Source organism: Hyperoodon ampullatus, assembly GCF_949752795.1.
Source record: "Hyperoodon ampullatus genome assembly, chromosome: 4".
NCBI classification, from domain to species: Eukaryota; Metazoa; Chordata; class Mammalia; order Artiodactyla; family Ziphiidae; genus Hyperoodon; species Hyperoodon ampullatus.
This window is the reverse complement of record NC_136917.1, coordinates 30,782,067-30,835,353: the sequence shown is the minus strand read 5'-3', so window position 1 is coordinate 30,835,353 and position 53,287 is coordinate 30,782,067. Positions and strand designations below refer to the sequence as shown.

The following is a 53,287-nucleotide window of genomic DNA, read 5'->3' as shown; positions in this document are numbered from 1 at the left end:
ACAGTGGAGTCATGGGCTGAGATGGGGACATGGGATGAGAGGCCGGGTTGGGTGAGGGAGGGGAGGATGATGAGTTTCATCTTGGACAGGTTGAGTTTCAGGTCCCAGGGGGATGTAAGGAAGGCAGAGTTCATAATCTTTTACAGATCACAATGGGTGGTGCCCCGTGTGCTTCCACGAATGTAAAATAGTCTCAAAGGGATAATTTGGCCCGTTTTGTTCCTCACACAAAAACACAGCAGAGCTTTTTTTTTTTTTTTAATTTGGTTGCAACAGCCATGCTCCTTAGTTGCGGCATGCATGTAGGATCTAGTTTCCTGACCAGGGATCAAACCTGGTGCCCCCTGCGTCGGGAGCATGGAGTCTTAACCACTCCACCACCAGGGAAGTCCCACAACAGGGTTTGAAAGTCACTAAAATGCTCTTCAGCAGGATAAATAAACTGTGGGACATTCAGACAATGGAATGTTATTTGGTGCTAAAAAGAAATGAGCTATCAGGTCATGAAAGAGATGGAGGAACTTTGAAAAATGCACATGACTAAGTGAAAGAAGCCAATCTGAAAAGGCTGTATGATACAGACTGTATGATTCCAACTTGAGGACATTTTGGAAAAAGCAAAGCTATGGAGACAGTAAAAGGATCAGTGGTTGCCAGGGGTTAGGGGGGGAAGGAGGGATGAATAGGCAGAGCACAGAGGATTTTTAGGGCAGTGAAAACACCCTGTGTGATATTATAATGACAGATACATGTCATTATACATTTGTCCAAACCCATAGAATGTACAACACCAAGAGTGAACCGTAATGTCAACTATGGACTCTGGGTGATGTTGACGTGTTAGTGTAGGTTCGTCAGTCGTAGCAAATGTACCATCTGGAGGCCTATGTTGATAACGGGGAAGGCTGTGCATGGGAGTGGGAGGGGGTGTATGGGAATTCTGTATTTTATGCTCAATTTTGCTGTGAACTTAAACTGCTCTAAAAATTAGTCTATAATAAACACATGCAATGGGACACATATATAAATACTAAATAAATATCCATAAATACATACTTGGACATTTAAAATATACCTAGTGGGAAACATGCTGGGAGGGGAGGATAAATCAGGAGCTTGGGATCAACATACACACACTACTATATATAAAATAGATAACCGACAGGGAACTCTACTCAATATTCTGTAATAGGGAATTCCCTGGTGGTTCAGTGGTTACAACTCCGTGCTTCCAATGCAGTGGTTGCGGGTTTGATTCCTGGTTGGGGAACTAAGATTCCACATGCCCATGCAGTGCAGCCAAAAAAAAAAAAAAAATCTGTAATAACCTATATGGGGAAAGAATCTGAAAAAGAATGAATGTATGTATATGTATAATTGAATCACTATGTTGTAAACTGAAACTAACACAACATTGTAAATCAACTATACTCCAATAAAATTTAAAAAAATACCCAATAATACCCACACGATCACACTCATGAAGGCAAGTATCTGTACATGCACACACACACACACACACACACACACACTCATGCACATACTCGTTACTGATGTAGGTCAAGGGAAAGAGATTATCTCAAGTGTGCCTTCTGTCCCCTGCATGTCCTTGATGGGAAGAAATTTTCTATCCACTTCATTCCTTTCTCTCTTTCCCTCCTCTGGTAGGAGGAGGTCTGTGGGCAGACAGAAGGGAGGAAGTGACTTTGCAGGTTAGAAAAGCAAAGTCTAAGGTGATCGTAGGGGAAGGAGGAAGAGGGGGAGAGAGAAGGGGGCTCTGATTGCCCTTTGGACATTGGTGAAGCCTGTGGGGATTCGACACAAATGAAGGCTCTGTTATCATCCTCTGAATTCACTGCTGTGCCCACCCACCCTTTTCAACTCTAAGGGCACAGCTAAGGGACACACTGGAGAAAGCAAATCACACAAACTTTGGGGTATTGTGATGGCCCCATCTGTATGATCCCATGGCGTGCGAGCTGCTCAAGAGTCATGGTCAGGGCTGGGGATACCCTGTGGAGTCAGAGAAATTGAAGCCCCAAAGAAAATGAGACACAGCCTGAGGACAAAGCAGGTGAGAGCTTCTGGAAGGTGAGAGGGATCCCCAGTGTTCAGGGCTGGCTTGGAGGGTCCACGGGAGAAGGAGTGAGCAGTCACAAGGAGATACAAGGACGTAGCAATCAATGGTGACCTTGGGGAAAGTGGTCTCAAGGGTATCTGTGTGAGGAGGCCCAAGGGAGGGAGTCAGATGAAGCAAGATGAGAGAGAGTGGAAACTTCACCTAAAATTCCCCAGCCACCATCCATGCCTATGCTCTGCTCTCCCCAAAGCTGTTCTCCCCCCACAGTTCCATCCTTCCTCCTCCTAGCATCCTCCCTTGTACTCCTTTTCCACTTCCTATCATTCCCCAAACTTAATCCCTGCAGCAGAACTGTAGACTATTAGAAACCGAAGAGGTGCAAACTTCTGTACCTCATGTAATGTACAACATGAGAAATGTAATTACCACTGCTGTATGTTACATATGAGAGTTATTAAGCGAATAAGCCCTGGGGCTTCCCTGGTGGCACAGTGGTTGAGAGTCCGCCTGCCGATGCAGGCGACACGGGTTCGTGCCCCGGTCCGGGAAGATCCCACATGCCGCAGAGTGGCTGGGCCCGTGAGCCACGGCCGCTGAGCCTGTGCGTCCGGAGCCTGTGCTCCGCAACGGGAGAGGCCATAGCAGTGAGAGGCCCGCATACTGCAAAAAAAAAAAAAAAAAGGTGGGGGGGGATATCACTATAGGCCCTTCAGACACTAAAAGGATAATGAGGGGATTTTTATGAACAGATTTATGTTGATAAATTTGACAGTTTACATGGCATAAACAAATTCCTTGAAATGCAAAACTACCAAAGCTTACTTAAGAAGAAATAGATAGGGGAGATTGGTTCAAGATGGCGGGGTAGAAGGACGTGCCCTCACTCCCTCTTGTGAGAACACCAGAATCACAACTAACTGCTGAACAATCGTCGACAGGAAGACACTGGAACTCACCAAAAAAGATACGCCACATCCAAAGACAAAGTGGAAGCCACAATGAGACGGTAGGAGGGGCGCAATCACAATAAAATCAAATCCCATAACTGCTGGGTGGGTGACCCACAGACTGGAGAACACTTATACCACAGAAGTCCACCCACTGGAGTGAAGGTTCTGAGCCCCACGTCAGGCTTCCAAACCTGGGTGTCCGGCAATGGGGGGAGGAATTCCTAGAGAATCAGACTTTGAAGGCTAGCGGGATTTGATTGCAGGACCTCTACAGGACTGGGGGAAACAGAGACTCCACTCTTGGAGGGCACACACAAAGTAGTGTGTGCATCGGGACCCAGGGGAAGGAGCAGTGACCCCACACGAGACTGAACCAGACCTACCTGCTAGCCTTGGAGGGTCTCCTGCAGAGGTGGGGGGCAGCTGTGGCTCACCAACGGACAAGGACACTGGCAGCAGAAGTTCTGGGAAGTACTCCTTGGCGTGAGCCCTCCCAGAGTCTGCCATTAGCCCCACCAAAGAGCCCAGGTAGGCTCCAGTGTTGGGTCGCCTCAGGCCAAACAACCAACAGGGAGGGAACCCAGCCCCACCCATGAGCAGACAAGCGGATTAAAGTTTTACTGAGCTCTGCCCACTAGAGCAACAGCCAGCTCTACACACCACCAGTCCCTCCCATCAGGAAACTTCCACAAGCCTCTTAGATAGCCTCATCCACCAGAGGGCAGACAGCAGAAGCAAGAAGAACTACAATCCTGCAGCCTGTGGAACAAAAACCACATTTGCAGAAAGATAGACAAGATGAAAAGGCAGAAGGCTATGTACCAGATGAAGGAACAAGATAAAACGCCAGAAAAGCAGCTAAATGAAGTGGAGATAGGCAACGTTCCAGAAAAAGAATTCAGAATAATGATAGTGAAGATGATCCAGGACCTCGGAAAAAGAATGGAGGCAAAGATCGAGAAGATGCAAGAAATGTTTAACAAAGATCTAGAAGAATTAAAGAACAAACAGAGATGAACAATACAATAACTGAAATGAAAAATACACTAGAAGGAATCAATAGCAGAATAACTGAGGCAGAAGAACGGATAAGTGACCTGAAAGACAGAATGGTGGAATTCACTGCTGCAGAACAGAATAAAGGAAAAAGAATGAAAAGAAATGAAGACAGCCTAAGAGAACACTGAGACAACATTAAACACAACAACATTCACATTATAGGGGTCCCAGAAGGAGAAGAGAGAGAGAAAGGACCCTCACACCAGTCAGAATGGGCATCATCAGAAAATCTACAAACAACAAATGCTGGAGAGGGTGTGGAGAAAAGGGAACCCTCCTGCACTGTTGGTGGGACTGTAAATTGATACAGCCATTATGGAGAACAGTATGGAGGTTCCTTAAAGAACTAAAAATAGAATTACCATATGACCCAGCAATCCCTCTACTGGGCATATACCCAGAGAAAACCATAATTCAAAAAGACACATGCACCCCAATGTTCATTGCTGCACTATTTACAATAGCCAGGTCATGGAAGCAACCTAAATGCCCATCGACAGACAAATGGATAAAGAAGATGTGGCACATATATACAATGGAATATTACTCAGCCATAAAAAGGAATGAAATTGGGTCATTTGTGGAGACGTGGATGAATCTAGAGACTGTCATACAGGGTGAAGTAAGTCAGAAAGAGAAAAATATCATATATTAATGCATATATATGGAACCTAGAAAAATGGTACAGATGAACCAGTTTGCAGGGCAGAAATAGAGACACAGATGTAGAGAACAAACGTATGGACACCAAGGGGGGAAGCAGCAGGGGGTGGGGGTGGGGGTGTGATGAATTGGGAGATTGGGATTGACATGTATACACTGATGTGTATAAAATGGATGACTAATAAGAACCTGCTGTATAAAAAAATAAATAAAATAAAATTCAAAAAAGAAAAGAAAAGCAATATGCAGAAAAGTGTGAATAATATGACCCTGTTTTTGTAAAACTAACAACATAAAAATATTTCATGTACATGTAAATACATGTGCATATATTAAAAAAAGAAGAAATAGATAACCTAAATAGGTCTGTGTCTATTAAAAAATAGAATTTGTGATTAAATACCTTCCCATAAAGAAAACTTCATGTCCAGATTGCTTAAACAGTGAATTCTACAAAAGTGAAAGAAATAATACTGATTTTAAACAAACTCTTACAGAAAAAGAAGAGGAGGGAATGCTTCCCAGTTAATTCTATGAGGGTAGCATTATCCTGATACCATAACCAGATAAGGATATTACAAGAAAAAGAAATCCCACAGACCAATATCTTTCATGAATATGGACACAGACAACTTTAAAAAAATATTAGCGAATAGAGTCCAGCAATATATTAAAAAGAAAACACATCATGATCAAGTGGGGTTTATCTCAGCAATGCAAGGCTGGTTTGGCATTAGAAAATCAATGTAATATGTCATATCAAGAAATTAAAAAGGAAAAATCATATGGCAATCATCATCTCAATAGCCCAGCTTACCTACCATACCTGTCAATGCACATTACAGAGGGTCGGTCAATTTAACACTCTTTCCTGATAAAAACTCTGAAATCAAAGTCAACACCATGTTCAAGGTGAGTTCTCACAAAAATTTAAAAGAAATGAAGATGGCCAATATCACCGGTATTGTTCAGCTTTATTTCTAACAGTGCTAGCCAATGCAACAAGGCAGGAATCAGAAATGACATGCAATTAATAGGAAACAGAGACAATCCATCATTGACATGATTGTCTACTTAGACAACTAACTGAAAATTATTAGAACTAATGAAAGTGGCCAGTTACAAAATAAAAATATGAAACAATAGCTTTTCTTTTTTTAATTAAAAAAAATTTTTAAAATGCCTTCCAGGCATACCTGGATTAATGCTGTATAAATTTATTAAAGTTAACTCCATGTAATACATTTTAGAAAGACTGTCATCCAGATTTCCCCATAATTTATTCCAAGGGATTAATGTGAGCAGATTGGGAGTTCATTATTACATCACCCAAATGCCTGTGTTTGTTTTTTTTTTAACATCTTTATTGGAGTGTAATTGCTTTACAATGGTGTGTTAGTTTCTGCTTTATAACAAAGTGAATCAGCTATACATATACATATAGCCCCATATCTCCTCCCTTCAATAGCTTTCCTAAATGCCAGAGATGATCAACTTATAAAAATATACATTCATTCACAATAATAATAAAAATTAAGATAAAACCAACAAGAAATGTGCAGGACAAGTGAGATATAACTCAAGAGGGCTTGAATTAAATGGAGAACTAAAACCTATTCCTGAATGGGGGACTTGATGTTATAAGGTTGCTGACATTCTCTGCATTGACTTATAGGTTTAAAAAACTTACAAATAAACATTCCAGTGGGCTTGGGGGAAGCCACTTGGGGAAAGACCTTGAAGACTGACCTAGAATATATCTGGGAGAATAAATAGGCAAGAATATCACAATAAAATTTTGGAAAAGAAGAATGAAACCTACTATAAAATGACAACAATGTAAATAGTGTGGTACTATTATAAGAATAAATAAACATTAACAGAAAAGAATAGACTCTAGTTTTCAACTGTCTATATATCTCTCTTCTTATCTACAAAATGTTGCATAGGGCTTCTCTGGTGGCGCAGTGGTTAAGAATCCGCCTGCCAATGCAGGAGACATGGGTTTGAGCCCTGGTCCGGGAAGATCCCACATGCCATGGAGCAGCTAAGCCCGTGCGCCACAACTACTGAGCCTGAGCTCTAGAGCTCGCGTGTCACAGCTACTGAAGCTCACGCGCCTAGAGCCTGTGCTCCACAACGAGAAGCCACCACAATGAGAAGCTTGCGCACCGCAACAAAGAGTAGCCCCCGCTCGTGACAACTAGAGAAAGCCCACGCGCAGCAACGAAGACCAAACGCAGCCAAAAAAATTAATTAATTAATTAATAATTTATTTATTTTAAAATGTAGCATAATTTATTTTAAATATATTCAATAATAATTCATAATAAAGATGGCATTTCAGATTGGTGAGGAAAGGATGGAATATTCGATAGATGTAACTTAGACAACTGGTTTACCATTTAGGAAAGAAATTTAGTTCAAACCTTACCATACATCATGCAACAAAATGAATTTCAGATCAATATAAGAATTAAGAGTTAAAAAATGAAGCCATAAGGGACTTCCCTGGTGGTCCAGTGGTTAAGAGTCTGCACTTCCACTGCAGGGGGTGCGGGTTCGATCCCTGGTCTGAGAATTAAGATCCCACATGCTGTGTGTCATGGCAAAAAAAAAAAAAGCCATAAAATAAGTTGGTATAAAATATGTGCAACATTAATTACAATGGGTTAATATCTTCGGTTTATGTGAACATCTAAAATAGGGGTAGGCATTGGGAACTCCCTGGTGGTCCAGTGGTTAGGAATCCGTGCTTTCACTTCTCTGGGCCTGGGTTTGATCCTCGGTCAGGCAACTAAGACCCTGCAGGGTGCGCTGCCGTTCAAAAAATAAATCAATTAAAAAATAAATAAATAAAACAGGGTTGGGCAAACTATGGCTCACTTGCCAGAACTGGCCCACTGCATGTGTTTGTATGGCCTGCAGGCTCAGAATGATTTTGACATTTTAAAATGGTTTTTTAAAAATCAAAAGAAGGGGCTTCCCTGGTGGCGCAGTGGTTGAGAGTCCACCTGCCGATGCAGGGGACGTGGGTTCGTGCCCCGGTCCGGGAAGATCCCACATGCTGCAGAGCGGCTAGGCCCGTGAGCCATGGCCGCTGAGCCTGCGCGTCCGGAGCCTGTGCTCTGCAACGGGAGAGGCCACAACAGTGAGAGGCCCGCGTACCGCAAAAAAAAAAAAAAAAAAATCAGAAGAAGGGACTTCCCTGGTGGCACAGTAGTTGAGAGTCACCTGCCGATGCAGGGGACACGGGTTCGTGCCCCGGTCCGGGAAGATCCCACATGCCACGGAGCGGCTGGGCCCGTGAGCCATGGCCGCTGGGCCTGTGTGTCTGGAGCCTGTGCTCCGCAACGGGAGAGGCCACAACAGTGAGAGGCCCGCATACCGCAAAAAAAAAAAAAAAAAAAAAAAAAAAAAAAAAATCGAAAGAAGACTATTTGACAATACCTGAACATTATAGGAAATTCAAATTTCATGTGTCCACAAATAAGTTCTATCGCAGCCTAGCCACGTCCACTCATAGACATCTTGTCTTATTGCTTTCGAGTTACAAGGGCAGAGTGGAGTAGTCATGACGTAAGCTGAAAATCATTACTAACTTACCATTTGCAAAAAAAGTTAAGATTGCATTGATATTAGAAAAGGCATGAACACAGAACCTTAAGCCATTCTGGTTAGAGGTTCAACTTTCAACTCTGGGCTTCTTACTCAAAAACTCAGACTGCTGACCAAGTCACTCCATCCTCCTGTGCCTCAGTTTAAAGTAAGGGGCAAAGTCAGATTGTTGCAAGGAATAAATCAAAAAGTGATTTATGAAAGGCTTAAAACAGATCCTGGCACATAATACACTACATGGATGTGAGCTATTCGGTTTTCAATTGCATCATTAGATATTTTAAAATTGTGATCCTGTCCTATGTCTTCAAGTGTTCTACAGAGTGAGATTTTTCCTCCTCTGCTGGTGGTGAGGATCATTTTTTCCAAGGCCACTTGGCAAAATGCATCAAGAACTTTAACAAAACCACTTATTTTTATTATTTTAAAATTTTTTCTTTCTTTATTTTTTTGGCTGCGCAGCACAGGTTGTGGGATCTTAGTTTGCCTGACCAGGATTGAACCTGTACCCTCAGCAGTGAAAGCGCGGAGTCCTAACCACTGGACTGCCAGGGAATTCCCCAACCACTTATTTTGAATCCAGTATTTCCACATCTGGGATTATTTTCCCTAAGAGTATAAGCAAAGAAACAATGAATATGTGTTGCCTATTTATTTCTTCACTAATGAATCGGGAGTAGCGTAAAGAAATCATCACAGAAGCAAAGAAATATGAACATACAAGGATATTCATCCCAATTTCATTTATAACAGTGAAAAGTTAGAACCAACTTAAATGCCCAGCAGGAAAGAACTGGTTAAATAATTTTGCAGCCATGTTGGCAGGGGAGAGGAGGAGGAGTCCCATTTTAGAGGAATATTTAACAAGTTATTTTCTGGGGGCTTTAAAAATTATCGAAATAGTACAATCTCATTGTAAAAAGGGTCAAACAATACAAAAAGTGAAGATACAGAAGTTCCCCCTTTAACTGTCACCCTGCCACTTCTTCCGAAGAGGGAACCACTGTCAATTATTTGGAATAGATTCCCAGGGCGTCTTATGCATGTACATACTTGTGTATCATTTGTGTTCTTTAATATAAATGCAGTCAGACTGTATACAATGTTATGTGTTTTTTTTCCCCACTGAGCAATATACCAGTAATATACACAGGGATTTTTCCATGTCAGTAATATAGGTCTGTCTCATTCTTTTTAATGGCTGTGCTGTGTTCCCACAGTCTGCTGTGCCCTGATTTGTCTAACTATGCCCCTACTGTCAGTCATCAAGACTGTTTTCCATGTTTTGCTTTTACGAGCAATGACATCATTGCAAGCAAGTCTTCGATGAGCACACATCTTTGGGAACGTATATTCATGGGATCAGTTGTTGGCTGTAGAGTGGCCAGAACAAAGGTGATGTGCTTTAAATATTCTGTTCGACCACAGTCAAATTCCCTTCCAAAAAAATTGCAATAATTTACATTTCCCTCTCCTGACAGTGTGGCAATGATTATTATTCATCCAATTCTCCATAAGACTTGATGCTTGCAATATTTTTAATGTTTGCCAAGTTAAAGAATGAGGACTAAAATTTGTCTGATTACTAGTGAGACAGAGCCTGTTGCTGTCTTCTTTTTCTTTTTTCTGCTATTTATATTTCTAGCCTGCTTACACAGTCCAGATAATGTAGGGGTTAGGAGTATGGACCCCACAGCCTAGCTGCTTTGAATCAAGCTCAGCTGTTTACTGGCTGTGTGACCTTGGGCAAGTTACTTAACCTCTCTGTTTCTTATCTGTGAAATAGAGATAATAATAGTATCCATCTCACAGGGTTGAGGATTAAATTACTTTGTGTATATAAAGCACCTAGAACAGTATCCAGTATGCAGTGAGCAGTTAATAAAACATTAGCAATTATTGCCTTTTTGCCTATCATTTATGTTGCAAGTATTTCCTTCCAGGCTGCTGCTTTGTTGGCCCTTTTGTCTTTGTTCAGCGTGTTTCCATATCATCAAATCTGTCTGTCTTTTCATTCATGGCTCTGAGTTTCAATAAAAGCAAAACTGGGACATTTAAACTGAACATAGAGTAAGAAACTGGGAAAAGAGAAGAAAATATTAGCAGTATTCACCTCTGGGTGATAGAATTCAGATGACTTATGCTCCTTTTTTATAGTCCATGTTTTCTGAATGTTCTAATGAGCATATATCATGAGTATATATTTCTAAATGAACACATATTACCTTTATTTTTATGCTTTATCTGTTTTAAAATTTTATACTAAGCACACTGGTAATCATTTTATAGTGAGAAAAAGCACACCCCTGCCCCTGCCCAATAAATGTTGTTTACCTTAAAGGACAAAACAAAAAAGGAGGCAGTTAGCTTGGGACTCCACACTTAACCCCACCAATAGCCACCAGAGGAAAGCTCCACCCCTGAGGGCTCCAGTCCTGGGACCAGACGGCCAAACATTATAGCAGGACCGCCCCCTCGTGGCAAAGAGATGAGTTGATCCAAGAAGGGGTGTGTGTGTGTGTGTGTGTGTGTGTGTGTGTGTGTGTGTGTGTGTGTGTGTGTGTGTGTGTACGTACACATGCGCATCCTCCTGTAATGAGCTCTGTTCCATTCAACTTAAATCACAAAGCAACCCTTTGAGTTGGGGACTAAAATTATGTAAAAGGCACAGGTGAAAAATCTGAGTCACCCAGCTGGCAAGGGGCAGCTCCCCACCCCACTTGGAGAAATGTCCAGGTCCCTGTTTTTTGTGTGTTTGTTTTGATTTTTGGTCGCACCACATGGCTTGTGGGATCTTGATTCCCTAAACAGGGATCGAATCCGTGCCCCCTACAGTGGAAGCGCAGAGTCCTAACCACTGGACCACCAGGGAATTCCCCCCAGGCCCCTGTTTTTTTTTTGTTTTTTTTTTTGCGGTACGCAGGCCTCTCACTGTTGTGGCCTCTCCCGTTGCGGAGCACAGGCTCCGGACGCACAGGCTCGGCGGCCATGGCTCACGGGCCCAGCCGCTCCGCGGCATGTGGGATCTTCCCCGAGCGGGGCACGAACCTGTGTCCCCTGCACCGGCAGGCGGACTCTCAACCACTGCGCCACCAGGGAAGCCCAGGCCCCTGTTTTTAACCACCAAGTCCTCTGCTCCCAAAGGGCCCCTGCCCTGTCTGTGGATCTAATTCACATATCATACAATTCACCAATTGAAAGTGTACAATTCAGTGGGTTTTAGTGTATTCCCAGAGTTGTGCAACCATCATACTGTCAATCTGAAAACATTTCCATCACAGAATACGGAGAAATGGGAAAACTTGTGCACTGTTGGTGTGAATGTAAATCGGTACAGCCACTATGGAAAACAGTATAAAATTTCCACAAGAAATTAAAAACAGAACTATCATATGGTCCATTGATCCCACTTCTGGATATACATCCAAAGGAAATGAAATCCTTATCTAGAAGAGATATTTGCACTCCTATTTCGTAGCAGCATTATTCACAATAGCCAAGGTATGAAGACAACCTAAGTGTTCCTTGATGGATGAATGGATAAAGAAACTGTGAGATACATATATATACTCATTCCACTGCATATGTGATGGAATATTATCAGCCTTTAAAAAGAATGAGGGAGGGCTTCCCTGGTGGCGCAGTGGTTGAGAGTCCACCTGCCGATGCAGGGGAAGCGGGTTCGTGCCCCGGTCCGGGAAGATCCCACATGCTGCGGAGCAGCTGGGCCCGTGAGCCATGGCTGCTGAGCCTGCGCGTCCGGAGCCTGTGCTCCGCAACGGGAGAGGCCACAACAGTGAGAGGCCCGCGTACCGGAAAAAAAAAAAAAAAAAAAAAAAGAATGAGGGAACTTCTCTGGTGGTCCACTGGTTCAGACTTCGCCTTCCAATGCAGGGGGTGCGGGTTCGATCCCTGGTCAGGGAACTAAGATCCCACATGCCTTGGGGCCAGAAAACCAAAACATAAAACAGAAGCAATAATGTAATAAATTCAGTAAAGACTTTAAAAAATGGTCCACATCAAAAAAAATCTTTAAAAAAATTAAAAAATAAAAAGAATGAAAAAAAATTAAATATATAATAATATATATTTTTTTTATTTGGCTGCATCGGGTCTTAGTTGCGGCACGTGGGCTTCTCTCTAGTTTTGGCGTGTGGGCTCCAGAGTGTGAAGGTTCAGAAGTTGCTTAGTTGCCCCGAAGCATGTGTGATCTTAGTTCCCCGACCAAGGATCGAACCCGTGTCCCCTGAATTGGAAGGCAGATTCTTAACCACTGGACCACCAGGGAAGTCCCAAGAATGAAATTCTGTCATTTGCAACAACATGGATGAAGCTGGAGGGCATTCTGCTAAGTGAAATAAGCCAGAGAAAGACAAATATTGCAATCACTTGTACGTGGAATCTAAAAGAAAAAAGTAGAACTCATAGGGCTTCCCTGGTGGCGCAGAGTTTGAGAGTCTGCCTGCCAAGGCAGGGGACACGGGTTCGAGCCCTGGTCTGGGAGGATCCCACATGCCGTGGAGCAACTGGGCCCATGAGCCACAACTACTGAGCCTGCGCATCTGGAGCCTGTGCTCCACAGCAAGAGAGGCCGCGACAGTGAGAGGCCCGCGCACTGCTATGAAGAGTGGCCCCCGCTCACCACAACTAGAGAAAGCCCTCGCACAGAAACAAAGACCCAACACAGCCAAATAAATAAATAAAATAGTCACAAAGCATTAAAAAAAAAAAAAGAAGGTAGAACTCATAGAAACTGAGAGAAGAAAAGAGGTTGCCAAAGGCTGGGGGTGGGAGAAATAAGAGTACAAACTTTCAGTTAGAAGACAAATAAGGTCTGAGGATTTAATGTATAACATGGTGACTACAGTTAATCACACTGTATTGCATAATTGAAATTGACTAAGAGTAGCATTTAAGTGTTCTCACAGAGAGAGAGAGGGAGAGAAAGAGAGACAGGGAAAGGTAAACATGTGAGGTGATGGATGTGTTAATGAACTAGTTGGGGAGGCATCCTTTCCCACTGTGTCCATTATCAAATCACCACACTGGACACTTTAAATATCTTACAATTTTGTCAATTATACCTCGATAAAAAGAGAACATTTCCATTACCCCAGAAAGAAACCCTGTGCTCCTTAGCAATCATTCCACATTTCCCCCTCCCACCAGCCCGACAACCACTAATCTGTCTTTCTCTAGGGATTTGCCTGTTCTAGATATTTCATATTAATGGAAGCAGTCATACAAATGGGATAATACAGCATGTGGCCTTTTGTATCTGGCTTCTTTCATTTAGCATAATGTTTTCAAGTTTCATCCACATTGTAACATGTATCAGTACTTCATTATTTTTTAGGTCCAAATAATGTTCCATTGTATGGATATGCCACAATCTGTTCATCCACTCATCAGTTGATGGACATCTGACTGGCTATTAGGAAGAGCGTTGCTATGAAATTTCATGTACAAAATTTTGGTGGACATATATTTTCATAGGAGTGGTATTGCTGGGTCGTATATATATATATATTTTTTGCGGTACGCGGGCCTCTCACTGCTGTGACCTCTCCCGTTGCGGAGCACAGGCTCCGGATGCGCAGGCTTAGCGGCCATGGCTCATGGGCCCAGCCACTCCACGGCATGTGGGATCCTCCTGGACCGGGGCACGAACCCGCATCCCCTGCATTGGCAGGCGGACTCTCAACCACTGTGCCACCAGGGAAGCCCTGGGTCATATTTTAACTCTATGTATAAGAGGTCTTTTAACTCAGCTTTGCAGATGTCTTGGGGTCCAACATTGTTGTCACTTCCCTGTCTGATCTCTATATGGCCATTTCCAGAGACCTGGCCACACACACACACACACACACACACACCCCTCTTGTGAGCCTGGTTTCATCAGCTTCCTCTGACTCCACTCTTGTCCAGCTCCTGTGGGCTGCAGGACAGACCCTCAACCCAGAGCCCAGGCCCTCACTGGAACCCCAAGATTTCTTAGCATTAGCTAAGTCTCAGAGAGAAGTAGTCTGAAGTTCCAGTGAAAGCCCAACTAACTCTGTTAGTCATGAATGTTCACCAAATGTTTCCAGTGCTCTCTCTTCTGAGAGAACATGGTAGGGCTGTTCTGTCCTGCCCCCTCTTGGTTGGGTAGGACCATGTGACTCGTTCTGACCAATAAGGAGTGAGCAGAAATGCTGTGTCATTCCTGGGCCAGAGTATTTAACTGCTGGTGCGAGGCCCGCCAGAGAGTTTCCTCAGCTATGGTGACCTGCAACATTCCAGATAGTTGCTGCTTCATCACCTGGGTCATGGAGTGTGGCACATGGGAAAGAATCCCCAGGTGACCTGTGATGGATATGTCCTGGGAGTGAGAAATTAATTTTGTATTGTTTTAGGCCCACAGGTTAGCATAATCTAAATTATCCTGACTGATACACCAACCCATCTACATCATGGTACCTGGGTCCAGCCAAGGGCTCTCTATTAGTTTAAAAGGGCTGTCATAGCAAAGGACCACAGACTGGGTAGTTTAAACAACAACTTTTATTGTCTCTGGAGGCTAGAAGTTCTGGAGGCTAGAAGTCCAAGATCAAAGTGTTAACAGGGTTGGTGCCTTCTGAGGGCTGTGAGGGAGAATCTGCTCTGTGCCTCTCTCCTAGCTTCTTAAAGTCTCAGGTGTTCCTTGGCTTTGTAGATGATGTTCTCCCTGTGTCTCCACATCGTTGTCCCTCTATGTTTGTCTGGATTCAAATTCCCCCTTTTATAAGGACACCAGTCATTGTGGATTAGGACCCATCTGAATTACCTCCTTTTAACTTTATTATCTCTTAGAGACCCTATCTCCCAATAAAGTCCCATTCTGAGGTACTGGGGATGAGGATTTCAATATATGAATTTGGGGGGATGCAATTCAGCCCATAACAAGCTCCATTCCAACTCCAAGGTGCCAGGGGTCCCAGCCTTCCCAGCATCAGTGAGAGAAGGTAGGAGACATTGATGCTGTGTGACCAGGGGGCTCCTTCTAGATCCATGGAAGACTTCTTTCCTGAGGATCAAGTGCTGTCCACAGGAATGCAGCCTAGCATGGAAACCTCAATAAATCCACTTCCCAGGGAGATAGCATAGGGTGGTGGGTAAGCTAATGAATATGAATCCTGGCTGCATCTCTTAGCCACTGTGTAACTTAACCCCCTCTTTGAGCCTCAGTTATCTCTTCTGTGAAATGGGATAATAATAATATGTTCTCCATAGAGCTATTGTGAGAATTCAGAGAGAGAATATGCATGCATCAGCATGAGGCCTGATATATGGCAATCTCTCCCAAAATGAATTATTATTGTTATTGCTGCTGGTGGAGCTTATATGTGTTTAAGGGAAAGAGGACATTATGTGGCTTCAGGGTGGGGGGTCTCGAGATTTCTAGAGAGTGGGAGACATCACAGGTATCTTTGCTTTACCTTCAGAGCTTGACCTCATTTGACAAACATTACGGAGCACCTACTATGGGCCAGAAGCTCTTCTACACAAGGTTCTTCCAGTGCTGGAACTTATATTCGGTCATGTCTCAAAGAGACAGATGATAAACAAGTGAAGCAACTGTGGTTAGCGAGCATGATTAAAAGGCAAGAAAGGGACTTCCCTGGTAGCACAGTGGCTAAGAACCTGCCTTCCAATGCAGGGGACACGGGTTCGAGCCCTGGTCCGGGAAGATCCCACATGCTGTGGAGCAACGAAGCCCGTGAGCCACAACTACTGAGCCTGTGCTCTAGAGTCCACAAACTACAACTACTGAGCCTGTGTGCTACAACTACTGAAGCCCGCGCACCTAGAGCCCGTGCTCTGCAGCAAGAGAAGCCACTGCAATGAGAAACCCAGGCACCACAACGAAGAGTAGCCCCCACTCACCACAACTAGAGAAAGCCTGCACGCAGCAACGAAGACCCAAAGCAGCCAAAAATAAATAAATAAAAAATTTAAAAAATAATAAAAAATAAAAGGCAAGAAAACGGGGCAGTGGGAGTGGGGAAAATGCTTTAAACAGTAGCTTCAGACAATCTGAAGGCGGGATATTTGAGAACAAACATTTCAGCTACACAGAATAAAGAGCAAAGGGCTCCAAGGCAGGAATCTATGGAGAGTTGAGTAACAGAAGAAATGCTAATGGAATTGAGGGGCAAGTGAGGGTGCAGTGGGAGGCAGTTAGGGTGGAGACGTCAACAGGGGGTACACTTGGGCTGAATTTTCAGCTTAATGTGCCCCCCAGAATCTGGAAGGGGCAGGGATGTCGTGGGCTCGGAGGGGGAGGTAGAGAGGGGTGGGCTTAAGCAGCACCTTGGATAGCGCCCTCGCTGTCCGTGGTGCTGACATCCTGAGACCTGTTTCTCCAGAAGGAAGACGCCATTGATTCAACAATGGAGACCTACCCTCGAGGTGCTGAAGTTCCAGGTACAGATAGTCAGAACATCAGTAATGACCAGCTGATCATCCTAGTAACAACCGTTAATTCATGGAGACTCTCCTACTGGCTCAGCCCCTGAACTTGGGAGGGAGCTGTGATTGGCAAAATAATGTCTACTCCCCTCCAAATAGGTATGTGTACTAATCCCTGGAACCTGTGAATGTGTCACCTTACATAGAAAATGGGCTTTAACCCACGCACCTATGGTCAATTAATCTACGACAAAGGAGGCGAGAATATACAATGGAGAAAAGACAGTCTCTTCAGTAAGTGGTGCTGGGAAAACTGAACAGCTACATGTAAAAGAATGAAATTAGAACATTCCATAACACCATACACAAAAATAAACTCACATAACACCATACACAAAAATAAACTCACAATGGATTAAAGACCTAAATGTAAGACTGGATACTATAAAATTCCTAGAGGAAAACATAGGGAGGACACTCTCTGACATAAATCACAGCAATGTCTTTTTGGACCAGTCTCCTAGGATAATGGAAATAAAAATGAAAATAAGGAAATGGGACCTAACTAAACTTAAAAGCTTTTGCACAGCAAAGGAAACCATAAACAAAATGAAAAGACAACCTACAGAATGGGAGAAAATACTTGCAAACGATGCAACCGACAAGGGATTGATCTCCAAAATATACAAACAGCTCATACAGCTCAATATCCACAAACAACCTAATCATAGAAAAGGGGCTTTGCAGATATGATCTTGAGATGGGAGATGATCCTGGATTACCCAGGGGGACCCAATGCTGTCACGAGATCCTTATATGATGGAAGCAGGAAGGTCAGAGTCAGAGAGGGAGATGGGGTAATGGAAGCAGAGGTCAGAGTGATGCAGGATGAGAAAGATTCAGCCAGCCATTGCTGGCTTTGAAGGTGGAGGAAGGGGCCATGAACCAAGAAATGCAAGTGGCCTCTCGAAGCTGGAAAACGCCAGGAAACAGGTTCTCCCTCAGAGCCTCCAGAAGGGAACTCAGCCCAGCTGACACCTTGGTTTCAGCCCAGTGGAACCCATTTCAGATTTCTGACCTCCAGAATTGTAAGATAATAAATGTGTGTTGGTTTAAGCCACCAAGTTTATGGTAATCAGTTACAGAAGCAGTAGGGGACTCATGAAGGGGCCAAAGCTTGGAAAAGCCAGGTCTCTTCCTCTCAAAATCTAGGAATTGGAAGGAATGGGAATTCGAACCAGGTGGTCTGACTCCAGGCCTATGTCCTTCACTGCCCCACCATGCTGACAATATCTTCCCAGGTGTTATGGATTGAACTGTGGCCCCCTCCCTTCCAAATTCGTATGTTGAAGTTCTAATCCCCATGCGGTGAACTGAAGTTTTGTGCCCCCCCCAATCCAGTTCATACACTGAAATTGTAACCCCTAATGTGATGGTATCAGATGGGGCCTTTGGAAGGGAATTAGGTCATGACAGTGGAGCCCTCATGAATGGGATTAGTGCCCTTATAAGAGAGACCCCAGAGGGCTCTCCTGTCCCCTTTCCACCAAGTCAGCAGTCTGTAACCCAGAAAAGGGCCTTCTCCAGAACCCTGATCTTGGACTTCTGGCCTGCAGAAGTGCAAGAAACAAATTTCCGTTGTTTATATTACTTTACAGTCAGAAGGAACAAGGTACTGATCCATGTTGCAATATGGATGAACATCAAAAACAAGTTACTAAGTGATAGAAGCCAGATATAAAAGATTATATTTTATAGGATTCTGCTTATATGAAATACCCCCGCAAAAGACAAATTTGTAGAGGAAAGCAGGGTAGGTGGCAGGTGTGGCAGGGTTGGGGGAGAGACAAGCGGCTTCAATGAGCTTGAGGGAATTTGGGGGGGTGATGAAAATGTTCTAAAACTTGATTGCACTGATGGTTGTACAACCTTAGACTTTTTTTTTTTTTTTTTTGGCTGCGTTGGGTCTTCATTGTGGCATGCGGGATTTTTCATTGCGGCGCACGGGCTCTTCACTGTGGTGCGTGGGCTTCTCTCTAGTTGTGGCATGCGGGTCTTCTCTCTCTAGCTGTGGAACGGGCTTAGTTGCCCCGCGGCATGTGGGATCTTAGTTCCCCGACCAGGGATCGAACCCTCATCCCCTACACTGGAAGGCAGATTCTTTACCACTGGACCGCCAGGGAAATTCCTATGGTACTTTGTTATAGCAGCTTGAATGGACTAAGACACCCCAGTAACTCAGAATGTGAGTGTTTTTAGAGAAAGGACCTTTAAAGAGGCAATTCAGTTAAAATGAGGTCAGTGGGGTGGGCCCTAATTCAAGTGACTGGTGTCCCTATAAGAAGAGATCAGGACACAGACACACACAGAGGGGGACCATGTGAGGACATAGGGAGAAGACAGTCATCTACAAGCCAAGGAGAGAGGGCTCAGAAGGAACCAACCCTGCTGACACCTTGGTCTCTGACTTCTAATTCTCCAAAACTGTGAGAAATGTCTGTTGTTTAAGCCCATCAGTCTGGGGTACTTTGTTACGGCAGCCCCAGCAAAGCAACATACCTGGGGACTCTGGGAAGCTGCACCCCATCTCTGGCCTAACCTAAGCCCCCCTGAAGAGTAGCACCGCCCAAATCCACAGAGGCACCAGAATTAGGATGCTAGATCCATCCCAGCTGGTTCAAATCACGAGCTAATTCGAGGTGAGAAGGGGACTTCAGAGGACCATCTAGAGTCAGGACATACATGGGCCATAGGGCTGTGCTTGACTGTCACATCCTCTCTGGACCACTTCACCCATCCACACGGTACCAGTCTCCACCGCTGTCCTGACACCTCCAGACATGTTCCCGGCACAAATCTCTCTTCAGTTCCCATCCCAAATGTCCAGAGCCCCTGCTGTCTCCCCTGGATTGTTCCTCTGGCTCCCCAAACTCAACATGGTCAAAAAAGAGCCCAGCATCAGTGTCCCCTTCTCCTGGTCCTTTCCCCTCACCCTCATCTCAGTCAAGATGCCCTTCCCTGTGGAAAAAGGAACCCCTTATACTGCTAGTGGGAATGTGAATTGGTGCACCCACCACGGAGAATGGTACGGAGATTCCTTAAAAAACTAGAAATAGAACTACCATATGATCCAGCAATCCCACTCTTGGGCATATCTGGAGAAAACCGTAATTCGAAAAGATACATGCACCCAATGTTCACAGCAGCACTATTTACAATAGCCAAGACGTGGAAACAACCTAAATGTCCATTGACAGATGAATGGATAAAGAAGATGTGATATATATACACAATGGAATATTACTCAGCCATAGAAAAGAATGAAATAAAGCCATTTTCAGTAACGTGGATGGACCTAGAGATTATCATACTAAGTGAAGTAAGGCAGACAGAGAAAGACAAATATCATATGATATCACTTATACGTGGAATCTAAAAAAATGATACAAATGAACTTATTTACAAAACAGAAACAGACTCCACGGACACAGAAAAGAAATTTATGGTTACCAAAGGGGAAAGGTGCGGAGGGATAAATTAGGAGGTTGGGATTAACATATACACTGTTATATATAAAATAGATAGTCAAAAAAAATAGTCAACAAGGAGCTACAGTATAGCACAAGGAAATCTACTCAATATCTTGTAGTAATCTATAAGGAAAAAGAATCTGAAAAAGAATATATGTATATACATATATATGTGTGTGTGTGTGTGTGTATGTGTGTGTATAAATGAATCACTTTGCTGTACACCTGAAAATAACACAACATTGTAAACCAACTATACTTCACTTTAAAAAAAAAAAAAGAAAAGGGAATTCCCTGGCGGTTCAGTGGTTAGGACTCCGTGCTTTCACTGCAGGGGTGTGGGTTCGATCCCTGGTTGGGGAACTAAGATCCCACAAGCCATGCAGCATGGCCAAAAATATATTTTTTAAACTGAACATAAATAAATGTAAATTTTTTAAAAAAGATGCCCCTCCCTGGTCACCTATGCCAAAGTCCCTTCATCCTCCTTGGCATCCCCTGCCCCGAGCTCTCACTGAGCATTAATCTCTAAGTTCTGCCAAAATTTCTTGTACACATTTCTTGGGTGTTGTCCCCTCCCCACCATCTCTGTGTCCACTGTCCTAATTTCGGCCTGTCATCTCTCCCTGGTCTCTGGCCCCCTGCCTCCGCCTCCTCCAATCCATCCACTTCCAGAAACAGATCTGACCGTTCTCTCCTTTGCTTAAAAACTACCCACGTGCATTGCAGGTGGGAACATAAAGTGGTGTAGCTGCTGTGGAAAAGAGTTTAGCACTTCCTCAAAAAGTTGAACATAGAATTACCATATGTCCAGCAAATCCACTTCTGGGTATCTACCTAAAGGATTGGAAAGCAGGGGTATTTGTACACCTGTTTTCATAGCAGCACGATTCACAACAGCCCCAAAGTGGAAGCAACCCAAGCGTCCATTGATGGGTAAATGGATAAACACAATGTGGTCCATCCATACAAGGGAATACTATGTAGCCTTTAAAAAGGAAGGAGGGGCTTCCCTGGTGGCACAGTGGTTGAGAGTCCGCCTGCTGATGCAGGGGACGTGGGTTCGTGCCCCAGTCCCGGAGGATCCCACATGCCGCGGAGCGGCTGGGCCCGTGAGCCATGGCTGCTGAGCCTGCGCGTCCGGAGCCTGTGCTCCACAACGGGAGAGGCCACAACAGTGAGAGGCCCGCGTACCGCAAAAAAAAAAAAAAATTAAAATAAAAAAATAAAAAGGAAGGAAATTCTGACACCTGCTACAACACAGAGAAACCTTGAGGACATTATGCTCAGTGAAATAAGCCAGACACAAAAGGACAAAAAATGTATGATTCCACTCACGTGAGGTCCACAGACAAGTCAAATTCCTAGGGACAGAAAGTAGAGTGGTGGGGGCCGGGGGCTGGGGGCGGGGAGTAGGGAGTGTTTTATGGGGACAGAGTTTCAGTTTGGGAAGGTGAGACACTTCTTGGGATGGATGGTTGCACAGTGTGAATCTGTTTGGTGCCACTGAACTGTACACTTAAAAATGGGTAAAATGATACATTTTATGCCATATATATACATACATATGTGTGTGGGCCTACAGGTGAATTTGGGGATGGCCACTCCCAGTGGGGGAAGCTCAGCCCGAGGCTGGGAGCACAGGTCACGGTGACAAGCTCAAGGCTGTTTCCGGCCCCAGCCCTGGCCATCCTGAGCATGGAAGGTGGGGCGAGGTGCCCCCTGAACCCAAAGATGACATACGGCTGCTTCCGAGAGAGGAAGGTTTATTGGTGTGACTGATCAAGGGTCATCAGTGCAGTGCTGCCCCTTTCCCGGGGGACAAGCCAGTCCAGTGTGTGGACCCTGGGGACTGGGGGTCAAGGGGGACCCCGGGGGGTCACAGGCATAGCAGCAGGCAGAGGGGCAGTGAACCGCCCCCAGAGGGCCCACCCCTAGTCCAGCCCAAGGGGGGACCCCTCTCGAGGTCCTCAGGCATCCGCAGATCTGGGGGCATCCTGCGGCGCACAGCTCCGGTGCCGGAGGATCGACTTCCCCTCCTCCTGCAGGGATAGGGGCGACCCCGCACATGACACACAGCCCGGGACACCGGCGCAGTCAGCCAGGTCTCCCCACCTTGTGGGGGGCCCAAACCGCCCACTCTCACCATCTCGGAGGCAGTGCTGGGGCTCGCGCCCTCTGGAGAGCCCCCTTCGTCCCGCGAGCAGTCTGGCCCCACGTCCTCCTCATACTCAGTCAGGCAGTCCGACTCCTCCCCTGGAATGGCAGTGGGTGAAGTTGAGGGCGCTGGGGCGGGGCTGACTTCTCCAGCCACCAGTACACCGACCCCGGGCTCCTGGGGATGCCCTCAGCGCCCTCACCATCTGCGCAGCCGTCGGAAACAGAAACATAGCTCGTGGGGGGCTCGATCCGGGACACGATCTCCGCCAAGTCGGTGAAGCCGGAGCTGGGGAAGGCAAGCACCTGCGGGGAGGCGTGGGTGAGGCTCTCGGGGTCGTCTGAGGTCTGGGGGAGACCCAGAGGGGACTGGGGGCGGGGGATGTATTGTCAGAGTGGCCCCGCCGGAGAAGGAGGGCGCAGGCTTACGTCTGCACGGCGGCTCTCATTAAGATCTGCAGACCGTCGGTCCGTGAGCATCTTTTCAATGATGTCGCCCCGGCTCCAGCCCCCAAACACGGCCTTCCCGTACTGGTAGCCCACATCCTGCAGGAAACGAGGGGGGCTGGGGCCATGTCTGCAATCCCCGGGGGTGTTCTTCTCTGCCTCATCTTCTCTGCTTATCCCCACCCTGCCTGCCCCTGCCCTGGCCCCTCAAAAGCCTGATGCTCTGGCGGAGCTGGCATTTGAGACTACACTGATTTCAGAGTTGGCCATATGTAGCACACTCACCCCCATGTCCCCTATCCCGTGCCCCTGCCAGACATTACCAGTCACTCTTTGCACATTCTTTCCCACTCAGCCCCATGCAGTGTGCCAAGTACCAAATGATTCGAGATGGCGGCGTGCAGGCTTATTTCAAGGTCTGCAAATATGCGGTATACCCGTAAATATCATCATCTCCCATGCCCATAACAGACATCACTAATCCAGCATGGCATGCCTTCCCAGTGAGCCCAGAAAGGGAATCAGACATTTTTACTCAGGGCTCTGGGCAGCAGCTACTGATCATATTCTTTCTTTCTTTCTTTCTCTTTTTTTGGCCACACCGTGCTGCATGCGGGATCTTAGTTCCCTGACCAGGGATCGAACCCGTGCCCCCTGCAGTGGAAGCATGGAGTCCTAACCACCGGACCACCAGGGAAGTCCCAGCTACTGATCATTTTCAGTCGGCATGGGCTATGACATTTTTCTAGGTCAGTGGCACATTATACAGTGCTCCATCCAGTGTATCCCAGAGTTGGCACTGGACGTTACTAATTTTTCATGGTTCTCATTCCCACCTACACAGAAACGGCATTAGAAATCTCTATAGTGTGCTTCAGGCAGCGCCGCTGGCACATATTAAGAAACTTAGTTCGCACATACACACGTACATCCCCTTACCACGCTCACTGCAGACATCACTGATTGATTACCGTTCTATTCCCCACAGATCCCAAATGCAGCCCTAGAATCCTTCCCTTCATGTTGTTCTGGGCTTTCAGTATTAAAGCTCTGCCGGCCCACCACACTGGCACCAAGTGGCTCCCACCCGCTCACATAGATCTGGTCGAACTTCCCGAAGTCCATGGTCTTGAAGCAGTCGATGGGTGGGCGCAGGTACTCGCAGTACGAGCTGGACTTCACGACCTCCAGCTGCCGCACGCAGGACACATAGGCCAGGCGAGACTGGATCTCGGCCATGTCTGGAACCTTGATCTTGTCTGCCCAGGGGTTCAGCCGCTTCCACAGCAGCCACCAGCCAGAGAGGCTGTCCCCATAGGTGCTGAGGTCTGTCTCATCCTGGCTTCCCACGTCGATGGCGATAACCGTCTTGGCACCCATGCTGCGAGCAATGTCCGCTGTGGGTCAGGGGGGTCAGGGGGCTGTTCTCCACCAGGACTGAGGCAGGGAAGTTCAACCCAGCCCCACAAACACCAACATGCACGTGGTCACGCAAAAAAACAACAACATGTGAACAACATGCAGGCATGCAAAGGGTATGGCTGTAGAGGCCAATGATGTGGAGGAGGGGACGGGTGTTGGAGCTTTTAGGTCTGGGGAACCAGGGCCAGAGGAGAAGATGGAGGCAGAGGGATAAAGTCACTGGGGAAAGAGACACAAGGTCAGACACATGGAGGACAGAGATATGGAAGGAGAGTAACACGGAGAGACAGATTATAGTAAGGACACCAGGAGGCAGAGATGAAGGGATCAGAGTCATGGAAACAGACGGAGGGTCAGAGATGCAGGGAGATGCGGGAATAAAGACATCGGGAGACAGAGCCGCGGGGAGAGAAATGCAGGGGACCAGAGACAGCAACAGAGATTCGTGGGAGAGAGAGATATCAGGGGCCAGAGATACGGAAGGAAAGAGAATCCGGGTGGAAAGAGGGATCTTGAGGCTGAGACAAGGGACACAGAGCAAAGAGCCGGATCAAGGCGATTCAGGCAGCGGGACGGATGGGGTGAAGGGTGGGGTGATGGCGCGGTGAGGAGGGTGCTATAGCCGTGGGTCTGTGTGCCCCACTGAGGGCCCCTGAGTGGGTCTGGGGGTGCCTGGGGGGACATGGACAGGGTCCTGTAGCCAGGTCCAGTCCCCAAAGACACCTAAGTCTCCATCAGACTTTGCCCGTGTCCCTCACAAGCTTGTCTGTGTCTCTGTGTGTGTGTCTGTGTCTGTGTCTCTGTGTGTGCTGTACGCACCCCTATCAGGTATGTGCATGTCCCGTCTGTATGTCTGTGAACACAACCACCTCTGGGTGTGCTATGCCTCTGTACAGACACCCAGGACTGTTTGTATTCCTTTCCCATGTCTAAGTATGTTTCTTTGTGCGTCCAATTGTGCCCATCCACCTGTGAGTCTGTACACACTTGCTCACGCGCATGAGGTTGTGTGAGTGCAAGTAGCTGTACAGAATGCCTATGCAGGAGTTGGCAAGCCGTCTGTAAAAGGCCAGAGAAAAAATAATCTTGGCTTTGCAGGCCATATGGTCTCTGTTGCAACTACTCAACTCTGCTGCACAGACATAGCCACAGACAAAGGATAAACGATTAGGTGTGGCTGTGTGCCAATAAAACTTTATTTACAAAATCAGGCAGGGGGCCAGATTTGGCTTGTGGGGTGCAGCGTGCAGATCCCTGATCTATGGGACCTCAAGCGCCTGTGTAGCCAGCGTAGGTGTCTACTCGTGTTCGCACGCCACTGGGTGTGTGGAATTTTAAGTTGCACCTCCCTGCCTCTCATCTGCATGCTTCAAGTGAGTGGGTGTGAAAGAAAGCTCGTTGTGGAGGTGCCCCACCCACCTGCGTGTTTCCATGCTTGCCCTGTGTGTGCGCGTGTCAAATACAGCACATGGGCGCATCCTTCACCTGCACACACACATGCCTGCCATGAGCTTGCCCGCGTGTCTGTGCATGGGGACAAGCAGGTGGCTACTTGCCTGGCAGATTGTTGATGTAGCCACCGTCCATGAGGAGATGCCCGTCCTTGGGGTCACACAGTGGCGGCAGGTATCCCGAGAGTGTCATGCTGGCACGCACGTATCGCCACAGGGAGCCTGCCCGGCGGGACACAGACACAGACATGCACAGACACACTTGGAGGCCCGGCCAGCCCGGTGGGCTCGCTGACCCGGCACGTTGACGTAGCACCCGTCCACCAGCAGGTGCTGGTCCCTGGGGTCACAAGACGGGGGCAGGTAGGGGCAGTGGGAGGCACTGGCCTGGATGTAGCGCCATACTTAGCCTGAGGGGACCGGTGTGAGGGGGTGAGGCGCCCAACGAGTCTCTTGGCCTCCTGCCCGCGAGGACAGACATACCTGGGGCCTCTGGGGCATTAGTGGGTGACGATTAGTGCTCAGCACTCAGGCCAGGAGGGATGGTCACTCATGTTAATAATGTCCCAGATGCTCGGCTGCCCCTCCCCCGCACCCATTCCCCACATGGCTACAGTGGTTTTGGTGGGGCTGGCTAGGGTACCCACCATCTTTGTGGACACGCATGGCCGAGGCGGTGATGTCCGTGGTCACGTTGAAGTACGGCAGCCACAGGTCCTACAGGGACAGAGACTGCGGTCCAGGAGGAGTGGGGACTCCTGTGGGGAGGGGCAGGGGAGGGGCAGGCATGGAGAAAGAGTGCACCTCGATCTGCTTGTCCTGGAAGACACGGTGGATGCTGCGGTTGAAGGCCGACCCCGTGAACATGGAGGTGACGGGGTAGGTGAGGTCCAGCACGGGCTCCAGAACTGAAGTCATGCTCTAGGGGCAATGGGCCAGTGGGGGGTCAAACAGGAGTCACTTGGGGGTCACTGACTAGGCAGTCCCTAAGGGGCCTGACTTCTCCAGCTGGGAGCTGGAGACTAGGGTCACTAGCCAGGAAGTCACGGGGGGGTCATCCAAGGCCCTGGTGGTATCCCTATAAAGGATCCAGGTGGGGTCCACAGGTTAAGACGGGAGGGTCAGGAGAAACCCAGAAGCCCGTCTAGGGTGAGGTTTCAGGGTGCTCCTGGGGTGGGGGGACCCCCTCCCCGCAACACACACCTTGGCCCACTCCCGGGCCCGCTGCTTAGTGCGGCTGGCGCTCCGCTCCTCGGCGTACAAGGCCCCAATGAAGGAGCCGATGGACGTGCCGCCCACCAGGTCGACAGGGACCCCCGCCTCCTCTAATGCCTTCAGCACCCCGATGTGTGAGCAGCCCCTGCGAGGTGGAGACCCAGTGACCCTCTGGAGATCCCCTAAGCCCCACGCCCAGGATATCTTATCCCTTCTCCCTCACCTGCTAGGAAGGTGGTGCCGGCCCGCCCCTATGGGATCCGCCCAGGTAATCAGCTCTACCCCTCAGGGCCCCTGGCCCCGCCCCTGCCAGCGCTGACCCCGCCCCTCACCTGGCCCCGCCCCCGCCCAGCACCAAGGCGATGGTGTTGCCTGTGAGCACCCGCGCCAGGCGGGAGAAGTCGCTGTGCCGGTCAGCGCGCCTCGAGAAAACCTTCTCGTAGAGCTCGTGCTGGTGTGAATGGAAAGAGACGCGGCCCATGAGGATGCGGGTGTAGGAGGCGGCGTCTGGACCTCCAAGACACTGCCCTGGCCCCGCTGGTCTCCAGGCCACGCCCCTCCAGTAGCCACGCCCCTGAAAGGTCCTGAGAGCCCCTCACCAGCTTGGCGGGGCTGCGGCGCGAGAAGAGGCGACGCGGACAGCGCAGATGCAGGTGCCCCGAGCACCAGCTGCGCATGTTGAGCCACTCCACTGTGCGCGTGGGGCCCGGGCCCTCCTCGCGGTGCAGCAGGACCAGCTGCTTGAGGGCGCGCACCGCCGTGTTCTCCAGCATCTGCTCCAGCTTTGGGGTCGGGGGAGAAGGGGGAAGCACGGAAGTCACTCTCACCAGTGGTTTCCTCCCTGCCCCTCCCACACCTGGCCCCGTAGTTCCTGGTCACCTAGCCCCACCGGTGAGGGTGTGCACGTGGCCCGGCGCAGGCACCGGAGGGCAGGGATGGGGTCACTGTGAATGGTCTCCGGACCTGGCCAAGCGTGGGCTCCTGGTCGCCAAGGCCCACGATGAGGATGCAGTCGGCCTGGCGCAGGCAGCGCAGGGTCCAGGGCGTCAGCGATGCGTCTGTCTGGTAGAGCACGATGCGGTGCGTGTCCTCCTGCTGGGCCAGCCACCCTGACAGCCGGAATTCTTGGATGCTAGGATGGGGGCGGGGGAGCGTCATCCTGGGGCTGGTCAGGGGTCCCTGCCCTCAGGGACCATGTAGCTCCATTGCTCTGGGGAGGGGGACCTGGACATCCAAGCCCCACACGTCTGCATCCTCCAGGGGCGGATTCACTACACTGTCTCCAGTGACCAGAGGGATGGGGGGGCACATGTTCCTTGTTTCACAGCCTAGATCTCAAATGAGATCTGGAAGAATCCTACGCTTTGAGCTTATCCCTCGCGCCCCACCCTAACCTCCTGCACCCGCAACACACACCTGTCCAGCGCAGAGGCCCCCAGGCGTGCCCGGATGATGTCACTGTTGAGGAGAAGTGTGGGGCCTGGGGATGGGTGAGGAAGAGTGTTTAGGAACCCAGGTCAACGGAGCTGGAGGACCCTCCTATAAGACAGTACCACCCACTCCGCTCCCACAGCCCTGTTCCAGCCCCCCAGCCCCACCTCTGACCCACCCAGGCGTCTCCATTCATTGGCCAATGCCCCCACCCACATGCACCTTGCCCCATGTAGACGGAAAGCCTGCCCTTGCCCACGACTGACCAATGGCTTGCAAAGCATGCTGCAGCTCCAGCATGAAGGCCACCATGGGCACCTCGGCACACACGGGCAGCACTGCCACCGTTGCCAGGTTGCTGGCTGGGTTGGTGAGCTCCGAGTGAGGGGGAACACCTAGGCCCGAACCTGCTGAGACCCCAAAGGATGGTATTTGCTGTGCAGTCCTGTGTCTGGAAAGGGCAACTCTCCTCTGCCTTCTCAGAAATCCCTGTTCCTTGTTCCTCAGCTGAGGCTTAGTGATGCCGTAGTGAAGGTCATGGCCTCAATCCTAGCTTCACAGCCTCAACCACTGTCCTTGATAAGACCTGGCTATCTGACCTTCAGTTTTGGCCCAATCTCCTCAGTGGCATCCATTACACAACTGTATAACCATTTCTGTTTTCCACTCCACCTGTGTGGACTGATCTGTGCCCCTACCCCATTCTGGCCTTGGGGCCTCTGTCTACTAAAGGGACTTGAACACAAAACTAGACGGAAATAAATATATTTTTGACACACTGATTGCTTCTCAGCTTCTCTACTTACACTTTAGACCAAGCCATCAACCCCCATCTCTTGACCGGACTTCCCCCTGCCTTCTCTCCTCCAGTTCTTCCTATAACAGTCTGAACAAGTTCAAATGCCTTTCGACGGCTCCCAGTCCCTGCATGACTTGCCCCCCCGATTCCTCCCCCTCACTCACTTTCCTCCTTGAAGTGTTTCAACACCACCAAACCCTGTGTGCAGAGCCTTCAGAGTTCTGTCAGCGTCTGGCCCCATTTCATTTATCAAGTCTCAGCTCATTGTCCTCAGAAAAGCCTCCCTCCCTCCTCTAGTCATACCCCATCAAGACCCTATTCTGTTTTCTTCACAGTACATTATCCGACATTCTACTCTTTCTTTGTATTTTAAAAACTGTATCTTGCTTCTGAAGCTGTAAACCCTTCTAGGGGCTTTGTCTGTCTTGTGCATTCTCCAGGTTCCCAGAGGTCTGAGATTTTAAAGTCTCTGCCCCAGAATCACACCAAGGGTGGTCCTGGCAGCCGGGTGGGAGAGAACATGTATTTGTGTGCTTGGTGCAAGACTGGGGGAAAAGTGTATCGGGGAAGACCCTGGGCATGGGGGCAGTTCTTGGCCATGGCTCACCCCCGCCCCTACCCTCAGGATCCAGGTGTCAGGGCTGATGGGGCAGAAGCCCCTGGGGAGAAAAGGAGAGTAGAGGTTGCCAGGCTGGTCCAGGGTCAGGTCACCATAACATAGAACCTCAGGTCCATATTTCTGCACATCTCGAATCTGACTCAATTTCCCAATGTATCCTAGCTGACGGAAACCACATCTCCCAGCATGCCCTGGGAAGGGAACCACCCCACCCCCACCCCCAGCATGCACTGGGACAGAGGCTATCTCCCAGCATTCACCGGGACCAGGAACCGCATCTCCCACCAGGCTGGTAACCTATGAAGCCACTTTCCAACATGCCCTGGGCCCCAAACACCGCCCCATAGACTACATTTACCAGCACACTTTAGTCTAGGTTTCCCCTTCCTAGTATGTGGACTCCATCCTCCAGCCAACCCTGACACCCAGAACCAAGCTTGCCCTAAAGACTCCTCCTCTCAGCACCACTGATACTTCAGATTCCATTAATAAGCCGGCCCTGGGTCCAGGACTCCGTTTCCCAGCATGCCCAAGAACCCAAACTGCAGCCCACAGCATGCACCGGAACTCGGATTCCCACTTCCCGCTTGAAGCCCCGCCCCGAGCAGGTTATACGCAGGACTCCACTTCCCAGCATGCCCTGGGTTCATGGCTCCCTCTCCTAGCTCGTTCTGGGCGTTGGACTAGATCCCTTAGCATTCCCGGGCGCTGGCCAGCTCTCACCTGGGAAGGGTCCTTGCAGCTGCTGCAAATTCCCCAGAATTTTCTGGCTCAGCAGGTGGATGAGGCGGGTCACGACCTGGGGCGTTGGAGGCCGGCGGTCCAGTGAGACTGGAGGAGCAATTCTGCACCACCTTTTCCTCCTCTACCAGGGTGCCTGGGTCCCTATTACCTGAGCCCCACCTCATGAGCCCCGCCCTCACTTGGAGGCTTCACCTCCTTCCTAGGGCTCCACCCCCATCTAACCCCCCTCTCCACACATTAGGCCATGCCTTCTCTGGGTACCCGCCCCCACTCCCATCTGTCCAGCCCCTGTTAGGAGAACAGCCCACAACCCAGCGAGCTGCACCTGCGGGTATCGACGTTTGATGTGGCCCAGGGTGCCCTCCGGGAGTTTGGCCAGCTCTGTGTCGCGCACCGCGTGTACCGTCGTGGCACGTGGCTGCCTGGTCAGCGCCTCCACCTAGGGGACAGCGTGCCTGACCAGGGCTGCGTGAGCCAGGAGCTTGATAGGTAAGGGGGAGGACGACTGTGGGTGCAGAGAGGAGGCCCTACTGAGTCCCCCCCACCCCACCCCAACCCCCAGATGGGGGTGGAAAGAACGAAGCCTCACTACCCATCTCGGGGCTCTGAGGAAAGGGAGAGGACAGGAGAACAGGGATCCACACCAGCGGGGGTCCCCTCTTCTGATGTAGAGAGGTCTGGAGACTGATTCAGATCAGACTCACCACCCTGATGAGGTTGCCCCCACGGCCCCGCCCCATGGAAAGGAGCTGGGGAAAGTGGATTGCACGAGGTCATAGGTTGGGGAGGGAGCGTTCTCCACCCCCAACAGGTTACCCGGGATGAAGTGTATGTTGGGCGTGGGGGGAAACTGGACTGGGAGAGGTTAGAGGTCAGTGGGTGGGGCCGAGCTCACCACTCCTATGAGATCCCCACGGCCGTACTCGCCCACCAGCTCCTTCTTGCCGTTGCCACGCTGGATGACACTTCGCAGCCGCCCATTAAGCACGATGTAGGTGCAGTCGGAGCGGTCGCCCTGCCTGGGGTGGGGGTGGGAGGGGCGGGTCAGACAGGGTAGGGGTCCTCGTAGGCAGGGCCTGAGGGGAGAGGTGGGGGCGGGGCCTGCACCTGTACAGTGCGCGTCCCGCCTCCACCGCTGTCCAGTCGATGGCGAAGTCCATCTGGCGCACGAAGGGCGACATCCTCGCGGCCACGGTCTGCGCGGCACTCAGCACTACACTGGGCTGTGCACGCATGATCCTGTAGGCGAAGGGCAGGGGGGCATGGGCCAGGGGCGCCGGTGACACGGGTGACAATGCAGGTGACACGGGTTTGAGCCCTTAGGGAGTGGAGAGGGTGGGTGATGGCCTGGAGGTGGGACAAGAAGAGCTCAAAGCTTCCTTGGAAAACTGTTGGCTGTTCAGAGGGGTGGCCTCATGCAGGGCAGAATAGAGTTGGTCGGGGCTGCCTGAGCGTCACCCCCACCCCAATATCGGGCCCAGTCATACTCATAGAAGTCGGACTTGGAGATCCGCAGGAAGGTGCAATCACGCTGGGCTCGCAGTGTGAAGATGAGGGGCTCGCCGGTAAGCACGGCCAGCTGTCCCACCAGCTCCCCGGGCTGCACCACGAACAGGCACACATCTTCGGCCTTGTCGATCATGCGCTGGTAGACGTGCAGGCAGCCCCAGAGCACGAAGTGTAGGCTCACATCCTGTAGGGCAAGGGCCAGGAGATGGGCACAGGGGCACCACCTCACCCACAACTCAGGTCAGTGCACTCCAGAGGAAAGGTTAAGGAAGGAAAAGTTGGAGGGAGTGAAGGCTTTCCATAGCACTGAGCTGAGCAGCATATGTATCTATATTACCACTCAGCACCCAGAGCAGACATTGCTAATGGATCACCCAACTCAGCCCAGATTAAGGCCCATGAATTCTTTTCAACACAGCCAGCAAGAGCCAACGAAGACTGGCTACACAGGAGCATGGCTGAGCTTAGAGCCTCTTTGCTTGTGCTGGGCAACTGCATAGCTACATGGAAAAGAATAAAGTTGGATTCTCACCTTATGCCATATTAAAATGGATCAAGGACATGAATCTGAGAGCTTAAACTATAAAACTCTTAGAAGATGGGACTTCCCTGGTGGCGCAGTGGTTAAAAATCCGCCTGCCAATGCAGGGGACACGGGTTCGAGCCCTGGTCTGGTAAGATCCCACATGCCGCCGAGCAACAAAGTCCACGCACCACAACTACTGAGCCTGCATGCCACAACTACTGAAGCCCGTGCACCTAGAGCCTGTGCTCCGCAACAAGAGAAGCCACCACAATGAGAAGCCGGCGCACCACAACGAAGAGTAGCCCCCACTCACCACAGCTAGAGAAAGCCCGTGTGCAGCAACGAAGACCCAACACAGCCAAATACATACATACATACATACATAAAACTCTTAGAAGAAAATATAGGGGTCAATTACGGTCACATTGAATTTGGCAACAGAATCTTGGATATGATACTAAAAGCCCAAGCAACAAAATGAAAAATAGATAAACTGGACTTCAACAAAATTAAAAACTTTTGAGTTTCAAAGGGCACTATCAAGGAAGTGAAAGGACAACACACCGTATGGGAGAAAATATTTGCCAATCGTATATCTGCTAAGGGTCTGGTATCCGGAATATGTAAAGAATTCTTACTACTCAGTACTAAAAAGACAACTCAATTAAAAAATGGGCAAGGGCTTCCCTGGTGGTGCAGTGGTTAAGAATCCACCTGCCAATGCAGGTGACACGGGTTCGAGCCCTGGTCCGGGAAGATCCCACATGCCGCGGAGCTACTAAGCCCGTGCACCACACCTACTGAGCCTGCGCTCTAGAGCCTGCGAGCCCCAACTACTGAGCCCGCGTGCTACAGCTACTGAAGCCTGCGCCTAGAGCCAATGCTCCACAACAAGAGAAGCCACTGCAATGAGAAGCCCACACACTGCAATGAAGAGTAGTCCCTGCTCTCCACAACTAGAGAAAGCCTGCGTGCAGCAACGAAGACCCACTGCAGCCAAAAATAAATAAATAAAATAAAATTTTAAAAAATGGGCAAAGGCTCTGAATAGACATTTCTCCAAAGAAGATATATGAATGGCCAGTAAGCCCATGAAAAGATGCTCAACATCATGAATCATTAGGAAAATGCAAATCAAAACCACAATGAGATGCCACTTCACACCCACTAGGATGGCTTGAATCAAAAAGTGTTACCGAGGATGTAAGAAACTGGAATGCTTACACACTGCTGGTGGGACTGTAAAATGGTACAGCCACTGGGAAACAATCTGGCAAAATTTTTAAAAGTCCTCAAAGAATTAAAAATAGAGTTGCCGGGACTTCTCTGGTGGCACAGTGATTGAGAATCCACCTGCCAATGCAGGGGACACAGGTTCGATCCCTGGTCTGGGAAGACCCCATATGCCACAGAGCAACTAAGCCCGTGCACCACAACTACTGAGCCTGTGCTCTAGAGCCCGCAAGCCACAGCTACTGAGCCCACACGCCACAACTAATGAAGCCCGTGTGCCTAAAGCCTGTGCTCCACAACAAGAGAAGCCACTGCAATAAGAAGCCCGTGCACCACAACAAAGAGTCGCCCCCACTCACCGGAACTAGAGAAAGCCTGCATGCAGCAACAAAGACCCAACGCAGCCAAAGAGAAAAAGAAAAAAAATAGAGTTGCTATATGACCCAGCAACCCAACTCCTAGGTATCTACCCAACAGAAATGAAAACGTGTCCACAAAGATATCTGCACATAAACGTTCATAGTCACATTATGCCTACTAGCCAAAAGGTAGAAATAACTCAATGTCCATCAACTGATGAATTAAGAAGCAAAATGTGGTCCATTCATACAATGGAACAGTAGTCAGCCATAATAGAATGAAGCAATGACACATGCCACAACATGCATGAACCTTGAAAACAGCATACTAAGTGAAAGAAGCCCAGACACAAGGGGCCACATACTGTATGATTCCATTTATATGAAATGTCCAGAACGGGCAAATCTATAGAAACATAAGATTAGTAGTTGCTTAAGGCTGGGGCTGTTTAGGAGGTAGGAGACTGATGGCTAAAGGGTATGGTGTTTCTTTTTAAGGTGATGCTCTAAAATGCACAGTGGTGATGGTTGCACAACTATGTGAATATACTAAAAACCACTGAATTGTACTCTTTAAATGGGTGAATCGTATAATGCATGAATTACGTCTCTAAAACTATCACCAAAAAAAATCCCCTTTGGGAAGTTCCCTGGTGATCTAGAGGTAAGGATTTGCCACTTTCACTGCTGGAGCCCGGAGCCTGGCTTCAGTCCCTGGTCAGGGAACTGAGATCCTGCAAGACATGCAGTGCATCCAAAAAAAAAAAAAAAAAAATCCCCTTTGCTCCCAGTTCCCTTGTTCCACTCCATCCCTGTTGACTTCCTTTTGTTTCCTACAGATGGAATAGCTCTACCACAGGACATTTGCACAAACTGTCCCCTCTGCATAGAATGCTCTTTCCTTTCCCTTGCACCTAGTTAATTCATCCTCATCCTTCCTCCTTCTCTGGAGGTCACTTCCACAGAGACAATGCCCTGACTAAACCAGACGTTGTGGAGCTGAGAACATTTCCTTTGTAGCACTAAGCACATATGATTTAGCAACAATTTGTGTAATCCTTTGACTGTAATGTCTGTCAGAACTGTGAGCTTCCCAAAGGCAGGGGGCCCCACTGGTGTTTCTTGCCTCTGCAACAACCCTGGGACACAGCAAACGTCCCTCTCCCCTCTGGTTAGCCTGCCCAGCTGGACGCCTCTCTGTCCCACCCTTTCAAATAAGGAACTGAAACTGCCCAGAGACAGAAAGATTCCTTCCTCATTCATTACACAAACCTGTCTGACACACCACAAAGCCCCAAATGAGTGCCAAAACACTGCAAGGATCCCTGGGAGAGGCACAGGCCCAGGAGACATAGACACATGCTGGAACCTTCCAAGATAGAATTCCCAGACTGGGCTTGGGATATAAATGGGAGTGACTAATAGTAGGCTGCCATTTGTCCTCAGATTGGGAAGCATGTTTTTTTTCACTGTAGGACTTCTCAGAGCCTTGAATATGCTAATAATGCCCACTGGGAGCTGCCAAGAAGGGGTAAAATAACCTGTGTTTCTCCAACATGTTGCGTGCAGACCCCTTGTGATATGGCTGCTCCATGAAATACACTTTGGGAAATGTTTGTGGAAAGCGGGGTTTCTCAACCTTGGCAACACTGACATTTTGGACTGGATAATTCTGTCGTAGGGGGACTGGTCCATGCAGTCTTGCATCCCTGGTCTCTAACCCATTAGATGACAGTAGCACCCTCCCAAGTCAATCAAAAATGTCTTGACGTTGCCAAATGTCGTTGACAGTGATGGTGAAAACGATTGGTGTAAAGTTTCAGAGGGGGGCACAGCAGACCAGCTCTGTCCCTAACAAAGTCCTGAAGACCCCGAGGAGCCTGGTGTGTTAGCAGGCTGGGCTGGGGCTGGGGCCGGGCTGGGTTGAGCCCAGCAGAGGCTCCCAGATAAGCAGGGGCCCGGGGCCCCTGCAAGGGCCATGGTGTGACCACACTTCCTCAGCCAGTCCCCCAAGTACCTCAAACACCTGGCACAAAACTTCCCCTGCAGAAAGGAGCCCACCCTGCCATGAGCGGCTTGATGTGGCCACTCAGCTGATCACGTGATAGAACCACCACCCTTAAATCAACCATATGCCAATAAAAATTGAAAACAACAATAACCACCCAGTCAGCTAATAGCTGGGCCACCCCCAGCCCCTCCCCCAAGCCCAGGGCTCCTCCCCTGAGCCTGGGGCGGTGCTGTGGTCTCAACGCCTAAGTCACGTCACCCCTACTGTCACCCCCACCCCATCCCCCGACTGGGAGCTGCTGCTCCAACCCTCCCCCAGCCTGTCACCCTTGCAAACCCTAGTAGCTGCGAACTGAGTATTTCCTGTTTCATCCTCACAACAATTCTAGCAGATAATTACGACACTCATTCTGTATTTCCTGTTTCATCCTCACAACAATTCTAGCAGATAGTTACGACACTCATTCCGCAGGCGAGGAAGATGACAAGTTTCTAGATGATTCACACAGGGAGTCAGGGCAGAGTCCGGATTTCACCTTTGGCTTCCTCCCTAACCCTCCTCCTCTGTGCTCCTGGGCTGTGATGTCACAACGGGTCTCAGTTTCCCCGCCTGGAGAATGGACGGATTAGTGGGATGCACAGTTTCCCACACCTGTGTGTCGCCAGGAGGCACTGAAATCCAGCTCGTGGCGCTAGTTCCCAGCCTCCAGGTCCAGATTCTGACCTGCACCCATTTACTGAGTGCCCCCATTCCAGCAGGGACCCAGGAATGAGAAGCAGACAGAGCATCAGAGTACGTTGTAGAGTTGAAAGGTCAGAAAATGGACAGGGAAGAGAAATCTAGGGGTGGGGGTCCTAGTGTCAAAGGTTCAGGGGTTAGAGGAGAAAGGTCAATATGTCCAGAGGACATGGGGAGGGAGGGCTGTGAGTCAGAGTCATAGGATCCAAAGATCAGGGGTTGGAAATCATATACTGGGAGGTCTACATCTAAGGTGAAAAGGCAAGGATCAGAGATCAGAGACAGAGGTCTTGGGTCAGGGCCGCATGATCAGAGTTCAGGGCTCAGCCTCACCTGGTCCCCCTGGCGGGCAATGATGGTGCCGGCTTTGGTGTGATGCAGCAAGACTCGGCTATTCAAAAGGGAGGGGTCCTGGGGAGGAAGGAAAGGGGGTTGAGACTGGCCCAGCCAGGCCTTCCACCCCCAACCCGGTCCCCCAGACACCCTCAGCTGCCCACCTCGATCCGCATCAGCTTGGCCAGCTCTCGCTTCGCCGCCTCAAAGATGCTGCTCGTCTGGCGGCCCTGGTAGGGCCCGAAGGGGCACCCGCCAGTGGCCGACTCATCCTCACAGTAGCTGTATTCACAGGCGCCGGCTGGCTGCTCCCGGGGCTCCTGAGTAGGGGTCTGTGTGGGGCAAGGCCTGTGATCTCCCTGCTCCCACCCGACCTTCCTCCTCGGGGGACTCCACCTGTGGCCAGACCAGGGTCCCAGGAGGGGACTGGGGTGGGGTGGAGGAAGAGGGCAGGGCCTTACCCGAGCCGGGGCTGCCTGGGGCCCCCATGAGGCCTCTTCCTGCAGGGACACGGAGATCCGGCCCCGCTCATATGCCATGTCAAAGTCCGAGCGAGGGCCGCCCTGCAAGCCTGCAGTGGGCAGGGGGCAATAAATGCAATAAAGATGAGAGTGACCATAGCTGGAGTCTAGGCAAGCACTACCTATGTACCCGAGGCCACGGCTACACAGACGTGACTAATCGATCACCGCTCTAGCCCTCGCAACCCTTCTCACCACAGTTGGGAGGGCACCATCTCCACGACTACCCACAAAAAAAAGACATGAGTATGGGCTTCCCTGGTGGTGCAGTGGTTGAGAGTCCACCTGCCGATGTAGGGGACACGGGTTCGTGCCCCGGTCCGGGAAGATCCCACATGCTGTGGAGCGGCTGAGCCCATGAGCCATGGCTGCTGAGCCTGCGCATCCGGAGCCTGTGCTCCGCAACGGGAGAGGCCACAACAGTTAGAGGCCCGTGTACCACAAAAAAAAAAAAAGAAAAAAAAAAAAGACATGAGTAAGTGCTGCCAATATTCCCATTTCACGGATGAGAAAAATCAAGACTGGCAAGCCTGCATCCAACCCAGAAATTCCATGGCCTCCCCCCACTCCACTTGGCGCCCCAAACCTGAGATGTCCACTGGCATCGAGATGCAGCGACTCAGCAAGGGGGCCGAGGGGGCTTCCAGGGATGTGGGCTTCACTGGGTCCCCTGGGGGAGATGCGTGTTCAGGCTCCTGCCCCTCAGAGCGCCCAGGACTGGGGGTGGGGAGCTGCAGGTGGCCTGGGGAGGGGTCAGCTCAGAGTCCCTGGGGACTGGGGGACTAGGAAAAGTGATTCCAGTGGGCCCAGGGGACTGAGGCCAGGGGTCCTGGGGGAGTCAGACCTGGGTACCTAGCTAAGCGGGTCCCTGGGGGGCTGGGCAGGTCAGGTGGGAGTATCTGAGGAACTGAGACAGGCATTGAGGGGCAGAGCCTGGGCTTCTTGGGAGTGGGCTGGGCCAGCCTACGGTTCCTGGGGCTCAGGCAGCGGTCATCTTGGGTACCTGCAGTTCCAGGCAGTGGGGCCCCGGTGGGGTCAGGCGGCCGGCCAGGCGTCTCCCTCGCCTCCTCAGTAGCAGAGGTGCTGACGATCCGCTTGGAGCCACGCACAGGGCTGGTGCGGGCTGGGAGGCCTGGGCTGGGGAAGAGGCGCAGGGGCTGGATCTCCTGGGGGCAGAGGGGATCCTGTGGCGTGTCCGGGGAGGCACACGCCACACACCCCTCCGGCCCCTGGTGCTCTCCACGTAACTCACATGGCTGAAGAGCTCATTGGTCAGACCCAGGTAGTTGTGAAGTGCCAGGAAAGTGACCCGCTGCAGCCTCACCATGATGATCTTTGGGGGCATGGTCGTCAGAGGAGGGGGCCAGGGAGAAAGAGGGTGAGCCCCAGCACTTAGCAATAAGGGGGCGGGGCCATGGATGGGGAGGTGGAGATGGAGCTAAGGTCAGAAGATCAAGGTTGGAGCAGGAAGGGGCTGGGCAGGGCCCTAGGAGCCAGGGAGAAACCGACAATCAGGCGGCAGAAACCTGGGGACATGGGGTGGAGGCAGCTCGTGGGAGGAGTGAGGGAGGTCCGGCTGCTCAGGGCCGATAAGCACAGCTTCAGTGCCTGTTGGCTGCTGGGTCCCAGCCCCCAGGAGCCTGTGATGGGTGGGGGGTTATGGAAGGAAATGGATGGCCCGCTGACCTGCACTACCCGCACCAAGCTCTCGGGATACTTGGTGAAGACGGCTGAGAAGGCCTCGACTGGAAGCCGCAGCACCGTGGAGTCTCGGGCCGCCCGAGCGGACACAGTACGCTGGGGGTGCTGGTGACCCTGGGGGTGCGGGGGGCACAAGGAGAATCAAGGTCAGGGGCTGCGAGGGCCCCCCTTCCTGCTCCCCCCCGACCCCACCTGATGCCACTGCCTTGAGGGACCACTGGCAACATCAGGGACGCATCAGAGATGGGGGCCCTGGGGGTGACCCTCTCCACCCCAGCCTGGTGGGTGTGGCCTCCCACCCAGCCTCCCCAGCCCCCTCCGTACTGGTCACTCACGGTGATGACATCTAGGATGCTCAGAAGGCTGTTGACACTGTCTCCAGGAACCACTTCCTTCACCACACACTCCTTCCCATCCTGAGACACGGGGTGGGAGAGGGGTCACTGACCAGTGCTGCCCCTGCTGCCAGCCCACGTCCCGCCCCCTGACCACGCCCCTGGTCCTCATTCTCCCTCGGTGATCACTGACACCCGGACCCCACTGAACCTTCCGACCAGCAACACTAACCATAACCGGTGACTGTGCAGACCACCCCAGATGCCCTTGGACACCCGTTCCCAACTCCTGCCTGCACATCTCATAAGACCACCAACCCTGGGAGTTCCCTGGTGGTCTAGTGGTTAGGATTTGGCGCTTTCATTGCCGTGGCCTGGGATCAATCCCTGGTGGGGGAACTAAGATCCCACAAGCTGCGCCTCGCGGCGTTGCCAAAATTAAAAAAAAAAAAAAAAGCCCACCAACCCTGCTGACCAAAAGCACTGCCTGTCCCCAGTGACCGCTGCACCACTGCTCATCCCTGCCACCCATCTCACTGTGGTGCCCCCCGGAGCGGGAGCCCACTCACAGGAGCCGGCAGACAGAGCTCCAGCAGCCCATCCTGCACCACGTAGATGCTGGCATCGGGCTGGCCTGGCCGGAAGACGTAGTCACCCTGGCTGAGCCGCTGGAAGACCATGTGCCGGCACAGCTCCAGGAAGAGCGGCTTCTCAAAGTGGCCCAGCACCCTGTTGGATAGGGACCGGGGAATGGAGAGATGCAGGAGGTCAGGTCAGCCCCAGCTCTGCAGCCCCCTGCCTGCACCCTGACACTGACCGGACGTTCTTGAGCATGTAGAGCACCTCGGAGGGCAGGTGGGAGTTGGCCAGGTCGCCCTCCGTCAGGTCAGCCTCCAGCACCGCAGGCGGGGGCTCCTTCCGCTGCAGCGTTGGCGCCTCTTTCTGGATGCGCAGGATCCTGGTGGGAGGAGAGGGGAGCGAGGGGGTGGGGGGTGAAAAGCAGGGAGGGGGCTCAGGAAGACCTGAGACCCCCCACAGAGCCCTCCCCTGGGGTCACCAGAGCAGGGCTCAGCAAACTCTGGCCCACTGGCCAAATTAGGCCAGCCACCTCCTTTTGTAAATAAAGTTTTATTGGCACGAGCTATTAATACATTCATTCATTTACATATTATCTGAGGCTGCTTTAATGCTACAACAGCAGAGTTGAGTTCTTGCAGCAGCGTTGCGTGCAGCCTGCAAAGCCCCAGATGTGGCCCAAAAAAGAAAAAAGTTGCTGACCCCTGAAATAAAACCCTGAGGTCACCCTTCACTAGTCACAGGCTCTCTAGATGGACCCTCTCATTAAGCAGACCCCTGACACAGCTTCCAAGATATGGGCAGACCCCAGAAAAGCACCTCTGTTCACCATGGGACCCCACATATTGCACGCCTCCATCATGTAGCCTCCATCATGTAGGCAGAGCCTTGGGGTAGCTTCCGTTATATCAGGAGACCCCAGATACAGCCTCTCTAATCCTTGTAAAAATCCCTGAGATAACCCTTCCTCCCCAGTCTCAGACAATCCTGAGATAGCCTCTCTGATGGTCACAGAGACTCTTGAGATAGCCCTGGTTACGTGCAGAGAATCCAGATACAGCTCCTCTGCTAACCATGGACCTAGGAGAGCTCCTCCCTGGAAGTCACAGTTGCTACTGAAGACAGTCCTTCCACTAGTCACAAAATGCTCAAGATAGACCCTCTAGAATGAGCTTAAACTGAGTTAAACTCCACATTACAGAGAAATCCAGGAACAGCTCCTCTTCTGATCAGGAAGATCCTTGGGCTAGCCCTTGCCGAGGTCACAGAGAGCTGAGATAGCTCTCTCAAGGTCAGGCAACATCACGGTAGCTCCTCAAGGGTGTGCAGACACTGAAACCACTCCCAGGGGGTGGACAGACCCTCAATTAATTGTGGAAGATCTAGAGATAGCCCTTCTACTCAAGTCCTAGAAAGCCATGGGATAGCACACCTGTTGACCATGGACACCCATGGAATGGCCCCTCAGTGTGAAGAAACACTTGAGACAGACCTTCAAAATAGACTCTGTGATGTCAGGAGACCCCAGAGCCAGCTCCCAACTTGGAAAGATCCCTGAGAGAGCCTTCCTCAGAGACCCTGAGGGAGCCCTTTGCTGATGACATGCCCTGACATGCCCTTCCAGTGTCTCTAGTGCCGAAAGATTCTTGAGATCACTCCTAGGGAACAGAACCCCCTAACACAGCCTCCGTGTAGTTTGGGAAAAATCCAAGGGAGGTGACATAGAGAGATGTTTTCTGATGCAGAGAGATTGCTGAGATAACCCTTAGGGAACAAAAGCCAGAGATAGCCCCTCCTGCAGGTCCCAGTAAGACCTGCGATAACTCCAGTGAGACTCTGGAATAAACCCTCTCGTGTGGGGAGACCCCAGACTTGACCCCTAAGGGTATGACAAGACATCCGAGGTAGTGCCTGGGGATTAAATAACTCACGGATGCCCCTGTGGCAGGGAACATCACTGAGAGAGCCCTCAGGTGATACAGACAGCCTGTCTGGTGGGGGAGAGCTCTGAAATAGTCCCACTGGCATGGAAAGACTCCTAAGGCAGTCCGTGGGGTTCAAAGAAACCTGAGATACACCCTTCGGTGTGGGATGATCACTCAAAAAGCCCTGGACAGCCCCACGTACACCTAGCACAGCCTTACTTCTTAGCAATGTTGAGCATCTTAAGTTTCTTCTTCATGCGTGGCCGGGAAGTGGTGGAGACGGAGGCGTCCACCAGCGAAGAAGTGGATTGTGATACCTGGGAGGATTAAGGTGGGGGGGGGGGGGAGGAATGCGTCAACTGCCAGTTCAGACCCTAGGGAAGAGGGGGGCAGATCCAGAGGCCCTTGATCAAGGAGGGCGGCCGGCTTACTAAGAAGTATAACTAGGGAAAGGGCAGGACCTCTGTGCGGCCAGTGGGAGCCCCAGGGGGTCCCAGACTCACCTTCCGCATAATCTTCCGGCCATAGAAAAGCACTTTATCTCTCTTCCGGAATCGATACCGCGGGCCATCCGGGGCTGGGGTTTCTGGGGATAAGTGCGGAGAGGGGCATTCTGAGCTCTACGCACACTCCGCACGGCCAGAGATGGGGACGCCGCGGCAGGCTCCAGCAAATCCCATCTCTACTGCCTCAGGGGCCCGGATAATTTCAGCTTCCCATCCCTCAGCACTCCCAGAAGGCCCTCCGGGTCCTCACTCGGCACTCGAAGCCTCCGCACCAGCAGGAGGATGAGCACGGCCGTGACCAGCACCGCGACTCCAGCCCCGATCATCACGCCCAGCACCTGCGGGACGAACGGCACTGGCTGCGCATCGCATACCCGCTCCGCCAAGCCTTCCCCGGGGGCCGGGACGCCCGGGACCTCATCGCACCGAGCCAAGGCCGCACTCGAGATCGCAGTCGGCCCGGGCCTCGACGTCCCCATCTGCAAAATGGGTCAGCGCTGCCCCCTCCCCTGGGGAGCAACGCTTTCTGGAGGCTCGGCGGCCCACAGTGCACACCGGGAAACGTAGTTCCGCCTGAACAGAAGCAGACTGGTTCTCGCGGGACCGCGATGATGCGCGCTGAGCACGTCGGGAATTGTAGTCCCCGCAGCGCCACACAAACCCCCAACCCTTACCATTCCGGTTTGCAGCGGCGCCTCCATCAGTTGTTTCAGGCTGGGCGGCAGGTCTGGTAGTTCAGACTCCTGGGGAGTAAGACGCAGGACGAACCCGGGCAAGTCATCACTCTGGGCCCGCCCCTCCCCTGCTGCAAGCCCTGCCCCCTTCGTACCCACGGTCGGGGCGGCTTCTCCGCAGGCCTGTGGGCGACTGAAGGGGCGCTGCGGAGCAGAGGGGTGGGGCAAATTGACCTCGGGGCCCGAGCTAGGGAGTAAGGTGGGTCCCCGGGTCCCCACCAGGCCCCCCTTACCTACTTATCCAGACCCACCCTGGGGCCAAAGGGCAGCCGGCCGGGCACCCACTGTTAGCAGCCGGCGAACAAGTCCCTGAAGGGGCACGGCTCTCTCCAGCAAGTGGCCCCCTCCCCAGTCTCTGCAGGATTGATCAATCCTGATCCACCGATCCCTAGATCGCACCCCAGCACCCCCTGCGAAGACTGGATGCCCGCACCCCGCGAAAACTGGGCCCGAGTCATGGGGCCGGGGAGATGCCTGGCTCCCGGCCCAAGCCTGGCCCCGGGGAGACAGAGGCTGGGGCACGCGGGAGTGCAGCCGGGAGCTCCTTCACAAGGGGTCGTGGTGCAATGCCGAGGTCTCAGTAGCATCCTGGGACGCTCGGAGTGGGGTGGGCTCGCAAAGTATTACTGGGTGATGCTAGAGATTTACTGTCACGTAATAGTAAAGTTATGGGGTCTCTAATGGTGCGGAGCATCACTGGGACTGCAGGAACGATGCTGGCGCCATTGCTGGGAGACGTAACCAGGGACGCTGGAATTACGGGTGGGTGGGTGGGGGGTCACTAGGAAGTTGCCGAGAGATTCTGAGGACTATAGGACTATTACTGGGAAAACCGGGAGCTGGTTGGGCACGTCCCTGGAGTCGTTCGAGCATGATACTGAGGAATGCTGGAATATTACTGAGACTTTTCTGGGAGGCTAAGGCTGTTTCTGGCGCCATTCGAGTATTAATGGAAATTTGGGGGAGTCACTGGGTCCTTGAGACATTACTTGTAAAATTCACGGGGGACTAGTCCCCTTCCACCCTAGGGTGCACCTGGCTACCGGTGCGAAAACACCTGCCGGAAGCTGGGGGGTGGGGGGGATGGGAGAGCCAGAAAGTCAAGAGCTACCGGGAATCGGTGGAGGACACACCTTGGGAAAGCCGAGGGCTCGCTAACAACCCGCGAAGGGACGGGGCGAAGAAAACCCGGACTCACCCAAAGGGCGGCAGCCGGGGTCCACTCTGCGCCAACTCCTTTAGCGTTCTGCCCAGCGCCGCAGGCGCGGCCCCTTTAAATTATTCAACGCAGGGTGCGCCACAGCCCCGCCCCCCGCCATGCTTGGAAGGTCGCGCGGAGCCAGCCACACCGAGTGTGGCGACGCTTTAAAGGGACCGGAGACCAGTTGGCGCAGGGAATACCCCTCCCGCTAGAAATGAGAGCAAGTTAATTTTCCCGTTTATTTAACACCCGCTCTAACCCTCCCTGTCCCACTCCAATGTCCGACCCGACTAGCCCAGGCCCTCACAGGGCGCGACAAGAGCCGGTCCTTAAAAAGCAACGGCTAAAATAAATAAGCAGGGGTCTCCACAGTCCGGGGGTTAATGTCCTATGACGGTCCGGGTCCGAGTCAATTCACCAGCAACGAATGCTCCTCCGAAGCGTCCCTGGAGGAGGGTCGGTATCAGCGGAGGCGGAAGGCATCAGTTCCCTCAGGCCCGCTTCCCTTCCCCCCAGCCAATCCCAAACCCAAGCCAAACCCGGCCTCCAACCTGCCGCAGCAGCAGAGGAGGCTGCAGGCGGAGCCGCTCCCACGGCGGAATTTGCCGGAGGTGGGGCTGTCCTGGCACTGCGCGATGTAGGCCTGGAGCTGGCTCTCCTCTCCGCCCGCTCCGCCCGGGTGCTGGGGAGAGATGCCCGGCGGCCCCGCATGAAAGTGGCCTCTGACTTCCGAGGCCCTTGAGATGCGCCCTCCCCTCCCCCCCCTTCTCTCCAGTCATCTGGATCTTCTCACCGGTCCTCGTGGACCAACCAGGCTCCCACCTCTGGGCCTCTGCACCGTGCTGTGCCCTCCACCTGCTGTTCCTCGTGGTTTGCTTCACCCGGAGACATTCCCTGACCACTGAATGTGTGCACACCTTGAATCTTGGTCAGTTGGTGCCCTCCGCTGTGGCTCCAGCGCCTCGAGCTGTACCTGACCCAATCTGGGTGCTTGACAACCACCCACTTGTGGGGGGGGGGGGCGGGGTGCAAACATCTGCATTCCCAGCAGCAGTGAATGTTCTGGCTTTTAGCCTTGTCTTCATCTCTCCCAACCTCACAGGGCCAATACCTCCTCTCCAAGTCCTTTCTGGCTCTAGGTCTTTGCTTTGGCCGTTCCTTCTCCCTGGTGCTCTCTCTCTTGGGCTCCTGTCTCATCAATCCAGAACTTCCTGAGATGATGGAAAGGTGTGATATCTATGCTGTCCAAATCTGGTAGCTACTAGCCACATTGGCTTTTGGGCGCTTGCTCTGTGGATGGTGTGAGTGAGGAACTGAATTTGGAATTGTATTTCATTTTCATACTAGAGACTACTATTGGACAGCACATTCTAGAAACTTTCCTGGACTCAGCCTGATACGAGTCTAAAGCAGGGGCCTCTCTGTAACCTTCCATACTTCCTTTACACCTCTCATCAGTTGGCTGTTATACTCCCGTTTGTGCAACATTCATCCTGCCCACGGGTCTTGGACAGACCATGTATGTTTCCTCAGATGCCTGGCACCCAGCACCAGGCTTGGCACACAGTAGTCTGTCACACGTGTTTGCTAAAAGATCCTGTCTACCTGCCACGCCCATGTTCTGCTCTGACCCTCGCAGCCTGCAGGACAACCACCCTTCCCGGACCCACAGGACAGAGGGGTTGGGAGCAGGGCTTCCGGAATGAGACAGTCGTAGGTTGAGCCGTGTTCCACCATGTGCTTGGTAGCTGACCTTGGGCGAGCCACTGAAATTCTATGGCTTGGTTTCCCTGTCGGTGAAAGCAGACGCAGGAACCCTACCTGGCCCAAGCCCCACACCTTGATAAAACTGAGAGTGTGGCAGCTGTGACTGGGACGGTATGGGTCCCTCCTGGGCCCCCCAATTCCGAGCCACCCTCTCCTTTGGCCTTGTAGCGTCCCCCACATTCTCTCCCTGGGTCCTCCTCTCTGCACCCTGCCGTGGCCAACCACGAGGGACTCAGAGCCCGAGTCTGGGGCCGTGCATGCACGCATGCATGCAAGCATTCATGCACAGCCCCACGGGGAGGCGGGGGAAGGCAGGCTGGGGAGGGGGCGGGTGGGCCGGCAGCTGACCTTGATGGTGTCGTAGGCACCAGTGATGAGCGCGATGAAGAGGCTGAGCACCATGTAGATAAACAGGCTGATGAAGGAGTACAGGTAGAGCTGGGAGAACAGCCAGACCAGGCTGCTGCGGCCCTGCTGCGCCTGCATCGCCGCGAACGTCACGAACATGTCATCCCCGTTGATGAGCGAGAAAAGGCACTCGGACACCATGGACAGCGAGCGGAACTGCCGGCGGGCAGGGGGGTCAGGGGTCAGAGGGAGTTGTGGGCACGGCTGGGGGCCGGGGTTGGGGGCTTTGTGGGGTCAGAGGGAACAGCGTAGAGTACCAGTAGTCACAATAGAGCCACTTGGGGGGGGGTCACTGAATAATGACAAGGTCATAGAGTCAAGGCTAGGGTCACCAGGGATCAGAGGGGACAGTGGGTAGAACTGCTGCAAACTTGCTGGTAAGGAACCAGGGGTCAAGGTGGGTCATTCAGTGTCACCGAGTCAACAATAGATAGACCAGGAGTCAGGGGGCTCGGGAAGTAAGATGGGGAGCCAGGGATCCCTCATCTGTGGGTCACGAGCGCCACCCACAGGTCCCGGCCAGCCCCTACCTTCACATGGTAGGGCCCCAACACAATCCAGCCGCAGAAGCAATAGCCCAGGTAGATGACGGCCACACAGCAGCAGAAGCGCATGACGCTGGGCAGGGCCACCCGCAGCGTGGCGATGAGGATCTGTGGAGGGGCGGGGGTTGGGGTCGGGGGAGGGTGGGGGGGTGTCAGCAATGGGGGCAGGACCACAAGCCAGGTGGGCTGTGAGCCTGCAGATGGGGTGAAGCCTGCCCAAGGGCATGATGGGGTGACCACAGAAACTAGGATGACCATCGACAAGGCAGGGTAGTGCTGAGTAGGCCCGAGGGCACCGCCTGGCTGGACTCAGCTGGGGGGAGGAGTATGAAAGAGCAGGCTCACGTGACCCCTGCCCAGGTGGAGTGACAGGTGTGCCTGGTGTGGGCAGGTATGGGGAAGAGGCTCCTGGCGGGTCATCTGCAGGGGCTGGTGATGGCAATATGTGTACGAATTTACCTGGGGGTGGGGGTAGGAATTAAAGGACACGTGGCCGCCCCTGGGAGGGCCTCGCCTGCATGTCGGAGGCTTACGTTGTACTTGTGGAAGAAGGTCAGGTAGCGGATAACACCGACCCAGACGAGCAGCGTTGAGGTGCCCAGGAGGATGCTGCAGACATCATAGCTTGCCAGGTTCTAGGGGCAGGAGCAGCGTCAACCCCATCCAGCCTGGCCCTTCCCTGGGGATGGGGCCCCGGGCAGGCATCAGCAGGGGTGGGAGAGGGCGCCAGGGTCCGGAAGGAGACCCCGGGCCTCGGGGGCAGGGCGTGGGCAGGACCCACCTTGGCTTCGATGCCGATCTTCATGATGGTGCCTGAGATGGTGAGCACGTCGCTGGTGACCAGCAGGATGTACCAGCCGTTGACAAATTCCAGCCGCTCCCACAGGCTGATGACCTGTCCCCGCTGCCGCCGCATGAACCTGACAAACTCCTGCAGGGGGAGGTGGGCGGGGTGAGGGCCGGTCCGGACGAGGGAGGCTTGCCACCCCGGCCTTGATGGTCCCAGAGCTGGGGAAGGCTGGGGGCAGCTCTCACGCTCTGCAGCAGGAAGCCTCGCAGCAGCGAGCGGGCGCACAGCAGGAAGGAGAAGGCACAAGTGAGGATCACGACCACGTCAAAGAGAAGCCGGAAGCTGTTGTCTCCTGTGGGGAGGGGACCAAAGGCAGGGCCAGGAGTGAGGCAGCTGGGCCAGGCCGAGGGGGCTTCAGGGCTGGTTTGGGTTGGTCATCAGGCCCATGGGTTTCTCTGGGTATGTCGGGAGTTTGGTCCGTGCTGGTCTGGGGCTTGGGGAATTCCTGGGCGGGTTGGGGCCCCTGGTCAGTGCTGGTCGGGGGCTTGGGGGCTCACCATGGCCGAAGACGCTGGGGTGCTTACACTCCTGGATGTGGGCCTGGGTCTCCAGGCTGATGGGGATACGCCCACTGTGTGCCTTATTGTCAAATGTGATCTGCAGGGGTGTGGCGGGACGGGACAGAGTAAACCTCAGCAGACCTAGGCTCCCAGAGGCGCAGGACGGATGGTCTGTCCAGCCCCAGCCTCCCCCATCACCCCCACGCTGCCCTTGGCCGAGGGTCCCCAGCTCCACGACTCAGAAGTCCCACACCCCCCATGCTACCCCATCACTGGCTGGTCCCTCGGCCCACACCCCAGGCGTTGCGGGCTCACCAGGATGCTGAAGGTGTAGCAGTCTGGGATTTCATTGTTGATCAGGCTCTGGAGGTTGATGGTCTTCAGCTGGAAGTGGATGGTGACGTTGATCAGCCTGGGAGGGGGAGGCTTGGGTGAGGGGGAGGGGGCTCTGCCCATCCCTCCTGCCCTGGACTGCCAGCACTCCTGCCCCACGCTGACTCTGCAGCTGGCAGAGGAAGTGCTCACATGGCAGCATCGGCATGGCCCGCCCCTGCCCCCGCCTGTGGGGAAGCGGCTGCCCCTCCCACCACCCCCACCCCTGAAGATGCCTGGAGTCCTGCCTCCCCCCTCCTTGGCCCCCTTGATGGGGCAGTACTTGTGGAATTTGAGCGTGAGGTTCTTGTAACTGGTGCTGCCATCCAAGAGGGAGAGCTCATCACTGGGGGGCACAGGGGGTCTCTCGGGAGGGTCCACCCGGATACAGTCTGAAGACAGGGAGTCGGGGAAGGGACACTGGGGACAGGGGAGGCACAGGCAGGTCTCCCCAGAGTCCCCGACAGACCCCTTCCCTGCTTTCCTTCCCCCTCCATACTTCGACATTTGTCGTTTGTTCCTGCTGTCTCCCCCCAGGGTCAGGCCTGGTCTCAGTCCCTACACAGACCCTAGTGCCTGGCGCTCAGTGGGCCCCCAAATGTTTAGGGAATGAATGATAGTGAAACATAACACTCAGCTCTTCCCGCGTGCCAAGCATTCTGCTAATCATCAAATTATTAACGATCGTGACCACCCCATTTCCTGGATGAGCGGGAGGCAAAGTGGATTTTAAAGATTGTTTTTTTTTTATGTGGACCATTTTTAAAGTCTTTATTCAATTTGTTACAATATTGCTTCTATGTTTGTTTGTTTGTTTGTTTTCCGGCTGCCAGGCATGTGGGATCTTAGCTCCCTCACCAGGGATCGAAACCACACCCCCTGCATTGGAAGGCAAAGTCTTAACCACTGGACCACCAGGGAAGTCCCTAAAGTGGGATTTTTTTTTTTTTTTTTTTTAAATCCCGACAGCTTAGCCCTGCCCGGCCCACTCACCAGTGATGACCATCGGGTCGATGTCAAAGGTGTCATTGGCTGGGTCCACGTGGCCCCGGTGGTAGTAGCACTGGCAGAGAGCCAGGGCCGAGCCATTGGCCCAGGGCCCGCCCCCGCCCCGCACGTAAGCATACCGACCCAGGGACACGTCGGGGAGCATCAGGTACTGTGGGCAAACGAGGGGAGGGTCAGTCAGCCCTGCCCATTCTCCCGGGCGGGCCCACCTGCCCACCTGCCCACCTGCCCCTGGTCGCCCACACCTGGTCCATGGCGTAGAAGATGGCCTGGTACAGCTGCTCCCGGGTGTAGGCCGCAAAGGTGTCATCCGCCCCGTCCGAGTAGCCCAGCAGGAAGAGGTGCCGGAAGGCGATGGTGTTCTCCTCCCGGAATGTCACTGCCAGCTGGTTGCTGAGCCCAAACAGGATGAGCTGGCGGGAGGGACGGGGAGGATTGGCACTGCCGGCATGGGGTCTCCCACGGCGCATGAGTGGAGGCAGAGAAAAGAGAAGGCCCACCCCATGAGGGCGTGACCACCATACGTCCCCAAGGCGCAGCACAGAGTGGCCACTCATAGAACTCGTGGCAACAACTAATGTTCATGAAATGTTTACCGGATGAACGTTCGAGAGTCAGCACAGCATCAGACTGCCAGGGTCCGAGTGCCACCTTCCAAGGCTCAGCTGCTATGTGAATTTGGACAAGTCCCTTAACCTCTCTGAGCCTCAGCTGTCCTATCTATAGAAAAGGGCAAGAGCAGTGGCTAGGACCTCAGAGGGCATTTATGAAGCTTAAAGGAGCTGCTTCCGTGCAGATCCGAGAGGGCTTCCTGACGGATTAGTGCCAATGTCACTATCATGATATGGGGCTGTGGGGTCAGGACTAAGCTCTGACTCCAAGATTCTCCTTAGAGGAAAATAGCAACCACAGGTGGCATTCTGTCGGGGGGGGCCCTGAAGGTCTCACCTGCACTGTGACCACCAGGATCTTCACCACCTGCAGCATGAGCTTGAAGGGCTTACGGCCCTTGGCCCGAAATTTATCACAGGGACTCATGAAGAAGTACTTGAGACGACGGCGGAGATCTTCCTCTTCTGGAGGGGTTGAAGGGGCTGGAGAAGGCCCCACCCGGGTCCCATACCCAGGTTTGGGTGTCAGGAGGCGCTCAGTCTCTGTGGGATGGGAGAGGGCAGTGGGGACCAGGCCTAGGCAGGTTCACCTGCCAATAGGGGAGGCAGGTCCCAAGCTCCAGCCAAGAAAGAACTCTGAGAGATCTAAGGAAAACCAGAAAATCCGTAACACTTTAGGGATATATGCAGCAGTGCTGGCTCAGCGGTTTCAGGTCACTCAAAAGGGCCTGAGTTGATTCCTGCCCCTGCTCCAGGGCATTCAGCTTCCCTGAGCCTCAGCTACCTCGTCTGCAAAATGGGGCAATAAAATCTCTCACCAAGAAGCTAAGGATTTGACACTTACAAAGCATTCAGTCTCTGAGTCTCAATAATTCCTCAATGAATAGAGCCTATTCTATTTTTTTGGTTTGTTTTTGGGTTTTTTTGGCTGTGCCATGTGGCATGTGGGGTCTTAGTTCCCCGACCAGGGATTGAACCGGGCCACAACAGTGAAAGCGCTGAGTCCTAACCACTGGACCCCCAGGGAACTCCTGAATAGAGGCTACTCTAAGGACCACTTATTCCTTTCAATCCTGACCAGTCCAAGAGGAAAGCCCAAGTTTTCAGCAACGGCTCGGGTCATAGATGGTCACAGCAGCCCAGAACTGTTCCTGACACAACCCACCATCCCCACTGGGAGAACCCCGCTTCCTTCCAGGGTCTGGCTGGCCCCCTGCCTGGCATGGCCACCAGGATGAAATGTAGGCACTGTCAGAACCTGTCCGGCAGGGAGGGCCAGCCCCTGGTCCCTTTGGAGCTCAGATGCTGTCGTGGTTGTTTACAAGATAGTTGGATGCGAAGCCAGAGGGGAGGCTGCCTCCCTGGCTGGGATCACAGCTAATCCATCCCAGACTCTACCAGCCAGGACATCTTTCAGGTGTCTGCAGCTAGCTTAAGAAGGGAAGATCAACACAAAGGGCATTCCTCCATGCTGCCGTGTGAGAGACGACTGAGCTTCCTTGTGTTTGGAGATCTGAAATTGAGTTAGGCGCCTGCGCTTAAGGTGGCAACCCCGCCCCCAGCACTCTTGCCTAAGTTTAGAGAAGCTGAACATTTGCCTCCCGGTTTGTGGAAGCAAAGCCTGGGAGTCTGACGTGCGGGTTGGAGAAGCTGGGGCCCGCTGTCGGAGTTCCAGCAAAGCTGAGCAATCCGAATCTAGGCTCAGAATGCAAATCCTGGGACCCTCGCCGCCTGAGTAGGAAAAGCTGACGATCCGCCAGCTGCCTGAGTTGAGATGCTCAGAGCAGAGCCTGGGTTCAGGAAGGGCGGTCGGAATCCCGCCACTCCGAGGTCGGAGAAGCTGATGCCCACCCGCCGCCCAGGTTCAAGGAGCCGTCTGCCCATATCTACGCCAAGGGGACGCTGAGAGGTCAGCACCGGAATTGAGGAAAGGGAAACCGAGAGCTCCACCGCCCCAGGTCGGAGAAGCCGCCCGTCCGTCCGCCGCACGCGTTCTGGGACTTGCGGGGCCGCCCGCGCCCTCACCTGAGCCGCGCGGGCCTACGGGCACTGCCATGCCGCGGGGGGAGCGCCGAACGCCGGCGGGCGCAGCGGTGCAACCGGCGTCTGAACACCCGCCGCTGTCACTGCGGCCTCGCTCCCTCGCGGTGCAGCTTCAAACCCTCCCGCGTCAGCTGACTCGAGCCCCAGTCACGTGACCAGCGCGGTCCTGGAGGCAGGTGACTGGATCCGGTCCCTCCCCCTGCGCCACGAAGACCCCTGCCGGAGCAGCACGCATGCGTGCCTCAGCTGGCGACTTGCCCTTAGGCGGTCCCGAGGTCCTAGTGCCGACGGGCGGAAATGTGCTGGGGGATGGGCTGGCTGCTGGCTCCGTCCTGGCTCCCTGTCATGCCCCCGTCCAGG

General features: G+C 52.2%; 2 protein-coding genes across 5 annotated transcripts; both read right to left on the bottom strand.

The window, feature by feature from the left end:
- Positions 1-22,088: 22,088 nt before the first annotated feature.
- On the bottom strand, positions 22,089-43,604 carry PNPLA6 (patatin like domain 6, lysophospholipase; the record flags this gene model as incomplete). Of its 4 annotated transcripts, none has more annotated exons than XM_079704032.1 (33): positions 22,089-22,372; positions 22,477-22,586; positions 22,691-22,793; positions 22,917-23,033; positions 24,030-24,331; positions 25,913-26,029; positions 26,455-26,524; positions 26,612-26,728; positions 27,011-27,167; positions 27,355-27,473; positions 27,622-27,804; positions 27,986-28,154; positions 28,439-28,502; positions 28,720-28,860; positions 30,595-30,670; positions 30,941-31,054; positions 31,511-31,634; positions 31,723-31,854; positions 32,103-32,308; positions 37,325-37,402; positions 37,489-37,656; positions 37,786-37,887; positions 38,418-38,515; positions 38,849-39,011; positions 39,098-39,178; positions 39,532-39,660; positions 39,882-39,962; positions 40,451-40,610; positions 40,699-40,839; positions 42,602-42,699; positions 42,886-42,968; positions 43,139-43,226; positions 43,563-43,604. In XM_079704032.1, the coding sequence occupies 33 exons, from the start codon at positions 43,587-43,589 to the stop codon at positions 22,301-22,303; spliced, it is 3,990 nt and encodes a 1,329-aa protein (XP_079560158.1). In that variant the 3' UTR covers positions 22,089-22,300. The 4 variants fall into 4 exon arrangements, with proteins under 4 accessions (XP_079560158.1, XP_079560156.1, XP_079560157.1 ...); XM_079704030.1 differs by having other exon boundaries at positions 28,720-28,863; positions 43,563-43,589; XM_079704031.1 differs by lacking the exon at positions 37,325-37,402 and having other exon boundaries at positions 43,563-43,589.
- A 1,454-nt stretch (positions 43,605-45,058) lies between these two features.
- MCOLN1 (mucolipin TRP cation channel 1) lies at positions 45,059-52,940 on the bottom strand (the record flags this gene model as incomplete). Its single annotated transcript, XM_079703260.1, has 14 exons — positions 45,059-45,269; positions 45,375-45,505; positions 46,939-47,154; positions 47,529-47,651; positions 48,077-48,178; positions 48,325-48,474; positions 48,579-48,685; positions 48,891-48,990; positions 49,209-49,305; positions 49,549-49,657; positions 50,259-50,424; positions 50,519-50,686; positions 51,222-51,427; positions 52,910-52,940. 14 exons carry the CDS (start codon positions 52,938-52,940, stop codon positions 45,233-45,235), a joined length of 1,743 nt encoding a protein of 580 aa, XP_079559386.1. The 3' UTR covers positions 45,059-45,232.
- Positions 52,941-53,287: the final 347 nt, after the last annotated feature.